Source organism: Mirounga angustirostris, unplaced genomic scaffold (assembly GCF_029215605.1).
Source record: "Mirounga angustirostris isolate CCGP_5_RB_7025 unplaced genomic scaffold, mMirAng1.0.hap1 SCAF_17, whole genome shotgun sequence".
NCBI classification, from domain to species: Eukaryota; Metazoa; Chordata; class Mammalia; order Carnivora; family Phocidae; genus Mirounga; species Mirounga angustirostris.
Window position 1 is genome coordinate 38309329 of NW_026991725.1, and position 69150 is coordinate 38378478.

Sequence of the window (69150 nt, forward strand, 5' to 3'; positions counted from 1 at the left end):
TGAATCACAGGTATCCAAACTGGGCAGACCCAATTAACCAGGTGCTAACGCCCATGAAACCAGTACCAGGAGGAGAAGTTAAAGGAGGAAATCATCCATTCATGTTTTCATTCATTCATTCATCCACTAACACATGTGTATGGAGTTTGTCTATGTGGGGACACAGCCCAGAAGGAGTTCAGAGACTAGTTGGGGAGACTGATACTTAAATGTTAAAATCTTCTGACAAAACATCATAAGTTGCGATGAGAAAGATATACACAGAATCTTAGGGAGCAGAGAGGATGGGTGTGCATCCCGCCATGGTGGAGAGCAAGGAGGTATCGGGTAGCTTCCTGAAGATGACTTTTTTTTTTTAAGATTTGTTTATTTATTTGAGAGAGAGAGAGCGTGAGCAGGGGGGAGGGGCAGAGGGAGAAGGAGAATCTCAAGGAGACTCCCCACTTACCACGGAGCCCGACGCGGGGCTCAATCTCACGACCTTGAGATCATGACTTCAGCCGGAATCAGGAGTTGGACACTTAACCAACTGAGCCACCCAGGTGTTCCAAAGATGACTCTTGAATAAAGAATGGAGTCTTAAAAGGTAAGTGTAAGTGAACCAGGTGACATGGAAGGAAGTGGGCAGCAAGCGAAGAGGACAGGACGAGCCAGGGCGTGGGACAGAGCTGTTGTGCATATTACTGGAGCATAAAATAAGAGGCAAGGGTGATGAGAGGTAAGACTGGACGGGAGACCAGGTCACAAAACGTCTTCTATGGGGCACCAAGAGGGCCTAGAGTTTATTTTGTAAGCATATCAGGAGCTATTGAAAGTTTACAATTTTTTTAAAAAATGTTTTTAGCTATGCAAAAAACGTATATTCATCATAGAAACATTAGAAACTATAGACAAACATAAAGAAGAAAATAACATAATTGCCTGCATATTTATTTTTCCTTACTAAATATGGGTTCAAATCATCTCTTCTAAGGTTTATATAATATTCTCTTTTAGGAAGGTAATATAATTGATTTAGCCACTTGCCTGCTATTATACATTTTGGCTTTTTGCAATTTCTTGCTATTGCTGTTCCTGAACACACACATTTTGCACATAATTATTTCTACAGGGTATTTTATATATATAAAATATATCCTTATAGAAATATTCATAATAATATAATATATACTAATACTATTTATTCTCCCGTCAGCTACACACGAAAATATGCTTTAGCATATCCCATTGCCAACACTGGGAATGGTACTTAAAAAAAAATAGTTAAACAAGCCTTTGCCAACTTGACAGAAACGATTATCTCTTTGCTTTTCATTAAAAGATCATTAATTTAGAAAAGTCCCCTTAATTCTATACCCAGCTAATGTCCATGAACATAAAAATAAAGAAGGAAAGGCAAAAGAAAGGTAAAGTAAAAGAAAAAATATATAATGAAAAGTCCTCTTTCTCCTCCCCAGCTCCAATATACTAATCTCCCTCCACACTATTGTTAGCTATTTGTTACATAGCCAGAAAAATTACTACTATGTTAAAAGTACTTCTTTCTGAAAAGATCACTATTTTCACTACTAGCATGTATAAATCTACCTCATTCTTTTATGTATGGTTGCATTGTTTTCATCCACTCATTCATTTATTTGATAAATATTTATTGAATACTTATTACGTGTAGAAATCAGGGGCAGCCCATATTTCGCACCAGAGAGAAAGCAGTGAAGGAGATACGTAACGTCCCCTCCTCTTCTACCTTGTTCCCTAGTGGGGAGTGAACAGATAATAAACATAATCAGCCTGGTCAGGTATTGGAGAGGCCTGGACAAGGTGTCTGGAAACAGGTATCCTGTTGTGGCTCAGAGTCAGAGAAGTCAGGCTGGAAGGAGGTCGTGCATCATCCATCATGTAAAGACTGAGGTCTGGAGAAGTTGAGGGATATGCCCCAGTCCTCACTGTTGGTACAGAGCCTGGATTCAGGACCAGGCTCTAAAGGAGGCTGTGTCACCTTCTTTGAGCTCAATTCTTCCACCAGTGAAGTGGGCTTGAGACCAGCCTGCCCACCAGCCAGAGGAGGAAGAAGGGTGTTGCAAGAGGTATACCAGCTGTCGACGTGGTGTGTGCTCATGTTACTCAACATTAGGTGACCTGTGATGTCACTTTTCTTTCTTCCCCTGATCATCTGTCCACTGATTCTTCCTGACTTCCCTCTTGTGGGAGTTTTTTTTCCTTGTGAATTTTTGGCTCAACACAGTGATTTAACATGTGGGGGCGTTGCTAGGGTGGGAGGAAAGGAGAAAGTGTGTGAGCAGCATAAGGACTTGAAGCCCAGCCGACAGACGGAGGTGTCAGTCCCCTGGAAGATTATTCCATTAGATTATGAAGTGGGCCACAAGGGCCCCTGGTTTCACCCGGTTGGACCAATCCCCCAAGTGCTTTTGAGGTCAGGAAATGATGTTAAGAAATGAGAGATTATGAAGAGTCCTTTCCATGAAACATCATTTTGGTGAATTTACCCAAGTCTGGTCTTCATCCTTGCAAATCTAGAACCCAGGCTCCAGGCAAGTTGGGATGCTCAGTTTTATGAGACTCAACCCATGGGATTTATTTGGGGAACATTCCTTCCCAGGGATCTGAACGCCTTGACTGGTGTCCCAGCATGTCCTTCACTTTTCTGACGTCTGCTCACCAGCAGGTCACCCGAGTGTGCAGAAGGTAGCTCATAAGCCTGGTCAAGAACAGGTGTTCCTGCAATGCAGCCTCCCCTTCTGCAGCCAGGCTGGCCTCGAATGGCCCACTTGGTCTGTCGTCTTTCTCTTAAAGATTTTATCTATTTATCTGAGAGAGAGAGAGCTCATGCACAAGCAATGGGGGGAGGGGCAGAGGGGCAGAGGGAGAAAGAGAATCTCAAGCGGACTCCCCGCTGAGCAGGGAGCCCCATGCAATGCAGGGTTCAACCCCAGGGTCCCAGGATCATGACCTGAGCTGAAGGCAGACTCTCAACCGACTGAGCCACCCAGTTTCCATCTGCCTCTGTGTTCTATCCCAAATAATGTGATGTTGGCTTCACATTTTTGTCTACAACAGAGTCTCTCAAGCTTGGCACTATTCAGTTTATTATTTTTTTTTTAAGATTTTATTTATTTATTTGTGAGAGAGAGAATGAGAGAGAGCACATGAGAGGGGGGAGGGTCAGAGGGAGAAGCAGACTCCCCGCCGAGCAGGGAGCCCAATGCGGGACTCGATCCAGGGACTCCGGGATCATGACCTGAGCCGAAGGCAGTCGCTTAACCAACTGAGCCACCCAGGCGCCCTATTCAGTTTATTTTTGAGTGATTGTTTTTAAAGATCTAAATCACATATGATATAGTTCACTCCGTGGTTCTCAGCGTATTCACAAATGGCACGACCACCACCGCCGTTCAATTTCGGAACATTTTTCTTATTCCAAAAAAAACTCACCTCTGTACCCATCAGCAGTCACTAATTTACTTTCTGTCTCTACAGATCAATCTGTTCTGGACACTTCATGTACATGGAATCCTACACAGGTGGCCTGTGATGTCTGACCTCTTTCATGCAGTATGTTTTCAAGGTTCATTCATGTTGTAACAGGGGTCAGTACTTCGTTCCTTTTTATGGCTGAGTCATAGCCCATGGTAACAGGTAGACCATATTTTGTTTATCCATTTGTCAGTTGATGGACATTTGGATTGTTTCCACTTTTTGACTATCATAAATAATGCTACTATGAACATTCATGAACAGATTTCCATGTGGACATATATTTTCAGTTCCCTTGGATATACACCTAGGAGTAGAGTTGTTTGCTCCTATGGTAACTCAGTGCTTTGTTTTGTTTAACTATTGACATTTTGGACGAGGTCATCCCTTGCTGTGGGGAACTGTCCTGTGCATTGCAGGATGTTTAGCAGAATCTCTGGTCTTGACCGAGTAGATATTAGTAGCACCCTCCCTAAACACACACCACTTGTGAAAACCAAAATAGTCTCAGACACTCACCAGATGTCCCTTGGGGGGAGGGGAAATCATCCCTGGTTGAGAACCTCTGGTTTAGAGGGTTCGTTTGGCTTATTAAGGTAAAGCCAAGTCATGACACTCGTCCTTTGGGCCCGGAAAACATTCTATGTGTCCTTTTTTATTTATTTATTTATTTATTTATTTATTTATTTTTTATTTTTTTTTTTAAAGATTTTATTTATTTATTTGACAGAGACAGAGAGAGCAGTAACACAAGCCGGGGGAGTGGGAGAGGGAGAAGCAGGCTTCCTGCTGAGCCGGGAGCCCGATGTGGGACTCGATCCCAGGACCCTGGGATCATGACCTGAGCCGAAGGCAGTCGCTTAACCAACTGAGCCACCCAGGCGCCCCTCTATGTGTCCTTCTAAACTTCTCCCAGTCCCCCCAATGCCAAATTTTAATTTAAATTACCATGTCCTTCTCACCACGAAACAGATTCTTAAGGATAGAAAACACACTGCTGGTTACCAGAGGGGAGGGAGTGGGGGCATGGGTGAAACAAGTGATGGGGTTGAAGGAGTGCTCCTGTGATGAGCACCCAGTGATGTACGGAAGTGTCGAATCACTGTATGGTACACGTGAAGCTAATATTATTACACTGTATGCTAACTAACTGGAATTTATTTATTTACTTATTTATTTTGAATTTAAATAAAAACTTAAAAACTTAAAAAATAAATTACCTTGGGTGCTTGGGTGCCTCAGTCGGTTAAGCATCATCTGGCTCCCTGCTCCTCGGGGAGTCTGCTTCTCCCTCTCCCTCTGCCCTTCCCTCCTGCTTGTGCTCTCTCTATCTCTCTCTCTCTATTCTCTCTCAAATAAATAAATAAAATCTTAAAAAAATAAATTACCTTGTCCCCTTTTCTGTCATTTCCTCCTTCCCTTATTTAGCATCTAATTGCTAACTGGGCTGGGTACCAGGGGCTGCCCGCACCCAGGAGGTGCAGAGTAACAAAATACACAAAGTTCTTGTTTGTAGCTTTCCTCTTCCTCCTACTCATCATCACCAATAAACATTTTTTGGTGCCCAACATGCAGAAAGAGGGATCAAGCATTCTTGAAATTTAAGATGAAAAGACTGTCAGAAGCCATTATGTCTATGCCCTCACCACACACAGGACATTGGGAGGACAGAAGCAGGGAGATCAGGGGAGAAGGTCACATCAGCACAAGGACCAGGATCCCCACGTCCTGACCCAGCAATAGTGCTCTTTTGCTCCCATTATTCAGAATTGGGTGTGTCTGTCCTGATATGATCAACACCCTAGGCTTTCTCAGGGAGCCTGATGAACTCAGCCTTTCCAGTTGATGTGCAATCCAAGGCAGAGTTTTTTGTTTCTTCTTTTTAAAATTATTTTTAGTCTTAAAAAGTTTCTTTTTGAGTCTAAAAGGATTCAAGAGAGTTACCCAGGAGAGGAAAGACTAGAAAATCTTACAGTACCCCACCTGATTTTATTCTCAGTTCTTGATCTTAGCGGGATGACCTTAACTCTCTGACCCAAACCTGTTCCTCTAGCCTCCTGTCCCCTCCTCCTGCCGTCTTGAGAAGCCCCCCTTCCCCAGATACTTCCCCAAGCAGCGCTGGGAGCAGCCTCGGAAACCTCCCTCTCTGGCTCTTGCTTCTCCTGGCAGCAAATTCCAACCTCACATGGATACTACCCCAGCACTGTCCAGTAGATATAACGGGAACCACATGTGTAATTTAAAATTTCCTAGTAGCTACATTAAGAAGACTTTTTAAAAAGGTGAAAATAATTTTAGTAGTACATTTGATTTAACCTAGTACCCTCAAAATAATATCATTCGATGATATTGGAGATAGTAAATATTTTTTTTTTTCATAAAACATCTTCAACACCGGGCGCCTGGGTGGCTCAGTCGGTTAAGCGACTGCCTTCGACTCAGGTCATGATCCTGGAGTCCCGGGATTGAGTCCCACATCGGGCTTCCCACTCAGTGGGGAGTCTGCTTCTCCCTCTGACCCTCCCCCCTCTCATGCTCTCTCTATCTCATTCTCTCTCTCAAATAAATAAAATCTTTAAAAAAAAAAAAAATCTTCAACACCTAGTGTATATTTGACACTTATGGTACATCTCAGTGCAGACCAGCCACATCTTCACGTGCTCAGTAGCCGCGTGCGGCTTGTGGCTACCATATTGGTCTGGATGCTCATCACCCAGCTCCCAGCCCAGATCGCCCTGCATCTACCTCCTCCCCCCACACCTCCAGCTGTGTCTTAATTTCACATATTAGAAAAGGCAATGGTGACAAAAACTTTCAGAGCTGGTCAAGTTTTGGAAACTTGACCACGAGCTTTGTCTTGATAACATAATAAGCAGAAGGCATGCAAAGTTCTTGCACTACCACTCCTGACTCCCTGTCACAACTCCGTCCTGCCTCTGACCAGCTGCCCTTCCTCACCAAGGCTGTCATTTTCTTTCTTTGTACCCTAAAAAAAATATTTTTGAAGGTGACAATTCTGCCCATCTTTCCTGTTTGACAGGGTACGATTTGTGTTGATTTTTTTCCCCTTCCCATGTTGGCTTTATCAGGATCAGTTTCATTGGTGTTCATCTTATTTTTGGAACATTGATGCCATATGCTGGGTGGTGGAGACATGTATGATTCTGGGGTAGTCTGTGGCACCAACATGGGGATAGGCTGTCATTCCTCTATTATCCTCGTAATATAATCTACATTTTGTTTTGTTTTCCCCAGGCCTGGTTGGTGTGGGTAGCAAATGGCAGGCACACGTCACCAAATGAGACAAAAGCCTTCCACTTCCTGTATAAACTTGAGGGTCATATGTTGATAACATCTTGTGCGGTATCTGGCTGCTCTGTATAAATAGATGGTCACCAGTAGATGAGCCGTGATGTCTCTGAGGGTCAATTAGGTGTCTCTAATAAAGGATCAGACTAGACTCTACCATCACATACAGGGGACCTCCTAACTGGGAACTCTGGTCTACACGTTGCAGAATTTCTGATTCTTCCTGCTCCCACATCCACACCAACAAAGCCCCGTCTTTCTTCGGCTAATGTCAGCTGAGGATATCCTGAGGACATACCTTCCCTGGGAACAGGGAAGAAAGCTGAGTCAAAGCCCATTAGTACTTGAAGGGCAGTTGTTCCCTGAGAAATCTGGAGAAATTTAGGAAAGAAATTGGCAGCTGAATAAAGCATTATTACTTTTTTGTTGTTGTTACCAGGGCCACAATTGCCTGGGTTTAACCTTAGAGCCTGGAAAGGGAGGATGGCTAATGCAAGACTGGAGCTGTGAGGAGCTTATACCCTCCAGGAGCCTTCTGTTTGCATGAAGGGAGTTGTCCTTGCTCTGGAGGAGACTGATCTGGCAAACCCAAGAGAGGAGGAAAGGGTCACACTCCCAAAGCTGCAGCCCACAGACAGCCCCAGGCCTTGAGAGGTGGGTGTGGGAGCAGGGAGTTTGTCATGTTCACATAAACTGAGGTGCAGGGATTCAGGAAGACAAGAGATGAGCCAGAGAGTAGAGTGGGTTCTAGGAAGGTTTCTGCACCAGACGTCTGGGTAGACACCTACCCAATTTCTGCTCCCCCAAGATAGAGCTGCCATCTTGTCTGGCTATCCCCACTTCCCCATGCGAATGAGTGATTGGTTGAAGGTGGTCACTTTCGTCTGAATCAGCCAATGAAGTGTCAGGGGAGATTTGATGGTCAGGACTCCTGATTTTCTTTCCCAGAAGTCCTGAGTCTGGGTGTGGTCACTGTTTGCTTCATACTCTCTGGGGGAGAACCAGCCACAAGATGAAGGCAATGCCGAGACCATGATGCAAAGAGTAGGAAGCAGCTTACACCATCCAACTCCAAGGGCATCCCCGAAGGCCAAACAAAGCGACTAAAACCCCAAAATGAATAGTTACCAGAGAAACCAGAGAGGAAGCTGTGGCTGCTTCCAGCTAAATGCTCTAATGGGGGGGGGGGCAGAGTTTTGGAATGAACTTGGGAGTTTGGGGGATAATAGACTCAGCCCACCAAACAGGAGTAGGACCAGAATCCTTAAAGGGTCCATGTCCTCAGGAAAACGGTAGGTTGAAAATTACCTGCTTGTGAACAAAGTGAAATGCTTAAAATAGTAATAGTAATAATAATGAATAACAACAGTAACTTCTCTATATCACAGGGAGAAAAAGTTCAGGGAGAAAAAGTTATTAACAATCCTGATAATATGAATAGTATCCTTTGAGAATTGTAAGCACAGGGTTGAGATTCAAATTTACCCTTCCCACACATGTAAAGAAACCCAAAGCAGGAAAACTTAAATTAAAATGATGTCCAGCAGAAGCAAACATAGATACTTCCCAGAGGGAAGCATCCTCAATTCACATTTGGCTACGATAAATTTAGCCAAGTGCAAGCTCCACCTGTAATATTACCAAGCATAGAAGAAAACAAGTCACGGTAAGAGTCAGTAGAACCAAACTATAGATTTAAATCTCCAAAGACTTCTGCTGTTGAAATGACCTGATGAAGTATATAAAGTCTGTTAAATGGGCTTAAAGAAACCTAAGAGGGCATTACAAATATGATGAAGGGAGCAGAGACCATTCAACATTGACCTGGCAGGGTTGAAAAACAACTGCATAGAACATCTGGAAGGAAAAAAAAAGAACATCTGGAAGGAGATAAATATAATAACTGAAATTAAAAACATAATGATTGTGCTATAGGGCAGCTTTGTGACCGGAGGGGACATTATGATCTGGACAGGTTCACTCCAATGTAGGCATAGAGACAAGCAGATGGTACCCATGCAAGGGAGGCTATGAGGCACGGAAGCCAGAATGGAAGACCTACTTTGTGCCTACTCCGTGGTTCTCCTCCAGTAGGATTTTGCCCCCAAGGAAAATTTGACAATATTGGGAGACAATTTTTTTTTTTAAAGATTTTATTTATTTTTTAGAGAGTGAGCGAGAGAGAAACAGCATGAGAGGGGAGAGGGTCAGAGGGAGAAGCAGGCTCCCCGCTGAGCGGGGAGCCCGATGTGGGACTTGATCCCAGGACCCTGGGATCATGACCTGAGCCGAAGGCAGACGCTTAACCATCTGAGCCACCCAGGCGCCCGGGAGACAATTTTTGATTGTCACCCTTGGCAGAAGTGTTCCTGGCTCAGAGTGAGATGGGTCCAATAACTTTTCTTCCTTGCCAGACTATACGCTTAAGAATTAAAAAAAAAAAAAAAAAGCTTCATTGAGGTATAATTTATAATACAATGAAAATCACTAATTGTAAGTACACAGTTGGACAAGTTTTAGTAAATGGGTCCAGCTGTGAAATCACTACCACACTCACAATATGGAAATCTTCCATCACTCTGGAAAGTTCCCTTGTGCCCTTTTGCAGTCAGTCCATACCCCCACCTCCAGTCTCTGGCAACCACAGAGCTGCTTTAAAAAATTATAGATTTTTCCCCCTCTGTGTTCACATTTTAGGTGAATTTTAGATGAAATTAACCCAACATAAAGTGAACCATTTTAAAGTAATGTTGTGCAACCACCATGTCTATTTTGCTCCAAAACACTTTCCTTTTTTTTTTTTCCCCAGATTTTATTTATTTGAGAGAGAGAGAGAAAGAGCACACATGGGGGGGTGGGGGGAGGGGCAAAGGGAGAGGGAGAGGGAGAGAGAATCTCAAGCAGACTCAGCACTGAGCGTTGAGCCAGACGCTGGGGTCGATCTCACAACCCGGAGATCATGACCCGAGCTGAAACCAAAAGTTGAAGGCTCAACTGACAGAGCCACCCAGGCACTCCTCTCCAAAATACTTACATCGCTGCAACAGAAACCCCATGCAGTGGTCACTCCCCGGTGCCCTTTGCCCGGGCCCCAGGCAACCACCACTCTGTGTTGATGGTGGGGCAGTCTGAATTTGCCCCAGAGGCCAGCTTTCTTACTCCATTCTTGTTGCCACAGGCAGAGACAGATTACATGAAACTCTCAGTTCCCAATTCTGAGTGTGAACTCAGGTGGCTCACCCTGGGCTGGCACCGCTGAGCACTTCCCCCTGAGGGATCTAGAAACTTGTCCTTGACCTCGGCTTTCTCCCCATCCAGCTCTGTCTCCTGAATCATCCAAACTATTAATTCTTTCTTAAAAAGGAAGTAGCTTTCGGGCGCCTGGGTGGCTCAGTTGGTTAAGCGACTGCCTTCGGCTCAGGTCATGATCCTGGAGTCCCTGGATTGAGTTCCGCATCGGGCTCCCTGCTCGGCAGGGAGTCTGCTTCTCCCTCTGACCCTCCCCCCTCTCATGTGCTCTCTCTCATTCTCTCTCTCTCTCAAATAAATAAATAAAATCTTTAAAAAAAAATTGTGTCCTCTGTGAGAATCAAGTGTCCTAAGGGGTCTGTCCTGTTGCTCAGATCTTCCGGATCTCCTCTCTCCTCTGTCCGGGAAGAGCTTTCAAAGAGTCTGTGTGGTCCTGGCTTCTCCCTGACTTCACCAAGCCCTTCTTCTTCATCGTCTTCTTCTTCTCCTCCTCCTCCTTTTTTTTTTTTTTAAAGATTTTATTATTTGAGAGAGAGAGAAAGCATGAGCAGGGGTGAGAGGCAGAGGGAGAAACAGACTCCCTGATGAACAGGGAGCCTGATGTGGGGCTCGATCCCAGGACCCTGAGATCATGACTGAGCTGAAGTCAGATGCTTAACCGACAGAGCCACCCAGGTGGCCTTCACCAAGCACTTCTGAGAGTGGACCGAGGGCTCTGAGCGAACGTTTCACCAGCAGGGTCTTCTTGAATCCTTGTGATCATTCTATGAGACAGGATCTGCGGTCACCCCCATTTTACAGGTGAGGAGACAGATGGTTAGTGAAAGCAAATGGTCCCAGGTGGTAGGCAAGGAAGCTGCACGGCTGGGGTGTGAACTCAGGTCTGTCTGATTTCAGAGGCCATAATGTGAACCATCACCCTATAGAGTCTCCCTCACAACTTCCTTGTCTTCAGATGTCTGTTTTTCACTGTGCCTGAGCTAAAGATATCCTCTTTTCTCTTATCTTGGTTGACATTTCTTGGTGACTATTTAAAACCTGTTAGTAAGCTTCTGGTTCATTGTAAACGCAGCCTCCCCTAGCTTCTCACTTCCTTGTTATAAGAATTTCTGTCTATTGCAAACATTGTGTGCAGGCATACTGGGCTACTGGCTGAAGAAGAGGGTAATTTTTCTTTTTTTTTTTTTCCTTTTTCTTTCTTTCTTTTTTTTTTTTTTAGAGAGGGAGAGAGAGCATGTGTGCATGGGCAAGTAGGGGAGGGGCAGAGGGAAAGGGAGGGAGAGAGAGAATCACAAGCAGGTTCCATGCTCAGCGTGGAGCCCAATGTGGGGCTCAATTTCATGACCCTGAGATCATGACCTGAGCTGAGATTAAGAGCCAGGTGCTTAATCAACTGAGCCATCCAGGTGCCCCAGGGGATAGGTTTTCTGGCATCTTAGATGATGTGCAGCAGGTTCCAGTGGCCTAAGCTTTGGGAATCCTGGTGTGATCTGTGTCACCCCTCAAAGCTCCCCATGGGAGGACGGAGACCCAAGAGCCCGGGGGCAAGTGAGGCTAGGTCCCACCCCAGAGGAGGCTATGGGTCAGCCAGAGGAAGGAGGGGCTGTCTCCACAGTTGCTTTAGAATCTGAGATTTATTTTTCTCCCAAAGTTTTCAGTATCTAATGCAAGGTCTTCATCTTCTCACTAGTCTTTTTTTTTTCCTAATAGACTTTATTATTCAGATCAGCTTTAGATTCACAGCAAAGTTGAGCAGAAATACAGAGTTCCCACATGCCCCTGCCCCAGCCCAGCCTCCCAACCATCAACCTCCTGCTCCAGAATGGTACATTTGTTACATACGATTGATGAGCCAGCATTGACACATCATTATTACACAAGAACATAGTTTACATTAGGACTCACTCTTGGTTTTGTACATTCTATGAGCTTAGACAAAATGTGTCCATGATTACGGAATCCTACAGAGTACTTACACTGCCCTAAAAGTCCTGGTGTTCCCCCTTTTCATCCCTCTCTCCCTCTAATCCCTGGCAACCACTGATCTCTTCACTGTCTCCATAGTTTTGCCTTTTCCAGAATGTCATATAGTTAGAATCATACAGTATGTAGCCTTTTCAGATTGCCTTCTTTCATTTAATAACAGAACTTTATGGTTCCTCCATGTCTTTTTGTGGCCTGATAGTTCATTTATTTCTAGTGTTGAATAATATTCCACTCTCTGGATGGACCACAGTTTATTTGTTCATTCACCTACTGAAAGATGTCTTGGTTGCTTCCAAGTTTTGGCAATTAGGAATAAAGCTGCTATAAACATTTGTGTGCAGGCTTTTGTGTGGACGTAAGTTTTCACTTGATTTGAGTCAATACCAAGAATTGCCGGGTCACATGGTTAGAGTATGCTGAGTTTAGTGAGACACTTCCAAACTGTCTTAAAATTGCTTGTACCGGGGCGCCTGGGTGGCTCAGATGGTTAAGCGTCTGCCTTCGGCTCGGGTCATGATCCCGGGGTCCTGGGATCGAGCCCCACATCGGGCTCCTGGCTCAGCCGGGAGTCTGCTTCTCCCTCTCCCTCTGCCTCTCCCACTGCTCATGCTCTCTCTCTCTCTCTGTATCTCTGTGTCTCAAATGAATAAATAAAATCTTTAAAAATAAAAATAAAAATAAAAAATAAAAAATAAATTGCCTGTACCATTTTGCATTCCCATCAGCAATGAACAAGAATTCCTGATGCTTCACATCCTTGCCAGAATTTAGTGTTGTCAGTGTTTTGGAATTTGGCCATTTTTTTTAATGTTTTTTTTTTTTAATTTAAATTCAATTAATTGACATATAATGTATTATTGGTTTCAGCGGTAGAGGTCAGTGATTCATCAGTTTATATGATACCCAGTGCTCATTACATCATGTGCCCTCCTTAATATGTCCATCACCCAGTTACCCCTTCCCTCCACCCATGGATTTTGGCCATTCTTTTTTTTTTTTTTTAAAGATTTTATTTATTTATTCATGAGAGACAGAGAGAGAGAGAAAGAAGCAGAGGGAGAAACAGGCTCCCAAGGAGCACGGAGCCTGATGTGGGACTCGATCCCAGGACCCTGGGATCATGACCTGAGCCGAAGGCAGACACTTAACCATCTGAGCCACCCAGGCACCCATGATTTTGGCCATTCTAATATGTGTAGCAGTATCCTATTATTATTTTAATCCCAAGCTGGGCTTTCTACATCAGGTCCAGTGGTGGCTGCCACAGGAGAACCCATGACTTTCCTCCTTAGTTGCAACCTTTCTCTTCAGTGATAAAAGGAGAGCAGTTGATACGAGAGCCTGCTCTTGCATTTCAAGCCAAATGTATAGAAGGAGACACCAAGGGGCTCCCCTCATTCATACGATATCAAACAATTCATCCATGTGCCCTGAAAACAGTGCTTCTCATTTCCTTGTTATAAGAATTTCTGTTATAAGAATCTCTTCCCCTAAGCCATGCTGTGAAGGCTAACAGGGAAGAGGCCTGGGGTCTGGGCTCCCTCATCCTCTTGCTGGAAGGGCACCATCTGCTGCCCAGCATCATCTCCATCCCAGCTCCTAAATTGCTGCTCACCTTACCTTAAACCTTTTCTGAGCTTAACCCCCTGCCCACCTCCTGCCAGCCTCGACTGGGTTCATGAATCACCCTTGAATCTGTGCAGCCCCATGACTGGGACCAACTCAGCATGGCCAGGCCAGGAGGCGTCCTGAGAGTGGGGAGGCCAGTCTCAGTTCCCAAGAGATGGGACCACTGTCCAGTGGGGAGCTGGGAGGAAGATTTTGGGGAATTAGGACCAAGGCTGCTGTTCCCATTGAAAGCATGGGTTTGGGGCCAGATCAGACCCTTACCCCTTCCTTGCTAAAGTACCTGTTAAGTCCGGGCACTGTACCTGGATCCCCATTCTGAGTGGAGACTTGACTCCCAGACGGCCTGGGTGCAGAGCAGGGGGACATAAGCAGACCAGCTGTGGGGATCTGGAAAGCCTAGGGCCGGTGGAAGAAGGCATAGCAGTGAGCTGTATGGGGAGATGCTTCAGACGATAGGTGGAGGGTGCTGGAAACTTCTTCCTTTAACCTCACTTACTAAGAAAACACCAGTCAGGACATATCTAGCATCAAGAAGGACAAATGCCACATCCCAGCTGGTAGGAGTGTCCCTTCCTACCGTGGTGTCCTTCCCCGGGGTGGGGGGGCAGGGGCTGCTGCTTCCCCTGACCCCGCCAGCTTCTCCCTGCTCTTGACAAACTTCCTCTGTGGTTGCAAAGGTGCTCAGAAGTCGGGGGGAAAAAAACTCCATAAAAGAAGAAAAAAAAGGAAGTAAGGACCCACAAGGAGGAACTCACGGGGAAGGAGAAGTTACGCTTTCTTCTTAAAAGAGCAATCGGCTCCTGCTCTCTCCACTTCTCTGCTTCCACTAACTCCTGGTTACGACGTGTGCTCCAGTGAGCACATGAGGAGCTGTACCAGTCTAGAGCTGTTTATGGGCACAGGGGCTTTGGCACCAGGCTCCTAGTGGAAACACATTTGCTGGAAAATGCTATCCTGCCCCAGTGGCTAACTTACAATTTCTGTCTTTCTCCCCACCCCAGACAGCGGGTGTTAAGAGGCGAGTTTTGCTTCACCATATTCATAGGAACCCAAGGGGAAGTTTCCAGAAGTGTGTGGGGGTGGGGTGGGGGGGTGGTGTTCAGGACAGACCACGATGCCTACTCCAGTGCATTCTCTTTGATGATGTCGTGAGAGTAACAACCCAACCACAGAATCTCCGAAGACATAGGGGTCATTGAATATCGACTGTAAGACACTGGGAAAAGCAATTGCCAATGGCCTTGCACCCATTTGGGCCAGCTGGTGAAGCTGCTGGGCTCTGGCTTTGCCCCCCAAGAGCTGCTTGTCACCCGAGTCTGGTCGCATCTTGGGGAGGCTGGATCCAAGGAAGTAGTCACAGAGAGGGACCTTTGGAGCTGGTGGACTAAGGACCTTCATCCCCAAACAGGGTGACTCAAAGGCTCTTAGTCTGGCTCAAAATTTATCCTCTCTGAGCACAGTGGAATTTTCAGGCCCACCACTGACCAGAGCCCTACACCCAGTGAAAGTGGGAGAAAGTTTCTCATTGACTAAAGGACAAAGGGAGGGGACTCTTGCTTCCCCGTGGGGAGGGGAGGTTCCAGCTACCACGCTAGGGACAGGGATTCCTGTCTCCTTTATCCCCTGGTGAGGCACCTTCCCATGACCTCCTAAGGCTGAGAGCCAGGGCCTACATATAAGGACAAATAAGAGGGTGGGCACATCCTCCCAGGATGTTCAGAGGGAAACACTCCCCATAGAACCAAGGGCTGGGGCGTGGGGGAAAATGGGACGATGTTGCTCAGAGGGCACAAACTTTCAGTTATAAGCTAGGTTCTGGGTTTAGTATAGTTCCTATGTATGATGACCATAGTTAATAATACTGTGTTGTATACTTGAAATTTGCTAAGAGGGTAGATCTGAAGTGTTCTTCCCACATCAAAAAAAAAAAAAAAAAGGATAAATATGTGAAGTGATGGGCGTGTTAATGAAGTAGGTTGTGGTGTTCATTTCACAAGGCGTATATATGTTAAATCATCACTTTGTGACCCTTTAAAAAATCACATTTACACCTTAAATATATACAGTTTTATTTGTCAATTATAGCTCAATAAAGCTGCAGGGGTAGACAAAGGGAAACATTCCAAACTGGTGTGTTTGTGTGTGTTTGCGTGTGGGTAGACACATCTCAAATGGGGCTATTCCTTCTCACGTGAGGTGGCGCTCCCTTCGGTGGAAGGACCCAAGGCCCCTAAGGCGTAAAGTGGCCAAGTCCACCCAAATGGACAAATGAAAAAAATGTCATTTATCACAGACATTTTTAATTATTAAGATTATTGAAACAAATTAATTATGAAGATTATTAAAATATCATCATGTAGGGGAGGCCATATCATTTCCCTCAGATGGTTTTCCTGACTGCCCTCCCCAACCTTGAAGTAGTTTCTGAGGCCCATCTTGACTGGCTTAAGAAAGAACCCTTATATATCAGAAGCTCAGACACAGAGCAGGCTGAGCTGGTCTCAGGAGTGAAGGAGACCAGGGCGTGGGCAGGGCTCCATCTCTCTGTCTCTGTCTGCACCCCTATTGCTTCTCTCTGTGCTTCAGTCACTCACGCCATACCCCAACTTCTTCCAGCAGAGAGGACGCGGCTTGGGTCCCACCCCAGCAGCTCCGACCATGAGCCCCAGCCCCACGTTGGGTAGGGTGGGGCATTTGCTACCCGAAGGAGTAGGAAAAGTCCAGGGAGACATGACACCTCAAGAGGGCCCCAAGTTGTGTCCCTGAGCTGTGTAGAGCCGGGAGGGTGCCCGGCCAGCCCTTCAGCGCCCCCAGCCTCAGTCACTGCCTCCCGAGGACCCAGAGGCATTTCTTCCACGGCCTGTGTCTCCTCTGGAAATGGGGTCCCAGGGCGGAAGATTCCGCTCATCTGTCTGTCTAAGGGGCTGTGTCTCTGACGAGATCAGAGGACAAGTTCATACAGATAGACGGTCTCTGCTGAGGCCCCTTCAACCAAAGGACAGCACCGACCAATGCGAGCAAGATGGGCACCTTCAGGAACGCCAGGAGAATGTAGTGGTGCCTGCAAGAGGGGACAGAGCCGTCAGAGCCCTAGGCACCCCCAGCCCCGTCACTCCCAGCGCCCTGACAGTGGGGAGCATTGGCCAGCCCCGCAAAGCCTGTGACCCTGGGCCTGGCAGCCCCACTCCGAAGACCCCCGTGAACCTGCTCAGTGGCTCAACCATGAGGGCTCCTCGGAAGGAACTTCACCTTGTTGGTTTTGCTTTGCTCTGGGCCCACCTTCCTTTCTAATTGCACCTCCTGCAGCTCCCCTTTCCCGAAGTGCATCTCCGCAACTTAGGGTCACCCTCGACAGGCTGTGTGCCTTCGCCACTCCGAAAATGCCAGTTCCAGGCGGCTGAGCCACGCTCCTGCCCCACGGCACCCAGTGCCTCGCACTGTGGGGATTTTGTCTTATCTCCCCTTGGCACGCTCGAGGTCATCAGGGCTTTTTTTGTCAACAACTGAATGTAGAGAAAGGTTCTGCAGAATGGCTTCCTGGGGAGGGTGGAATGGGGAGATGGGGGGTGAGGGGCAACACAGGCAGGAGCGAGTTGGTGGGGGGGTGGCTTTGGGCCTTGAGCCTGGCTGTGACAGTTCTGGCGTCCCATGAGGGTGCAGACGCAGAGTAGGAGAGGCCCCAGGTAGGGGCAGGGTAAGGACGGCCACCACTCACCTGATGTAGGAGTCGGACAACACCCCTGCATGGCCGCTGGTAGTTGTTCTAGAGAGCGGGCTCGCCCAGGTGCTCAGAACCATGCCCACTAGACACAGGCAGAGTCGGTCACAGGTTATGGGGACAGACGGGGGCTCGTGGGCGGCTCCCAGGGTCCTGCCCCCGCCCCCTCCGGGAAGCCACCCTGCCCCTGGACTGGGAAGCTGGATATAGTCCCCAGGCTTCTCCCTTTCTGCTGGGTTTTCTTTTTCTTTTTTTCTTTTTTTTTTTTTTAAGATTTTGTTTACTTATCTTAGAGGGAGGTGGAAAGACAGAGGGAGAGGGAGAGAATCTCAAGCAGACTCCCCGCTGAGCACAGAGCCCAACACGGGGCTCTGTCTTACCACCCTGAGATCATGACCTGAGCCGAAACCAAGAAGCAGATGCTTAACGGACGGTGCGGCCCAGGCGCTCTCTGCTGAGTTTTCTGAACCACCACTTAGTCGCTTTCCATCAACTCGGGTGTGGCACGAAGAAATAAAAAGGAAACAGGAGCCGGCACTCTTGCTCTGGGAGGTGCTTCTGGGGAGAGAGATCTGTCTTTCCACTTCTCTCCACTTACCCCTCTAGGTGGGACTTTAGCCAGGGGGGAAACATTGCTGGTCCTCAAGCAGTGCCTGAGCTGGGCTCAAGGACATGTGGTTCTGGAAATGGGGTGCCCAGGTATTGGGGTGATAAGGAAGAGGAGGAGGACTCCAGAGAGCTGGTGAATAAGAGGGCACATTCTGGTTCAATCGTGAGCAATGGCTGTGATAAATTAAACATCTTTATGAGAAACTATGAAGACAGTTTGTGGTCGGCTACTTGGTCATGGATTCCTGAGACCAGCTTGGCACTGAGTGTTCATGACCTATTTTTTAGTTGAGTCCTAGGCCTGAGGAGACCCCAGGACAGCCAGAGGGGTCCCTGATGTTGGCATAATGATCAAAGCCTTCCTTTCTCCTTACCGCAACCACTGTTACTTGAGCCCCTTCCTGGGTCCCTCTAATTCCTTGCTTGTTCTTATGCTGCGAGGGAAAGTAGTGGGCAGGGCGGCTGGGGGCCCAGAGAGGAGAGGCACTGTCAAGTGCCCAGAGCTACTCTGTGTTGGCCAGGTTCTTGAGGTTCAGTGCTGGGACACTCTGGGCTTCCCCAGGTGTCTCCCCTGCCCCTCTCTGTGTAGTGACGGGTCTGGAGTATGACTACCAGTGACCACTGCCTGGAGCAATGCCCTGGGATCCAAGGCATCCAAGGTCCACCCATACCTCTGATGAGAGACTGTGGGGCTGCCAGGGTTGTGGGTCCCCAGGAGAGCTGGCCTGGGCCATGGGCAATGAAGGCGGGGTCCACGTCCCCACCCCTACCCCAAGACCTGCCAGCCTTGCGTGCATCAGCCAGATGCCTCAGGTGACCTCAGGGACTGTGATGGGGACCCTGTTCTCAGGTACTCAGCCATTTCCCTTCTGCCCTTGGGGAGGGGAAGCAGAAGCCCTCACTCTTTCTGTCCTGAGGATGAGGGCCTCACTGCGTAAATGAGAAAGTTCTTACCTGGGTCAATGGTCACTTTGATAGATGTCCCAAGGTCGGGTCCATGTCTGCTAATCCCACACCAGTAAGTGTCTGTGTCATCTTGCCTGACGTCCTCCATGGTCACAGTGAACAAGCAGTGACTCTGGTTGTCCCTGATGGACACACGGTCTGTCTTCATTACTTGCTCTGATCCATTGGTTTGAGCGAGGATCTGGCATGATAACCAGTCTGCTCCGCGACACCACCACTTCTCGTAAGTCTCCCATTCTGCTGTATAGTGACATTGCACGCTCACCGAGCCCCCTTCTAGACCCCTCACGGACTCTGGGCCTTGGATGGAGAAACAGCCTGGAAAACAGAATCCCAAGATACAACTCCTACCACCTTGAGCCAGGCCTGGTCTGGGAGCCTCATGGGCTCAGGTGGCCCCAGGTTGGTGTCCAGGGACTGAGCCAGGGTCCGGGCCTTTGCAGGAACCTCCTAGCTGACCCCAAAGATCCGCCTCCTCTGTCCAGCTTCCCCATCAGCTCCCGCAGTGATAATGTCCGGCCTCTTCGGTCCTCACTTCCCTGGTCCTACCCACAGCGTCACCACTCCTGACTTTCTGACAGTCTTTCTTGGCTTTGAAACTTCGTCCTCATCCACTGTCCTCCTTCTCCGACTGCTCATCTCTGAGGCCTTTACTGATTTCTCTTCCTCCCTCTTTAAATCTTGGTGCAAAAATGATATGTTGGTAAATACTTAAAAACTAGCCCTCTGGGAAGAAAATCTCCATTTGTAGCATTTTCCAGTTTCTGTGGTGTAAATATTCCCACCCCGGTTGATCTCAGGCAGTCTGTGCGATGTCACTGGACACAGAGCTGAGAAGAGTCAGTTCTTGCAAGCCAGTGTGAACCAGCCCCGGAGCGCTGCAGGGGGAGCTCAGGGGTCCCTCTCCAGTCCTCGTTTTGTCCCACTTTATTACACCCCCATGGAGGGATTCTCCCTTCCTCTGATTTTGGTTATTGCCAACATGCGATGGTTCCCCAAATCCATGTTTGTGGTCCACATTCTTTCCTTAGCTCCAGCCTACTGTTTCCAAATACACACTGTACATCACTACCCCAAAGTCAACCACTCCCCAGTGCCTCGGAATGATTTAAAATGCTTTCGTGGGGCATTCAACTTCTTTTTTTTTCCATGTCAGACCCAAATTCTCTGACCAGCACCATTTCCTGCTCCTCCCTGCCTTCCACTGGACCTTATAACCCACCCCCACTTTTCTCTTCCTCTGAGCCTGATGAGCCTTCCCAGGCGCTATGTCACTGCTCATGTCCTTCCTTCCACCTGGAAACCCTTCTCCGAGCCCAGCCTGCCTACTGATCACCTTATTCCCTTTCCCAACTAGAATTGCTTCCTCCTGTTGCTCCATGCCCTTATAGGAACCTGAGTGCCACACTGGTATTTTGTTACCATTACCGGTCTCTCTCTCTCTCTGTCTCCCTTACTAGGACGCTCTGTCCTAGTAGGGCAGAGACTTTGGATTTGTGTTTTCTCTCTTCCCCAGCCCCAGTCCCCATGTCTTGCATGGTATCTGGATTCTGGAAGGTATCAATAAAGTTTATGATTGTTTTTGAGAAGGCGCTGGCTGTCATTAGGTTTTTTAAAAGTTGCCTAACATAGTGTTTGGATTCCTTTTCTGTGTTTTTCTGTGGTGCATGCATAGAAAAAATTGAACACTAAGTGTTGTAAACTCTTAACAGTGGTCACTGCTGAACCTGGGGCTTGGGGTGAAGTTTCCCTTTCTAAATCACGTATTTCTATTATGTGTAAATGTTTACAATGTCATTAACTGATAAAAACAACTAAGAAAAAAAATTTTAATAATTGAAAGGACTCAATTAGGAAAAAGATTGCTAAGAGACAATAATTGATGTCAATGAAAATCAAATACAAGAGTTGGCAGAAAGGGTGGTTTTCTTTCTTAAGACAACAATAGCAACAACACAGCTACGATCCAAAGCTGAGGGTCAGTTAGATGGTATTTTCCAACAATCAAAAATAAGGTTAGAGATGTTGCTGCTTCGAAATAGAAGTTTCATCAATCCCAACTTTGCTAATTTAATCTGGCAGTAAAGCATTCATAATGTGATTTGGCTTGTTTTTGAAAAACTATGTGGGAAGTTTTCATAAACACAGACTGTGATGGGGAGAACTATTAATCAGGTCTCTGTGTTTTGTCGAGAGTTGGTCTGATTGAAGGTAGAGATGCCAGGATAGCAGTCAGCTGGGAGCAGGACTCAGGAACAGGGCCAATGGGTTTTAAAAGTATAAGGCTGTTTGAATCTCAATTTTTCCTTTCCCTGACTCTGAGATGTAACCTCTCTCCTTCATGTCAATCCTTCGGGAAAGTTTCTCCATGTGCACCACCCTTGTGTGAATAACCTTGTGTCAAAGTCAAGAAAATAGTTGAGCTCCCTGTCTTGGCTGATAGCAAGGCAACCAAGGGGAGAGCTCAGAGCAGGGGGCCTCATGGGGCATGGGATGTGCAAAGGGGTTTGAATCCACCTCATTTTGCACAGATGGGGCAGGGCATCCCTGCTGGTGTCCCCACACAGCCTTCCCAGCTCAAGTGCTGAAGAGTAATTGCTGGTGTACAGGTCTGTGCTCCTGTTCCCCCACTTGCAAACACTCACTGAGCACCCATGGATGCCAGTGCCCTACCTTCCCCTCAGGGCTGCTGCTGGACTGTGTGACAGAGGCGACAGGAATGTCCTACTGGAAGCTGGGTCATTCTGACTTCACTCCATCCACCTTCTCTCCTTTTCGTTTCACAGAAGTAACCCCAGAGCATCTAAAGGCAGTCTGTTAGTGGGTTGGCTTGTCTTGCATCACTGACTACTTCACCCCCTTCCTTCGTGAACTTGCAGAGGAGGAGGGACACCCTGTCTTGTTTCTGCAGCCAAGCCACCCTGCCCAAAGCCACAGAACAGCCACTGTGGGTCTCAGCCTTCATCTAGGGGAAGACTGTGTCGGTGTGTGCATATAAGGGAGACTGTGTGTGAGTGTGCATGTGCACATGAGTGTGTGTCTAACACTATATGAGTGTGTGAGCACACAGATGTGAATGAGGGCATGACTGCATATGGGTGTGTGCATCTGACTCCATTGTATGAGTGTGTTGTGTGTGGGAGCCCAGGCAGTTCACCTTTCCTCTTGGCCTCTGGGTAAGCTGGATGTTGGGGTTAAGAAAGAGAGCAGATGCGGGTCTTTGAATTCAAATGCAAAGCTAGAGTCCAGGGGGAGAGGCAGACATTCTGAACTGCTGTCCTTTGGGAATTCTGGGCTGTTCAGAGTCCTGCCTAAGGGGCATAGTGGTCACAGAGAAGCCACCCATCTACAGGTATCATCATGGGGCTTCTATCACTGATAAAATCAGAAATGGCCTTGATAACTTAAGAATGACCACAGCCCTTGTCTATTTACATCTGATCTGAATAGCAGAGTCCCCCAACATTACAGCTAGGAAGGGCATCAGAGACATTCCATTCACATCAGAAATCCAGGTCTTAGAACAAGGAGGGGGCTTGCCCATGTCATGCGCTCTTGTCAGGACTGGAACTCCAGTCTCCCAACTCCCTGGCTATGCCCTTTTTGGGGAACCCCTTTGGACCAGTCTGTTTTGCTAGAAGGTCTGTCTCCCGGCTCATAGAGAAGGCTGTGTGTGACCCACATGCACAGCATACATTGTGCAAACTTTTGGACTGACCCTAATGTCCTCTTGGTGTGTAGTAGCTTTCCACAGAGAAGATACATGACCCCCTCCCATCTCCCTCCTGGGTTCCTGAGCAATTTTCTCTTTGAAAGTCTCGGTTCCTGGGCATGGCGTCCAAGGTCCTTCTTAATCTTGTCTTGTGCGTTTCCAACCTCACGGCCAACCAGTCACCCCAAGGCCCCTTGCACACTGAGGGCCTCTGTGCATGAATGCACCATCCTTTCTCAAGCCTCCATGTCTTGGTCAAGCAGTCCGCTCTCCCTGGAATGTTCTTCTCCCTTCTCTGCTTGAAGGGTTGATCCATTTCTTCAAAGCTCATCCAATGGATGGTGTCTGTATGGCTTTCTGTATCTCCTTCAGCCAGACCTGCTTGGGCCTCTGAGCACCCCTCCATCAATGCCTGCCATTGGGTTGCTCTTTATCTGCACATCTCACCCACTGAACTGTCTGGGGTCCCCTTTCTAATGGCCAGTCCTGTTCTTTTTTTCCCTTCAAGTCCTCAGGGCCCGGTGAATGCCTGGCACAAAGTAAGAACCCGGCGTGCTTTTTTGCTGAATTAATTAACAAAACTCCCTCTCATTTCCCCAGATATGACACGTCCCCTTCTGCCTGGGATAGCTCTCGGTCCCCTGCCCTGCCCCAGGGGGACCAACTCCCCAGAGCCCCCACCGCACTCACCTGGGAGGCTGAGCAGGAGAAGAACTAGCCACAGCCGCATGGTCCTGGCTCCCAGGCTCCTTGGCCCTCTGCCGACACCTGGCGAGCACACTCGGATCCCAGCTGGACTCTCACAGCTCTGCCTGAGCCCAAGCTTGCACTTTGTTTGGGTTGCCTTTGAGTTTCTGACCCACTCACTTCCTTTCGTAAAGTATTTCCTGCTTTTAATTATTCAGCAAATTGAGTGTCATTTCTTGGAAGGGCTGGGGCACAGGACATAGAAGTCGCTGCCACATAGGAAAGAGGAAACCGGGCTGTATGGAGTGAGGAGGGGCAGGGTATGTGTCTGCAACAAGGGCAGACCAGGGGGCATCTGGCCTACCAGGCTTTGGATCCAAGGGGTACAATAGTCTGGGTGTCAACTCCAGAAATGTTTCTCTACCACAGCAATGGGTCCCAGCAGCAGGAAACAGCACCTCCTTCCTACTCAGGGGTCACATGAGCCAGCTTGCCATACTTGGAGATGCGTTTGTTCAGGTGTTATAACCAAGGGCATAAAAGTGCAGGCTGGGGGCGCCTGAGTGGCTCAGTCGGTTAAGCGTCTGCCTTCGGCTCAGGTCCTGATCCCAGGGTCCTGGGATCGAGCCCCGCATCGGGCTCCCTGCTCGGGGAGATGCCTGCTTCTCCCTCTCCCACTCCCACTCCCCCTGCTTGTGTTCCCTCTCTCACTGTCTCTCTCTGTGTGTCAAATAAAGAAATAAAATATTAAAAAAAAAAAAAGTGTGGGCTGGAGGATCAGACAGACCTGGGCTCTAACCCTGAGCACCACTCACAAACTGTGTGAGCATGGACAACTTACTGAATTTTTCTGAGCCTCAGTTTGTGTATCTGTAAACTGGGTTATGATGGGAATAACAGAAGAGTTGTTACGAGAATTAAGTGAGAAAAAGTGTGTGAAGCTCTGAGGACACAATCCTGGGATCTGTGTTAGTGTTCGGGGCAAAACTTCAGATGCTCGATGAAAAGTCGCATAAAATAAACCCAGGGCAGAAAGCTGAGAGAGAGAAGGCTGATGGACTGGGTTTCCTCATTAGTAATAAGGCAAATTCTAGCCTTAACCTGACATAATTTAATTCGCATCCTGATTTATAACCCAGTAGCTAAAATTCTTAAAGAACAGCTTTGGGAAACAGATGAGTGTCTGGCCTGGTATCCAGGCCAGGCTGTGGAGGGAGGAGGTCTTCTGGAGGTCCTGTGGTTGGGGACACATTCAAAAAGGCTGAGAGGAGGAGGAGGGTTCAGTCCTGTAGTGATGCAAATCATATTACAAATAGAAATCAAAAGGTACTGGCATAAAAACATATAGATCAGAATTGAGGGGCGCCTGGCTGGCTCAGTTGGTAGAGCATGTGACTCTTGATCTTGGGGTTGTGAGTTCAAGCCCCATGTTGGGTGTGGAGATGACTTAAATAAATAAAACTTTAAAAAAACATAAACATATAGACCAGAATTGAAAGCCTACAAATAAGCTCCCACATATAAAGTCAACTAATATTTGACAAGAGACCCAAGAATAGCCAATGGGGGAAAGTATGGTCCCTTCAAGAAATGGTGATAGGAAAACTGGAGAAGAATGAAACTGGACAGTGCACAAATATTAACTTAAAATGAATTAAGACTTAAACGTAAGACCCAAAACTGTGACACTTATAGGAGAAAACAGAGGAAAAGCTCCTTGACATTAGTCTTGGCAATAATTTTTAGATGTGACACCAAAAGCACAAGCAATGAAAGCAAAAATTAACAAGTAGGACTGCATCAAATTAAAAACTTGTGCATAGCCAACAGAAACAATCAATAAAATAAAATAAAAAGATAACCCACAGAATGGGAGGAAATATTTGCAAATCATATATCAGATAAAGGGTTAATATCCCAAATATTAAAGAGCTCATACAACTCAATAACCACAACAACAAAATAACAATTCCAATAATATGATTGGTCTCGTTTTTTAAAAAATATGTCAGGGTCCCTGAGTGGCTTGGTCGGTTAGGTGGCTGACTCTTGGTTTCGGCTCATTTCAAGACCTCAGGGTCCTGGGATCGAGCCCCGCATTGGGCTTGGCACTCAGTGGGGAGTTTGTTTGAGGATTCTCTTTCTCCCTCTCCCTCTACTCTCTCTCAAATAAATAAATCTTTAAAAAATAAATTAAAAACAAAACTATGTGGGAAGTTTTCATAAACACAGACTGTGATGGGGAGAACTATTAATCAGGTCTCTGTGTTTTGTCGAGAGTTGGTCTGATTGAAGGTGGAGATGCCAGGATAGCAGTCAGCTGGGAGCAGGACTCAGGAACAGGGCCAATGGGTTTTAAAAGTATAAGGCTGTTTGAATCTCAATTTTTCCTTTCCCTGACTCTGAGATGTAACCTCTCTCCTTCATGTCAATCCTTCGGGAAAGTTTGCTCCATGTGCACCACCCTTGTGTGAATAATCTTGTGTCAAAGTCAAGGAAATAGTTGAGCTCCCTGTCTTGGCTGATAGCAAGGCAACCAAGGGGAGAGCTCAGAGCAGAAGGGCTCATGGGAGGGTGGGATGTGCAAAGGGGTTGGAGCTCACCCTGTTTTGCACAGATGGGGCAGGGCATCCCTGCTGGTATCCCCATGCAGCCTTGCCAGCTCAAGCTCTGAAGAGTAATCGCTGAGGTACAGGTCTGTGCCCTGTTCTTCTACTTGCAAATGCTTACTGAGCACCCACTCACCAACTCCTTCACACGGGTTTCCATTCCTCCACATTCTCGCCAATGCTTGCTCTCTCTTGTTGTTTTGGTGATAGCCATTCTGACAGGTGTGAGGTGATGTCTCATCGTGGTTTTGATTCGCCTTTCCTTGACAATGAGTGATGTTGAGCACTTCTTTATGTACCTGTTGGCCATTTATATGTCTTCTTTGGAAAAACGTCGATTCAGTTTCTCTGCCCATTTTATTTAAGAGAGAAAGAGACTGAGGGAGCAGGAGTGGAGGGGAAGGGGAAGAGGGAGAGAGAGAATCTTAAGCAGCCTCCATGAGCTCAGTGTGGAGCTTGATGAGGAGCCTGATGTGGGGCTTGAGCTCGTGTTGGATGAGAAAATCATGAGTTGGACACTTAACCAACTGAGTGACCCAGGCACCCCTCTCTGCCCATGTTTTAATTGGATTGGCCAAATGATACAAACTTCCGATTATAGGATGAATACATTCTGGATACCTAATGCATAGCATGGTGACTACAGTTAATAATATTCTATTATACACTTGAAAGTTGCTAAGAGAGTAGATATTAGATGTTCTCACCACAAAAAAGAAATGGTAGTGATGTGGCATGATGGTGATGTTAGCTAACCACACAGTAGTAATCGGTTCGCAGTATATGTGCATCAAATCAACATGCCCGACATGTTCAGCTCACATAATATTGTATGTCAGTTATATCTAAATAAAGCTGGAAAAAATAAAAATAAAAGTAAACTTGGGGACTGCTAAAAAATGTAAGTTTATATTTTGAAATATATATGCATATATATGGCAAACCCATGAAGAAAACAAGGAGAACAGGAATGTAAAATTCATAGTTGGATTTCTCAGAGGAGAGATTGGGACTTCAGAAATATTAACGATGTTTATTATTAAGCTATGAGGTGGGCACCCAAGGGTTGAAGAGTAGTCAAGGTTTAAGGAGTAAGCATTTATTGGGAACATTCTTTGTGTCTATGATACACTGCAGAGAAAGTTACAAAAAGGTTACTGAATATTCGGAAAGAAATACGGAAAATGGCTGGATGTATTGGTCAAAAGGCCATTCCTATCCATCAGATGGGCTGTGTTCCCGGACGGGTCATCAGTGGGCAATTGGTGTTACTGGTATCAGGATGACGACACCTCCCCCCAGAGCCCCTCTGAGCCTATTCACTCAGAGGACAGCACTGAGCAAGCTCAGGAGCAGGAGCACCACCCAGAAGTAGATGCTGCTGAGAAGGGACCTGTGGGGGACACGGTGACAGGCAGTGAGCCACATCCTCAGGGAGACGCCCTGGTACCCTCCACAATCCTTCTGTCCCTGTGCCCATGTCCTGAGGCTACAACAGTCCACACAGAGATCAGTCCCAGGAGGGTCCAAGGGCGGGGCAGCCCCACACAACAGACCACGTCTGTGACCCTCAGGCTAACAATTGCCCTTGAGACAGGATGTGGACATGGAGAGGGCCTGGCTATTGGAGTGATGGGAAGGAGACCCCAGGGAGCAGGCAGGACCTGGGCCAGGAAAAGGGTTCTACCTAAGCCCTCCCTATTGGGGGTTACCCTGTCTGTGGACCAGAAATCAGTGCCGGGGTTATTTATCTGATGTCTGCTCCCCATGAGCAGTGTTGCCTATGAGGGATCGGAAATGTGTGCTTTAGTCCCAGGGAGGATCTGACATCTGTGCGGTGCCTCCAAAACCTTGGCCTTGAAATTCAGGGGTTCATGATGGAGGGAATGAATGACCCCACTCACCTCTCTGCTCCCTTAGGGGCCTGGTCTTCAGCAGGATGACTCTCTAGCGAGGGCCTGGGGGGGTGGGAGGGGGAAGCAGGGGAGAGAGCCCAGGGGCCCCCAGAGCACCTGGCCGACCTGGGCTGAGTCCTGAAGGCCCCCTTTGCAAAAACGCTTGCACTTGCTCTTCCCTGTCTCTGGAGCCCAATTTCTGCAGATACCTGAGTGCGGGGTCCCCAAATCCTACAGGTCTCCAGGGAAATGTCCTCTCACCGGCCAGTCCTCCCTGATCATTGTGTATTAAATAACAATTCCACCACCCCGAAACTCTCCCACACATGCTCTCCCCGACCCATGTGTCCTATTTCCTTCAAGCATTCATCACGAACTGGCATTACTTCTATTGATGAATGTGTTGACTTCTTCACTGTGTGAATTTCCCAACTATTGTCAGAGCAGGCTTGTGTCTAGGTGGCCCAGGGCTGTATCCCTAGAAGAGCACCTGGCACTTGGTAGGACTTCCACAATTCGGCGTGGAGTTGGTAAATAAGTGCAGGACCTAGGCCAAGACACACACCCCCACATTCCTCAGCCCTCCGCGTTGCCTAGAACCACCCAGGTGTCAAAGGTCTCCAGCTGCTAGTCCCTTACCCAGGATGTTGGCTGGAATTGGGGGTCTCCTGCAGAGTCGCAGTGTCCCACGTGGGGACTGGCTGGGTCCTGTGAAGACCTGGGATGCTGGTGGGCCTCACGGAGCTGGGGCCTGCAGTGAGGATTGAGGGAGAAGCCTGAGTCAGGCCTGCTGTCCTCCCCCGGGCTCTCCCACTCTCTGTCAGTTGTGTGGCTCCGACTCACCTAGTCCTGGTCACTCAGGCCATCTGGACAGATGTCCTGGCTCCACATTCCCCACAGCCACACCCAGTCTGACTGGCACTCTGGCCCTCCCCTGGCCCCTTCTCCAGGTGCACCCTGGCCAGGTGGGCGATTTCAGAGGCACAGTCGTCCTGCTCACCGGGGCACGTGGGAGTGGGAAAGAGCAAGGGCTCCGGGCTCAGCCACCCCGCACCTTGTTTACCCTGGCAGAGGATGGGGTGAGCTTTACTCTGTAGAGATTGATCCAGAGCTGGGGGTGGGGCAGGCAGGGTCCTTAGGCAGGGCTGATGTCTGGAGTGAGGATCATGAAACAGGGCACTCAGCAGAGTCTACACTGAATGGTGGGACCCTGGCACTCAATGCACTCAGGCCCCAAACTGTCAGCCAGACTTGTGAACCTGGGGGGCCACAGGACAGAAGGATAGACAGAAAGAAAGATCTAGAGAGACAGACACACATCCGGGGGACCCCATAGAATGTGGCCTGTCCTGAAGCCAACTGGACAAATGGCTTTCCCTCACACAGCCAGTGGTGTCCGAGGATGCTCAGCCCCTCACTGTTAAATAGGATCCCACAAAGGGCCTGGCAGGGAAATGTCCTGTGTGAGAGAAATGAAGACCTACAAGAAAGACCTTAGGGGAACCAGGGACAACATCAGAATAAGAACACAAGATAAAAATCTACCCACTTAGATGGATGACCTCCATGTGGTTCTTAGGAAACAAAAACAGGGTTCTAGTAAAGATGAATTCTTTGCAGCAGAGGGAAGTATATTTGGGGCATAGGACCTGAGAAATCATTTTTCTCATCCTTCTTCTCCTTTGTCTGAGGGGAGCTCAGGGGTTTCTCTGAGCTCCCTCCTGTGGGGACAAGGGGCCAGACGGGAGGGGGTGGGTCAAGCCGCGGGGGCAGGGAGGTCCCCAAATGCTCACAGAAGCCCCACATCAGGGTCTGGGGCTCCTTCTTGGGCCCCTGTTCAGGCTGCTGCAGACCCCCAGGATCACAGCTGTGAGGCTGGGGCCTCAGGAACCATCCATGACACACTGATGTCCTGTTAGAGCCCGGGTCATGGGCAGCCAGTAAAGGAGAAGAGCGAATGCCCTAGGGGTTCCGTTCCCCATTGGGAGGACAGAGAGCGGTCCAGGAAGAGATTCGGGTCCACTTCAGCGTGGACAGGACCCTTGTCAGGACAGGAAGGTAGCTGACCCCAGACTCAGGGCCATCCCCAGTGCCCACCCTGGGAGAGCTTTAAGCGTGAGAGTGTGTCAGGGCGGGGCACATGGAAGCGCCTAGGTCAGCCAGAGGTGTGCATGGGCTTGTGTGAGTGTGCAGACAACACAACCCCTGCACACACAAATGCACACACACCTAGACACACACGGACATATGGACACACACAACACATGCACACACACACACGGACACATACATACACGGACACATTCAGGGACATCCCCAGTGTCCTGGGTCACCCACCCCATCCTAACCCCGCTCTTCTACCCCATGACCCACCACTTTCCTGCCGGGGTTGGGGTGATCAGCCCCAGTCTCAGGCAGCCCTGGTGCTGGCGCTGGGGGAGGGGGGGCCCACAGCTCACCTGGGGTCACAGACACCACAACACGGAAGGTGAGGTCGATCATATATCCTGGGAGCCATGATGTATCGATCCCACACCGGTATGTTCCTGCATCACCTTCTGTGAGGTTCTCTAAGGTCACTGTGAAGGTGAGGTTGGCGGGATGGTCCCTGATGGACACCCGGCCGCTCCTCACTTCTTTGTCTGACTTTTCAATCTTCACAATATCCCCCAAACATGGGCTCTTGCACCAGTATTTGGCAATCTCTCTGAATTTCTCCTCGTACTGACACTGCACGCTCAGGGATCCCCCCACGGTGCCCGTCACGGAGGTGGGGCCACTCAGACACCAACAGCCTGCAAAACAGAGACGAGTGTGGTCAATCACCAGATGGACCTGGGTCAAGGGGATCTGGAGTCATGGTGACCCCGGAGTCCCTCAAGGGCCCTCGGGGTCTATAGTAGAACCTGGCAGGAGACAGGCCTTTTCTGAGACCAGAGGGAGGAGATATAGCTCCCTCCTCACAAAGTGACACAAGGAGAGGGTGTCCGGGGTGTGCGTGCCTGTGCGTGTGATGCACAGACATGTCGTTTCTGACTATGACTCTAGAGCAATGGTGGTCACAGGCCCCCCCTCTCGTCAGGGCTGCTCAGTGCAGCACAGTAGACACGACTCACCAGCTGTATGCACTGAATCCTTCTGGTCACTGCTGAGGCAGTGCGGGCCGATCCTAGAATGTTCTCTGCTCTCCCTCCTCCCTCCCAGGTCCTGCTTCCCTCCCCACGGGCTGCACCGCAACCCTCCCTCCCCATCCCCCTGTCTCCCTCCCTCCCCTCAGGACACACTTCCCTGCCCAGGCTCAGCCCCGCTCACCTGGGACCTGCAGAAAGAGCAGAGCTGCAGGCAGCCACGGCCTTCTGTCCCCTGGGGTCATGTCAGCAGCACAGACGTCACCCACAGCAATGCCAGGCCCCTGAGGGGGGACAATTTCAAGCCTCCTCACAGAGGGTCCAGTCTCCACGGCCCACTTCTGTTTTCCCAGGCCTCTTTGCTTCTTCGTCCAGCCAGTCTCCTCTCAGTCCTGATGACAGGACAGCTCCTGGTCCAGGACTGGATTGGGATTGCTGTCTCCCTTCCTCAGCCCACAGCTGCTCCTCTGGCTGTCTACACTCGCCCCACACAATGGAGCCACACTGGAGCATTTCCTGCTCAGTGGAATGTCCGCAACCTTGTGACGTGTCACTTCCTTGTGGTCAGGATGTACCATATCCGGGGTGGAGCGCCAGTAGCCCATCTTCTCAGGCATCGGTGGTGACTACAAGGGTGTTAAGACCCCCAAGCCTGCCCCTCTAACCACCCACAGTCCCCACGGGACCCCTGCTCTCCTCTGGCCACACAAGTTGGCACTGTGACCTTAGATGCTTTCAAAGGTCCCATTAGGGTTCTGGGTTCCTAACCAGGGTACAAATCCCCCAGGCTAGCTTCCCTCCTGTGTGTTTCCCTGTTCTCAAGACATGAACATGGAGCAGCCGTCACCAACCCCGTGAGCACCTCACTTTTGAGTCTTTCTTCTTTGGAAAGTCCACTCTACTGTGACTCGCAGGGCAGAGTACTGGCAATGGACAAGAGGGTCCAGAGATTGAGGAAGCTGATGGGACCATGGGGACATGTGAAGCTGAGACTGGGCTTCTCCTCTCCATCCAGTGGCACGAGGGACCGTTGTGTAACAAGAGGGTGGTCTGCCAAAACACTGGCTGCTGGTGTCCCTTTTGGGTTCACAGTGGTGACCGGGGACCTCTTCAAGGTGCAGAGTTGGGGGATGGTCCTTGCCAGGAGGGGGGGAGGTTTGTCCTAACTCAGAGTGGCGTGTTCTCATGCCATGATGGGTTTGGGGTGAGTTTATGCTGGAAATGGTAGAGAGGCAGGTTGAGGTGCAGGGCCTGACATCTTGCCTGGGTTAAGCCAGGTCCTCAACTTTGTCATGCACAACCAGGTCTATCAATTTCCCCCTAAACAGTCTCTCCCCAGATCTGTTCTTCCTCCACACTATCTTATCTAGATCAAAGGGAACAATATTCCCAGAGTTATTGCAAGGAGACCCTGTCCCCCAGGATTCCTCTCTCTGTCATTCCCCACCAATGCTTCCTCTGGTACTGTCCATCGGCCCATATCCCCTCTTCCTCCTGACATTACAACCTTTCTCTCTCCTCTTAGGGCAAGGGTGACATCCCTGCTCTTCCCAGTCCCCTCATGCCTTGTCCTCCCTCTGTTTTACTCATCAGCAAGAGAGCACTTCAACAAAATTAGGAGTAGCCAATACACCCTTTTGTCCCCTGCTCTTCAGATGAAACCCACTCTCCTTGCTTGGCTTACATGGCCTGAGTGGGACCAGCCAATTATGGGTTCTGCATTTCTACCTTGCTCCCCCACCTCAAAGTGCCCCGTGCTCCAGCCACAGCGCCCATCCTTCCCCAGGGCCTTAGCACCTGCTTGTCCCTCCCCTTGGATCTTTGTCCACCTCTTCTCACTGCTTATTTCTTCTTACCCTTCAGATTTCACCTTGGATGCCACTCCCTCAGAAAGTCATCCCTGATCACCCTTTCTAGGGGTCACCCTGTTGTCTCAATCACCAACCCCCATTTGTTTCCTCTGTAGTTCACCAAACCTTGTTAGTATGTTTCCTTTGGTGGTTTCTATGCATCTCCCCACTAGGATAGAGCTCATATCATAGCAGCAATCTGGGTCTGTTTTTCATCACCGAATGGCCCGGTGGCCAACTGCAGTATGGGACAAATGGTTGGCTTATGATAAATGTTTACTTAAAGAGCAAATGAGTGATTGGGTGAATGAATAAAGACTGAATTGGCTGCAGACATTGGCCCTAAGCAAGTGTGGTCCAAGTAGATTTGATATCTATCGCGGCATTTCAAATTCCTGCAAAACCCAGTGGCAGAACACAACATTAATTATCTCACACTTCCTGAGACTCACAAATCTGAGAGTGGCTTATGTGGGTGGTTGAGGCTCAGGATATCTCTTTCACAAAGTTGTGGTCAAGATATTGACCAAGCTATACTCATTGGAAGGCTGGGCTGGCCTGGAGGATCTGCTTCAGAGATGACACGCTCACATGGTTGTTAGCAGGAGTCCTTAGCTCCTCACCCAGTAGAACTACTTTAGTGTCTTCATGATACGGCAACGAGTTTCTCCCAGAGTGTGTGATCCTAGAAAGAGCAAGGCGTAACATATTTATGATTTCTCCTTGGAAGTCGTATACCAAAGCTCTGCCATATCTGTGGACCACACACCCACCTGATACAATGTAGAGGACCCCTGCCAAAGGGTGTGGATATCTGATCTGAGTGGTGGCCATGAAAGGATATCACTTTCTACAATGTCAGTAAGCTGTGTATTTAGGATATGTGCAATTTCCTGTTCTCGTGTTCCACTCCAATAAAAAAGAATTTAAAAAGCAAAAACCAATATGTGAAAGTATACCTCTGAAACTTTGCTTAATTTTTGTGGGGGAGTTTGCTGTTTATTGGTCTTTTCTCACATAGCAAAGAGTTTATGTAATCTCCCCATCCCCCGAGCTACCTTGCCAACAGCTCAGTCAACAAACTGACCAGAAGCATATTATAAGTGATGATGACAGGATTTGAACCCAGATTCCTCTGGCATCACTGCTCAAGTGCCTTTCACTCAGACCATGACAATGGCAGGCAGAGTGGCCCAGAGCCAGCAAGAGGGAGAAGCACCTTCTTCAGACCCAGGAAGCAGAATGAGAGGCAGCTGGTGGCATTGTAACCCAAATTGAGAAACCTGACAGGGACTCACTGTTCCCTCAGTCTTCTCAGCCCACCACCATCTCTCCCTTCTCTCTCTCACTTCCCCTCTTCTATAAACTCTTCAGTTTCTGCAGCTCCTGGCTGAGCTGAGAAGTTGAAAGATCCACCAGGTGAACAGGGCAGTTACAACAGCACCTTGACTTTAGGTTTGAGTCCGAGCCCTGAAAGTTAATGTTATGGGTTAACTGGCCATGGGCTGCTCAGATGGGAGATTATCTCTGGGTGTGTCTGGGATGATGTTTCTGGATGAGATGAGCATCTGAATCCATGGACTCAGTGAGGCAGGTTGTTCTCCCTGGGGTGGGTGGGCCTCATCTAATATGTTGAGGGTCTGAATAGAAGTGGATGACCAGCAGAGGAAGGAAGAATTGGCCCCCTGCTACCTGATGGCTTCATTGGGACATCCATCTTTTCCCACCCTCTGCACTCCTGGATCTCAGACCCTTGAACTTGGAATGAATTCCACCACCAACTTTCTTGGGTACTCCTCAGCTCCCATCACCATGGGAGCATATTCCTTATAATAAACTCTTCATATACATATTTTTCCTATTGGTTCTGTGTCTCCAGGGAACCCTGACTGATACACGTGTGTATTTGACCCTGTGGCAATTTACTTCTTCAACCCCCAAGCCTGCACATGAGGACCTAATTCAGGAAGATCCATATGAGGACTCAAGAGGAAGATCCAAAGTCTCACCACTTCCTCTCACCTGCAGCATGACCTCACACAACATCTGCCAGAGTTGATGGAATATAGGTGTTTCAAGGGGGTGCTACAGAGAAACGCAGAGTAAAAGCCTAGGATGTCAGCATGCTGAGCATGGAAGAGCAGGGGGACCATCCACACAGTGAACTGGGTCTGTCTTTTGCAAGGGAAAAGAATAATGAAGCAAAGACCAAGTTAAAGGCAAATGTTATTGCTTTTCCTTGGGCTGGAATCAGAAGTATCTGCTTTATTCCTCTTTGGCTTTAGGGTGTCTCTGAAGTTCAGAGAGGCCTGGGACACTTCTGTTTTGTGCAGCTCTCAGCATCTGAAGAAAGGAGAGATGCCAAAGTAGGGTTAAAATTCTGGGATATTTTAGAGTGGGAAGAGGTAACTGTTGACTTGGCCCCCACACCAGCCTGGAGGATGCTGAGTCCCACTGCCTGCCTGCACCAAGGTTGACCCTCCCACCCTAACCTCCTGCCCATTTCTGCTCATCTCTTTTGGTCCTGGCAACTCTGGCTCCTTGTTTCTCATCCCCTCAGCCACCTTTCCTTAAACCTTGCTGGCCCTGATCATAGTTAGTCTTGAAAGAGCTGCTTCCCCGTCTGCCTTCGGCTCAGGTCATGATCCCAGGGTCCTGGGATCGAGCCCGGCATCGGGCTCCCAGGTCCACCGCGGGGAGCCTGCTTCTCCTTCTCCCTCTGCTTGCTGCTCCCCCTGCTTCTGCTCTCTCTCTCTCTGTCAAATAAATAAATAAAATCTTCAAAAAAAAAAAAAAAGAAAGAGCTGCTTCCCTCACTCATGAGCAATAAGAGGAAGTATTGTCAGTTGTCACCACACCAAGTTGCCAGCCAGCTGACCATGTTCAGTAGGGGGCACTGGGTCTCTCTACCACTTCCAGCAGGTAAGAAATCCAGAAGAGCCATGTGGTCGCTGCTTCTCAATAAAGCTGAAGCCCTGGACTAGAGTCAGATGTGTTCTGTCTTTCTGCCTGGTTGTATCCCCTCTTTCAGGCACAGGTGGTTAGGGCCCTGACTTATTCTAGTCTGTACTAGAATGGTAGTTTGGGCTCCAGGCCCCTGGTTTCACCTTGAATTCTGGACCTGTGAATGTCTGGTCCCACCTCTAGATGGCCCCAAGGGAGACCCAGTGATTCCTAAGCCAACAGCTCAGGCTGATGAGCAGGATGGGACTTGGGGAGTGGAGCAGGCTGTAGGACTCAGCCTGAGGAGGGAAGATCATCAGGATTCATTCAGTGGGTCTAGTTCTAACCCCTGGGTGGCCAGGATCAGAGTATTTGAATCGTCCAGGGGGACTCAGCAGCTGAGAAGCAATCCTGTTAGAGTGCAATTATTTTTAAGTCCTTAAAGAGGGTCCGCCCAGAAGTTCTGCAAATGGCCACTCTCGTCATCTTTTGGTGGCTTAAAGAAGTGCCACAGGTATGCTCTGGTTGAGACCTTCCTTCTCATCAGGAGGTTGGGAACCAGAAATGCCTTTTGTACAAACCATAAGAGACTCTTCACCATAGGAAACAAACTGAGGTTTTCTGGAGGGGAGTGGGGCGGGGGGATGGGGTTACTCGGTGATGGACATTAAGGAGGGCACGTGATGTAATGAGCACTGGGTATTGGGTAAGACAGATGACTCACTAACTCCTAAATCTGAAACTAATAATACATTATATGTTAATTAATCAAATTTAAATTAAAAATTTTAAAAAAAGAAATGCCTTTTGTACTTGAGGATCAGGCCTGTCATGATCCCTCCAGCTCCCTGCTGACAGAGGGCCGGAGCTCAAGGAAATTCTGGAGCCCCATGGAAAAAAGATATTTGGTTTTCAGTCAGAGAGATTAGAGCTCAGGTTTAGGGAGAATTGACATCTATTTATTTAAATTTTCTTTGATTTCTGTCATCAGCATTTTGTCATTTTTGGCTTCCATACCCAGGGCATATTTTGTTAAGTTTATACCTAAACATTTCATTTGCTTTGGAGAAAGTGTAAACGGAATGCATTTTAAATGTTGGCTTGCATATGTTCACTTGTTAGTATATGGAAATGTGATTGACTTGTGTGTGTTAATCTTGTATCCTATGACCTGATGAACTCACCTCTTAGTTCTGTAAGGTTTTGCAGATGGTTTGAGGTTTTCTACATAGACAATTATGTCATCTGCAAACAGGGACAGCTTTATTCTTCTTTTCCATTCTCCATGCCTTTATTTCTTTATCTGACCTACTGCAATAGCCAGAATTTCCAGGGCTAAGATGAACACACGGTGAGAGTGGGCATCTCTGCCTTGCTCATGATCTTAGAGGGAAAGCGTTTAGTTTTTCATTGTTCAGTGTGATGACAGTGTATTTTTCTTTTAGATGATCTTCATCAAGTTGAGGCAATTCCCTGTATCCTTGTTTTTATGGGTTTCTTTTTTATCATGAGTGGGTATTAGAGTTTGTCATATGCTTTTTCAGTGTCATTTGAGATGATCCTATGATTTTTCTTCCTTAGTTTGGTATGGTGGATTACAGTGCTTCATTTTTCAAAGTCGAACCAAACTCACCCACCTGGAATAAGCCTCACTCCATCATGGTGTGTAATTCTTTGCTGAATTCCATTTGCTTGCCTTGCCTATCCACATCTACCTGACCCCCCGGATTCCTGCCCCACTGGCCTCTCAGGGCACTCCCCTGCCCTGAGCTTTGCCTTTGCTCACACCTTCCACCTTCCACCCCTCACCTGCCTGAGGCTCTCACCCAAGAGGAGACAAACCATGAGAGACTATGGACTCCGGGAAACAAACTGAGGGTTTCAGAGGGGAGGGGGGTGGGGGGATGGATTAGCTGGGTGATGGGTAATAAGGAGGGCAGGTGTGCTGATGAGCACTGGGTGTTATACACAACCAATGAATCATTGAACACTACATCAAAACTAATGATGTCCTATACAGTGGCTAACTGAACATAATAAAAATTAAAAAAAGAGGCTATCCCTGTCCTCTGTCACCCGATCCTCTGAACTCTCACCCATTCTTCTTCATGACACTTCTTATAAACTGATATTCTTTATTTCTTTCGTTTTGGAAACCACTCATTAGAATGGAAAGCCCGTCTTTTGTTGACTGCTTTATCCCCAGCACCTAGAAACAAGCCTGACGCTACATAGGCTCTTGGTGAATATTTGGCGAGTAGATGGAGAAAGGAAGGAATGTTGAGTTGAGGGGTTGCACTGGGGGTTCTCAGGAGGGCAAGGTCACCAAAAAGCAGGCCCTCCCTCACCCTGGGCTCCCCTGGCCAACTTGGCACTCTCTACTGCCAAGTTCAGAGTCTTAGGGAGTGCTTCCCCCATTCTCCCCAGCAAACCACCACGCACATCTACTTGTGTGTGTCATGTATTTCATTGCTTTTTTCAAGTATTTATTTATTTATTTATTTATTTATTTATTTATTTATTTATTTATTTATTTTTACCCGTTTTTGGCAATAGGTGGGAAGAGGTAGGTTTGGGGCCAGAAGTTCTTCCTCCTCTAGTCTGAGTGGCGGTGTCTCTGGACAGGATATCGATGCTCAAGGAGGGCCGCAAGTTGTCTTCATCAGGCCGACTCTGTGTCCCACAAACTGCCCACTGAGGCCTGTTGACCCAGAGGACGGCACTGAGCATAATCAGAAACAGGGGCACCTTCAGGAGAATGAGGAGCAGGAAGTGGACGCTGCCGAGCAGGGACCTGTAGGAGTGACACGGTGACTGGCAGGTGTTTCCTGCTGGACATGAGGCCCAGGCTCTGCCTCTCTCCCACCTGCTTTTGTGCTCAGGTCCCGTGGCCTCGAAAGTCAATATCAGCGTCAAAGCTGATTGGTACCAGGGCCGGACGGCCCCACGCTGAGGGCCCCAGCCTCTTGTCCTTCAGCTCAAGCCTCGACCTTGAGCATCCGGACGCAGCAGACAGGTGAGGATGTGGTGGTGAGGAATGGAGGGAAAGGGAGAAGAGGGGACCCAGGAGGCCCAGGCTCCAGAAACAGCTTTCTGAACCCACAGCCCTCAACTCTCACAGGAACTCAGCTCCTGCTGGCACCAACTGAAGAATGAAATGCTCCCTTATAAGCACTCCTCTTCCAAATTAGTCTTGACTCACATTCAGTATGATCGTTGGAGCTGCTCTTCTGCTTAAGCTGCTCAACAACATCAACCTCCATGAGTGTCCCCCCAAGCTCAGCTCACGGCCAATCCCCTCCCCTTCCGGGTCCCGGTAACTGTCCCCACGCCGGATCCTCACAAATGCTGTGTCCCCGCCCCACACTGGGCCTTTGTTGAAGCTCTCCACCTCGCCAGCCCCTCGCCTGGCTCGCAGCCTGTGGGTTTGCCCGATGTCCTCTCCAAAGTCGCACTGGGCTCCTCTTGCACACCCTGTTGGCACCCTGGCTCATATCCTCTTTGCCTGCTGGAGCTCTGGGGCAACCAGAGAGACTATCCACAAGTCCACAGCCTTGGACTGGCCAGTGGTTTTCCATCTTCAGCTCTCCCACCTCTTTGCCTGAGGACTCTCTTTACCTATAGGAGGGTGTGTGGTTTTCTGAGCAGAACAGGCCAGAAGTGGCACAGAATCCATGTCCCCAGGACGGACCCTCTGCCTACAATACTCCTTCTCCACATAAGGAGCCTTCGCTCACCACTCTGTGAGAAAACAGGAAGCCCCGCCATCTTCCCCCACCTTGAGGACAGATGTGTGTGGATCACTGCCCCAGCTTCCTCCCTGCTAGGTGGGACTGCTCTGAGGCGAGTCCTACACCGTATCTCTGAGGCTGTCCAGTGGGATGGAGCCCAGCTGCTACTGGGATGGCTTCTCCATCAAAGTACACTTGGTTGGCTTTCCCCACCTCCCTGTTCCCTCACTATACTTCCTGGGATCACCTTTTCATAAACTAATTGCACCGAAGTCCTTGCCTCAGGATCTGATTTTGAAGAAAGCCAAACTTAAACAGGCTCTTTGGTACTTGTTTTCAATGAATCTGGATTGCTTTCATCATGCCCACCATCTTCCTGTGCACCCCATCATCCTATCCATTAATGAGCCATTGGTGTACTGGTTTTACTGGGCTGATGTCACCTGCCCCCACAGCCCCTCTGAGGCCTGTTCACTCAGAGGACAGCACTGAGCATGCTCAGGAGCAGAGGCACCTCCAGGAAGACCAGGAGCCGGAAGTAGATCCTGCTGAGCAGGGACCTGTGGAGGACACGGTGACAGGCAGTGAGCCACATCCTCAGGGAGACGCCCTGGTACCCTCCACAATCCTTCTGTCCCTGTGCCCATGTCCTGAGGCTACAACAGTCCACACAGAGATCAGTCCCAGGAGGGTCCAAGGGCGGGGCAGCCCCACACAACAGACCACGTCTGTGACCCTCAGGCTAACAATTGCCCTTGAGACAGGATGTGGACATGGAGAGGGCCTGGCTATTGGAGTACAGAAGGGAGAACCTAGGGAGCAGGCAGGACCTGGGCCAGGAAAAGGGTTCTACCTAAGCCCTCCCCATTGGGGGTTACCCTGTCTGTGGACCAGAAATCAGTGCCGGGGTTATTTATCTGATGTCTGCTCCCCATGAGCAGTGTTGCCCATGAGGGATCGGAAATGTGTGCTTTAGTCCCATGGAGGATCTGGCATCTATGCGGTGCCTCCAAAACCTTGGCCTTGAAATTCAGGGGTTCATGATGGAGGGAATGAATGACCCCACTCACCTCTCTGCTCCCTTAGAGGCCTGGTCTTCAGCAGGATGACTCTCTAGCGAGGGCCTGGGGGGGTGGGAGGGGGAAGCAGGGGAGAGAGCCCAGGGGCCCCCAGAGCACCTGGCCGACCTGGGCTGAGTCCTGAAGGCCCCCTTTGCAAAAACGTTTGCACTTGCTCTTCCCTGTCTCTGCACCCCAATTTCTGCAGATACCTGAGTGCGGGGTCCCCAAATCCTACAGGTCTCCAGGGAAATGTCCTCTCACCGGCCAGTCCTCCCTGATCATTGTGTATTAAATAACAATTCCACCACCCCGAAACTCTCCCACACATGCTCTCCCCAACCCATGTGTCCTATTTCCTTCAAGCATTCATCACGAAATGGCATTACTTCTATTGATGAATGTGTTGACTTCTTCACTGTGTGAATTTCCCAACTATTGTCAGAGCAGGCTTGTGTCTAGGTGGCCCAGGGCTGTATCCCTAGAAGAGCACCTGGCACTTGGTAGGACTTCCACAATTCGGCGTGGAGTTGGTAAATAAGTGCAGGACCTAGGCCAAGACACACACCCCCACATTCCTCAGCCCTCCGCGTTGCCTAGAAACCACCCAGGTGTCAAAGGTCTCCAGCTGCTAGTCCCTTACCCAGGATGTTGGCTGGAATTGGGGGTCTCCTGCAGAGTCGCGGTGTCCCACGTGGGGACTGGCTGGGTCCTGTGAAGACCTGGGATGCTGGTGGGCCTCACGGAGCTGGGGCCTGCAGTGAGGATTGAGGGAGAAGCCTGTGTCAGGCCTGCTGTCCTCCCCCGAGCTCTCCCACTCTCTGTCAGCTGTGTGGCTCCGACTCACCTAGTCCTGGTCACTCAGGCCATCTGGACAGATGTCCTGGCTCCACATCCCCCCACAGCCACACCCAGTCTGACTGGCACTCTGGCCCTCCCCTGGCCCCTTCTCCAGGTGCACCCTGGCCAGGTGGGCGATTTCAGAGGCACAGTCGTCCTGCTCACCGGGGCACGTGGGAGTGGGAAAGAGCAAGGGCTCCGGGCTCAGCCACCCCGCACCTTGTTTACCCTGGCAGAGGATGGGGTGAGCTTTACTCTGTAGAGATTGATCCAGAGCTGGGGGTGGGGCAGGCAGGGTCCTTAGGCAGGGCTGATGTCTGGAGCGAGGATCATGAAACAGGGCACTCAGCAGAGTCTACACTGAATGGTGGGACCCTGGCACTCAATGCACTCAAGCCCCAAACTGTCAGCCAGACCTGTGAACCTGGGGGGCCACAGGACAGAAGGATAGACAGAAAGAAAGATCTAGAGAGACAGACACACATCCGGGGGACCCCATAGAAAGTGGTCTGTCCTGAAGCCAACTGGACAAATGGCTTTCCCTCACACAGCCAGTGGTGTCCGAGGATGCTCAGCCCCTCACTGTTAAATAGGATCCCACAGAGGGCCTGGGAGGGAAATGTCCTGTGTGAGAGAAACGATTAACTACGAGAAGGACCTCAGAGGAACCAGGGACAACATCAGAATAAGAACACAAGATAAAAATCTACCCACTTAGATGGATGATCTCCATCTGGTTTTTAGGAAACAGAAACAGGGTTCTAGTAGATAAGAATTATTAGCAGCACAAGGAAGTATATTTGGGGAGAGCAGTCCAGGAAGAGATTCGGGTCCCCTCCAGCATGGACAGGACCCTTGTCAGGACAGGAAGGCAGCTGACCCCAGACTCAGGGCCATCCCCAGTGCCCACCCTGGGAGAGCTTTAAGCGTGAGAGTGTGTCAGGGCGGGGCACATGGAAGCGCCTAGGTCAGCCAGAGGTGTGCATGGGCTTGTGTGAGTGTGCAGACAACACAACCCCTGCACACACAAATGCACACACACCTAGACACACATGGACATATGGACACACACAACACATGCACACACACACACATGGACACATACATACACGGACACATTCAGGGACATCCCCAGTGTCACCCACCCCATATTCACTCCACTCTTCTATCCCATGACCCACCACTTTATTGCCGGGGTCTGGGTGATCAGCCCCAGTCTCAGGCAGGCCTGGTGCTGGCGCTGGGGGAGGGGGGTCCACAGCTCACCTGGGGTCACAGACACCACAACACGGAAGGTGTGGTCGAACACAGTTCCTGGCTGTCCTGATATATCGATCCCACACCAGTATGTTCCTGCATCATCCTCTGTGAGGCTCTCCAAGGTCACTGTAAAGGTGAGGTTGGCGGGATGGTCCCTGATGGACACACGGCCGCTCCTCACTTCTCTGTCTGCCTCTTTGGTCTTTATAGTACTCCACAAACATGGTCTCTTGCACCAGTATTTGGCAACCTCTCTGAATTTCTCCTCGTACTGACACTGCACGCTCAGGGATCCCCCCACGGTGCCCGTCACGGAGGTGGGGCCACTCAGACACCAACAACCTGGAAAACACAGCCGAGTGTGGTCCCTTACCAGATGGGCCTGGGTCAAGGGGATCTGGGGTCATGGTGGCCCTGGATTCCCCAAAAGGATCTCAGGGACTGGAGGAGGCCTTGGCAGGAGACAGACCTTTCCTGAGACTAGAGGGGGAGGAGGTAGCTCCCTACCCACAAAGTGGCACAAGGAGAGGGTGTTCAATGTGTGTGTGTGTGTATGTGTGTGTGTGTGTGTGATGCAGCAAGATTTCCTTTCTGACTGTGACCCTACGGTAATGGTGGTCACAGGCGCCCCTCTCCTCAGAGTTGCTCTGTCCACTGTAGTGGATTTAACTCACCTGCTTCATGCTCTGAATGCTCCTGGTCACTGCGGGGGCAGTGCTGGCCGATCCTAGAATGTTCTCTGCTCTCCCTCCTCCCTCCCAGGTCCTGCTTCCCTCCCCATGGGCCGCCCCGCACCCCCCCCACACACACCCTGACCACAAGGAAGTGACATGTCACTTGTCCATTGTCAGTACTCTGCCCTGCGAGTCACAGTAGAGTGGACTTTCCAAAGAAGAAAGACTCCTGTGTCCCTCCCCTGTCTCCCCTGTCTCCCTCCTTCCCACTCAGGGCAGACATCCCTGCCCAGGCTCAGCCCCGCTCACCTGGGACCTGCAGAAGGAGCAGAGCTACAGGCAGCCAAGGCCTCCCGTCTCTCGGGGTCATGTCTGCAGCACAGACGTCACCCACAGCAATGCCAGGCCCCTGAGGGGGGACAATTTCAAGCCTCCTCACAGAAGGTCCAGTCTCCACGACCCACTTCTGCTTTTTGAGGCCTCTTCGCTTCCCCATCCAGCCTGTGTTGGTCTCACACTCTTCTTCCACATCGACTCAAGCTGGTTGGGGTGCGGGAAGCTCGGGGAGAGAAGCACCATGGACTGAGGCAGAGTCCTGGACCTGATGCCCAGGGCTCCTCTCAATCCCAATGACAGGACAGCTCCTGGTCAAGGACTGGATTGGGATTGCCATCCCCTTAAGCAGACAACATCTGCTCCTCTCTCTGTCCACACTCGCCCCACACAATGGAGTCACACTGGAGCATTTCCTCCTCAGTGGGACTCCCTCACCCCCATGACATGTGACTTCCTTGTGGTCAGGATGTACCATGTCCGGGGTGGAGCGCCAGTAGCCCATCTTCTCAGGCATCGGTGCTGACTGCAGGGTGTTAAGACTCCTCAACCTGCGGTTCCAAGCACCCACAGTCCCCATGGGACCCCTGCTCTCCTCTGGCCACACAGGTTGGCACTGTGACCTCAGATGCTCTCAAAGGTCCCATTAGGGTTCTGGGTTCCTAACCAGGGTACAAATCCCCCAGGCTGTGCTTCCCTCCTGTGTTTTTCCCTGTTCTCAAGACATGGACATGGAGCAGCCATCACCAACCCCGTGAGCACCTCACTTTTGAGTCTTTCTTCTTTGGAAAGTCCACTCTACTGTGACTCAGAGGGCAGAGTACTGGCAATGGACAAGAGGGTCCAGAGATTGAGGAAGCTGATGGGACCATGGGGACATGTGAAGCTGAGACTGGGCTTCTCCTCTCCATCCAGTGGCACGAGGGACCGTTGTGTAACAAGAGGGTGGTCTGCCAAAACACTGGCTGCTGGTGTCCCTTTTGGGTTCACAGTGGTGACCAGGGACCTCTTCAAGGTGCAGAGTTGGGGGATGGTCCTTGACAGGACGGGGGGAGGTTTGTCCTAACTCAGAGTGGCATGTTCTCATGACATGATGGGTTTGGGGTGAGTTTATGCTGGAAATGGTAGAGAGGCAGGTTGAGGTGCAAGGCCTGACATCTTGCCTGGTTTAAGCCAGGTCCTCAACTTTGTCATGCACAACCAGGTCTATCAATTTCCCCCTAAACAGTCTCTCCCCAGATCTGTTCTTCCTCCACACTATCTTATCTAGATCAAAGGGAACAATATTCCCAGAGTTATTGCAAGGAGACCCTATCACCCAGGATTCCTCTCTCTGTCATTCCCCACCAATGTTTCCTCTGGTACTGTCCATCTGCCCATATCTCCTCTTCCTCCTGACATTACAACCATCCTCTCTCCTCTCAGTGCAAGGGTGGCATCCCTGTTCTTCCCAATTCCCTCCTGCCTTGTCCTCCCTCTGTTCCACTCATCAGCAAGAGAGCACTTCAACAAATCAGGAGTAGCCAATACACCCTTTTGTCCCCTGCTCTTCAGATGAAACCCACTCTCCTTGCTTGGCTTACATGGCCTGAGTGGGACCAGCCAATTATGGGTTCTGCATTTCTATCTTGCTCCCCCACCTCAAAGTGCCCCGTGCTCCAGCCACAGCGCCCATCCTTCCCCAGGGCCTTAGCACCTGCTTGTCCCTCCCCTTGGATCTTTGTCCACCTCTTCTCACTGCTTATTTCTTCTTATCCTTTATGTTTCACCTTGGATGCCATTCCCTCAGAAAGTCATCCCTGATCACCCTTTCTAGGGGTCACCCTGTTGTCTCAGTTACCAACCCCCATTTGTTTCCTCCGTAGTTCACCAAACCTTGTTAGTATTTTTCTTTTGGTGGTTTCTATGCATCTCCGCACTAGGATAGAGCTCATGTCATAGCAGCAATCTGGATCTGTTTTTCATCACCAAATGACCCGGTGGCCAACTGCAGTATGGGACAAATGGTTGGCTTATGATAAATATTTACTGAATGAACAAATGAGTGATTGAGTGAATGAATAAAGACTGAATTGGCTGCAGACATTGGCCCTAAGCAAGTGTGGTCCAAGTAGATTTGATATCTATCGCGGCATTTCAAATTCTGCAAAACCCAGTAGCAGAACACAACATTAGTTATCTCACACTTCCTGAGACTTACAAATCTGCGAGTGGCTTATCTGGGTGGTTGTGGCTCAGGATATCTCTTTCACAAAGCTGTGGTCAAGATATTGACCAAGCTATACTCATTGGAAGGCTGGGCTGGCCTGGAGGATCTGCTTCAGAGATGACACGCTCACATGGTTGTTAGCAGGAGTCCTTAGCTCCTCGCCCAGTAGAACTACTTTAGTGTCTTCATGATATGGCAACGAGTTTCTCCCAGAGTGTGTGATCCTAGAAAGAGCAAGGCGTAACATATTTATGATTTCTTCTTGGAAGTCGTATACCATTGCTTCTTCCATATTTGTGGACCACACACACACCCTGATACAATGTAGAGGACCCCTCCCAAGGATGTGGATATCTGATCTGAGTGGTGGCCATGAAAGATATCACTTTCTACAATGTCAGTAAGCTGTGTATTTAGGATATGTGCAGTTTCCTATTCTCATGTTCCACTCCAATAAAAGAATTTAAAAAGCAAAAACCAATACGTGATAGTATACCTCTGAAACTTTGCTTAATTTTTGTGGGGGAGTTTGCTGTTTATTGGTCTTCTCTCACATAGCAAAGAGTTTACGTAATCTCCCCATCCCCCGAGCTACCTTGCCAACAGCTCAGTCAACAAACTGACCAGAAGCATATTATAAGTGATGATGACAGGATTTGAACCCAGATTCCTCTGGCATCACTGCTCAAGTGCCTTTCACTCAGACCATGACAGTGGCAGGCAGAGTGGCCCAGAGCCAGCAAGAGGGAGAAGCACCTTCTTCAGACCCAGGAAGCAGAATGAGAGGCAGCTGGTGGCATTGTAACCCAAATTGAGAAACCTGACAGGGACTCACTGTTCCCTCAGTCTTCTCAGCCCACCACCATCTCTCCCTTCTCTCTCTCACTTCCCCTCTTCTGAAAACTCTTCAGTTTCTGCAGCTCCTGGCTGAGCTGAGAAGTTGAAAGATCCACCAGGTGAACAGGGCAGTTAACAACAGCAACTTGACTTTAGGTTTGAGTCCGAGCCCTGAAAGTTAATGTTATGGGTTGACTGGCCATGGGCTGTTCATATGAGAGATTATCTCTGGGTGTGTCTGGGATGATGTTTCTGGATGAGATGAGCATCTGAATCCATGGACTCGGTGAAGTAGGTTGCTCTCCCTCAGGTGGGTGGGCGTCACCCAATCAGTTGAGGGTCTGAGTAGAAATGGATGACCAGCAGAGGAAGGAGGAATTGGCCCCTTGCTGCCTGATGGCTTCAGCTGGGACATCCATCTTTTCCCACCCTCTGCACTCCTGGATCTCAGACCCTTGAACTTGGAATGAATTCCACCACCAACTTTCTTGGGTACTCCTCAGCTCCCATCACCGTGGGAGCATATTCCTTATAATAAACTCTTCATATACATATTTTTCCTATTGGTTCTGTGTCTCCAGGGAACCTTGACCAATACAGGTGTATATTTGACCCTGTGGCAGTTTACTTCTTCAACCCTCAAGCCTGCACATGAGGACCTAATTCAGGAAGATCCATGTGAGGACTCAACAGGAAGATGCAAAATCTCACCACTTCCTCTCACCTGCAGGGTGACCTTACATGATATCTCCCAGAGTTGATGGAATGTAGGTGTTTTAAGGCCTGCTACAGAGAAACTTGGAGTAAAAGCCTAGGATGTCAGCATGCTGAGCATGGAAGAGCCTGGGGATCATCCACACAGTGTATTAGGTCTGTCTTTTAAAGGGAAATGAATGAAACAAAGACCAAGTTAAAGGCAAATGCTATTGCCTTTCCTTGGGCTGGAATCAGAAGTATCTGCTTATTCTTCTTTGCCTTTAGGGTGTTTCTGAGGTTCAGAGAGGCCTGGGACACTTCAGTTTTGTGCATCTCTCAGCATCTGAAGAAAAGAGAGATGCCAAAGTAGGGTTACAAAATTTCTGGGATATTTTAGTGTGGGAAGAGGTAACTGTTGACTTGGCCCCCACACCAGCCTGGAGGATGCTGAGTCCCATTGCCTGCCTGCACCTGGAGCTTCAGGTGCCCCAATCCCTGATGGTGTCCCCACAGGCACAAGCTTATCTCTAGGAAACTGGGAGAGGCCCTTGGGCTGTGTACCCAGAGCTCTTGGAAGTGCTGAGATGAAGACTATGAGCACTACAGGGACAAAAAAAAAATTATGGTATATTTCAAATGTGTAAACTTCGTGAGTCAACTTTTTACATGCAAATGGTCATAAGGCATAATTAATTGGGCTATAAAAATGATTCCTGAATTAAAATATTAATTTACTTGTGTTTTGGTAGGAATAAAACACACATATATAAATAGTAGGATGAACATTTAAATCAGTGCAGCCCTGTGATTGTATAGAGAATTCAATTTAGAGATAATATAAAGACTACTTTTGAAGTTTGTCATGGGATGCCAGGCCAGAGCCACAAGACAGACCTCTCTCCTCACTGCAAAGTTGACCCTCCCACCCCAACCTCCTGCCCATTTCTACCCATCTCTCTTGGTCCTGGCAACTCTGTCTCCTTGTTTCTCATCCCCTCAGCCACCTTTCCTTAGACCTTGCTGGCCCTGATCATAGTTAGTCTTGAAAGAGCTGCTTCCCTCACTCATGAGCAATAAGAGGAAGCATTGTCAGTTGTCACCACACCAAGTTGCCAGCCAGCTGACCATGTTCAGTAGGGGGCACTGGGTCTCTCTACCACTTCCAGCAGGTAAGAAATCCAGAAGAGCCATGTGGTTGCTGCTTCTCAATAAAGCTGAAGCCCTGGACTAGAGTCAGATGTGTCCTGTCTTTCTGCCTGGTTGTATCCCCTCTTTCGGGCACAGGTGGTTAGGGCCCTGACTTATTCTAGTCTGTACTAGAATGGTAGTTTGGGCTCCAGGCCCCTGGTTTCACCTTGAATTCTGGACCTGTGAATGTCTGGTCCCACCTCTAGATGGCCCCAAGGGAGACCCAGTGATTCCTAAGCCAACAGCTCAGGCTGATGAGCAGGATGGGACTTGGGGAGTGGAGCAGGCTGTAGGACTCAGCCTGAGGAGGGAAGGTCATCAGGATTCATTCAGTGGGTCTAGTTCTAACCCCTGGGTGGCCAGGATCAGAGTATTTGAATCGTCCAGGGGGACTCAGCAGCTGAGAAGCAATCCTGTTAGAGTGCAATTATTTTTAAGTCCTTAAAGAGGGTCCGCCCAGAAGTTCTGCAAATGGCCACTCTCGTCATCTTTTGGTGGCTTAAAGAAGTGCCACAGGTATGCTCTGGTTGAGACCTTCCTTCTCATCAGGAGGTTGGGAACCAGAAATGCCTTTTGTACAAACCATAAGAGACTCTTCACCATAGGAAACAAACTGAGGTTTTCTGGAGGGGAGTGGGGCGGGGGGATGGGGTTACTCGGTGATGGACATTAAGGAGGGCACGTGATGTAATGAGCACTGGGTATTGGGTAAGACAGATGACTCACTAACTCCTAAATCTGAAACTAATAATACATTATATGTTAATTAATCAAATTTAAATTAAAAATTTTAAAAAAAGAAATGCCTTTTGTACTTGAGGATCAGGCCTGTCATGATCCCTCCAGCTCCCTGCTGACAGAGGGCCGGAGCTCAAGGAAATTCTGGAGCCCCATGGAAAAAAGATATTTGGTTTTCAGTCAGAGAGATTAGAGCTCAGGTTTAGGGAGAATTGACATCTATTTATTTAAATTTTCTTTGATTTCTGTCATCAGCATTTTGTCATTTTTGGCTTCCATACCCAGGGCATATTTTGTTAAGTTTATACCCAAACATTTCATTTGCTTTGGAGAAAGTGTAAACGGAATGCATTTTAAATGTTGGCTTGCATATGTTCACTTGTTAGTATATGGAAATGTGATTGACTTGTGTGTGTTAATCTTGTATCCCATGACCTGATGAACTCACCTCTTAGTTCTATGAGGTTTTGCAGATGGTTTGAGGTTTTCTACATAGACAATTATGTCATCTGCAAACAGGGACAGCTTTATTCTTCTTTTCCATTCTCCATGCCTTTATTTCTTTATCTGACCTACTGCAATAGCCAGAATTTCCAGGGCTAAGATGAACACACGGTGAGAGTGGGCATCTCTGCCTTGCTCATGATCTTAGAGGGAAAGCGTTTAGTTTTTCATTGTTCAGTGTGATGACAGTGTATTTTTCTTTTAGGTGATCTTCATCAAGTTGAGGCAATTCCCTGTATCCTTGTTTTTATGAGTTTCTTTTTTATCATGAGTGGGTATTAGAGTTTGTCATATGCTTTTTCAGTGTCATTTGAGATGATCCTATGATTTTTCTTCCTTAGTTTGGTATGGTGGATTACAGTGCTTCATTTTTCAAAGTCGAACCAAACTCACCCACCTGGAATAAGCCTCACTCCATCATGGTGTGTAATTCTTTGCTGAATTCCATTTGCTTGCCTTGCCTATCCACATCTACCTGACCCCCCGGATTCCTGCCCCACTGGCCTCTCAGGGCACTCCCCTGCCCTGAGCTTTGCCTTTGCTCACACCTTCCACCTTCCACCCCTCACCTGCCTGAGGCTCTCACCCAAGAGGAGACAAACCATGAGAGACTATGGACTCCGGGAAACAAACTGAGGGTTTCAGAGGGGAGGGGGGTGGGGGGATGGATTAGCTGGGTGATGGGTAATAAGGAGGGCAGGTGTGCTGATGAGCACTGGGTGTTATACACAACCAATGAATCACTGAACACTACATCAAAACTAATGATGTCCTATACAGTGGCTAACTGAACATAATAAAAATTAAAAAAAGAGGCTATCCCTGTCCTCTGTCACCCGATCCTCTGAACTCTCACCCATTCTTCTTCATGACACTTCTTATAAACTGATATTCTTTCTTTCTTTCGTTTTGGAAACCACCCATTAGAATGGAAAGCCCGTCTTTTGTTGACTGCTTTATCCCCAGCACCTAGAAACAAGCCTGACGCTACATAGGCTCTTGGTGAATATTTGGCGAGTAGATGGAGAAAGGAAGGATTGTTGAGTTGAGGGGTTGCACTGGGGGTTCTCAGGAGGGCAAGGTCACCAAAAAGCAGGCCCTCCCTCACCCTGGGCTCCCCTGGCCAACTTGGCGCTCTCTACTGCCAAGTTCAGAGTCTTAGGGAGTGCTTCCCCCATTCTCCCCAGCAAACCACCACGCACATCTACTTGTGTGTGTCATGTATTTCATTGCTTTTTTCAAGTATTTATTTATTTATTTATTTATTTATTTATTTATTTATTTATTTATTTATTTATTTTTACCCGTTTTTGGCAATAGGTGGGAAGAGGTAGGTTTGGGGCCAGAAGTTCTTCCTCCTCTAGTCTGAGTGGCGGTGTCTCTGGACAGGATATCGATGCTCAAGGAGGGCCGCAAGTTGTCTTCATCAGGCCGACTCTGTGTCCCACAAACTGCCCACTGAGGCCTGTTGACCCAGAGGACGGCACTGAGCATAATCAGAAACAGGGGCACCTTCAGGAGAATGAGGAGCAGGAAGTGGACGCTGCCGAGCAGGGACCTGTAGGAGTGACACGGTGACTGGCAGGTGTTTCCTGCTGGACACGAGGCCCAGGCTCTGCCTCTCTCCCACCTGCTTTTGTGCTCAGGTCCCGTGGCCTCGAAAGTCAATATCAGCGTCAAAGCTGATTGGTACCAGGGCCGGACGGCCCCACGCTGAGGGCCCCAGCCTCTTGTCCTTCAGCTCAAGCCTCGACCTTGAGCATCCGGACGCAGCAGACAGGTGAGGATGTGGTGGTGAGGAATGGAGGGAAAGGGAGAAGAGGGGACCCAGGAGGCCCAGGCTCCAGAAACAGCTTTCTGAACCCACAGCCCTCAACTCTCACAGGAACTCAGCTCCTGCTGGCACCAACTGAAGAATGAAATGCTCCCTTATAAGCACTCCTCTCCCAAATTAGTCTTGACTCACATTCAGTATGATCGTTGGAGCTGCTCTTCTGCTTAAGCTGCTCAACAACATCAACCTCCATGAGTGTCCCCCCAAGCTCAGCTCACGGCCAATCCCCTCCCCTTCCGGGTCCCGGTAACTGTCCCCACGCCGGATCCTCACAAATGCTGTGTCCCCGCCCCACACTGGGCCTTTGTTGAAGCTCTCCACCTCGCCAGCCCCTCGCCTGGCTCGCAGCCTGTGGGTTTGCCCGATGTCCTCTCCAAAGTCGCACTGGGCTCCTCTTGCACACCCTGTTGGCACCCTGGCTCATATCCTCTTTGCCTGCTGGAGCTCTGGGGCAACCAGAGAGACTATCCACAAGTCCACAGCCTTGGACTGGCCAGTGGTTTTCCATCTTCAGCTCTCCCACCTCTTTGCCTGAGGACTCTCTTTACCTATAGGAGGGTGTGTGGTTTTCTGAGCAGAACAGGCCAGAAGTGGCACAGAATCCATGTCCCCAGGACGGACCCTCTGCCTACAATACTCCTTCTCCACATAAGGAGCCTTGGCTCACCACTCTGTGAGAAAACAGGAAGCCCCGCCATCTTCCCCCACCTTGAGGACAGATGTGTGTGGATCACTGCCCCAGCTTCCTCCCTGCTAGGTGGGACTGCTCTGAGGTGAGTCCTACACCGTATCTCTGAGGCTGTCCAGTGGGATGGAGCCCAGCTGCTACTGGGATGGCTCCTCCATCAAAGTACACTTCGTTGGCTTTCCCCACCTCCCTGTTCCCTCACTATACTTCCTGGGATCACCTTTTCATAAACTAATTGCACCGAAGTCCTTGCCTCAGGATCTGATTTTGAAGAAAGCCAAACTTAAACAGGCTCTTTGGTACTTGTTTTCAATGAATCTGGATTGCTTTCATCATGCCCACCATCTTCCTGTGCACCCCATCATCCTATCCATTAATGAGCCATTGGTGTACTGGTTTTACTGGGCTGATGTCACCTGCCCCCACAGCCCCTCTGAGGCCTGTTCACTCAGAGGACAGCACTGAGCATGCTCAGGAGCAGAGGCACCTCCAGGAAGACCAGGAGCCGGAAGTAGATCCTGCTGAGCAGGGACCTGTGGGGGACACGGTGACAGGCAGTGAGCCACATCCTCAGGGAGACGCCCTGGTACCCTCCACAATCCTTCTGTCCCTGTGCCCATGTCCTGAGGCTACAACAGTCCACACAGAGATCAGTCCCAGGAGGGTCCAAGGGCGGGGCAGCCCCACACAACAGACCACGCCTGTGACCTTCAGGCTAACAATTGCCCTTGAGACAGGATGTGGACATGGAGAGGGCCTGGCTATTGGAGTGACGGGAAGGAGACCCCAGGGAGCAGGCAGGACCTGGGCCAGGAAAAGGGTTCTACCTAAGCCCTCCCTATTGGGGGTTACCCTGTCTGTGGACCAGAAATCAGTGCCGGGGTTATTTATCTGATGTCTGCTCCCCATGAGCAGTGTTGCCTATGAGGGATCGGAAATGTGTGCTTTAGTCCCAGGGAGGATCTGGCATCTGTGCGGTGCCTCCAAAACCTTGGCCTTGAAATTCAGGGGTTCATGATGGAGGGAATGAATGACCCCACTCACCTCTCTGCTCCCTTAGGGGCCTGGTCTTCAGCAGGATGACTCTCTAGCGAGGGCCTGGGGGGGTGGGAGGGGAAAGCAAGGGAGAGAGCCCAGGGGCCCCCAGAGCACCTGGCCGACCTGGGCTGGGTCCTGAAGGCCCCCTTTGCAAAAACGCTTGCACTTGCTCTTCCCTGTCTCTGCACCCCAATTTCTGCAGATACCTGAGTGCGGGGTCCCCAAATCCTACAGGTCTCCAGGGAAATGTCCTCTCACCGGCCAGTCCTCCCTGATCATTGTGTATTAAATAACAATTCCACCACCCCGAAACTCTCCCACACATGCTCTCCCCGACCCATGTGTCCTATTTCCTTCAAGCATTCATCACGAACTGGCCTTACTTCTATTGATGAATGTGTTGACTTCTTCACTGTGTGAATTTCCCAACTATTGTCAGAGCAGGCTTGTGTCTAGGTGGCCCAGGGCTGTATCCCTAGAAGAGCACCTGGCACTTGGTAGGACTTCCACAATTCGGCGTGGAGTTGGTAAATAAGTGGAGGACCTAGGCCAAGACATACACCCCCACATTCCTCAGCCCTCCACGTTGCCTAGAAACCACCCAGGTGTCAAAGGTCCCCAGCTGCTAGCCCCTTACCCAGGATATTGTCTGGGATTGGGGGTCTCCTCCAGAGTCGCGGTGCCCCACGTGGGGACTGGCAGCGTCCTGTGAAGACCTGGGGTGCTGGTGGGCCTCACGGAGCTGGGGCCTGCAGTGAGGATTGAGGGAGAAGCCTGTGTCAGGCCTGCTGTCCTCCCCCGGGCTCTCCCACTCTCTGTCAGTTGTGTGGCTCCGACTCACCTAGTCCTGGTCACTCAGGCCATCTGGACAGATGTCCTGGCTCCACATTCCCCACAGCCACACCCAGTCTGACTGGCACTCTGGCCCTCCCCTGGCCCCTTCTCCAGGTGCACCCTGGCCAGGTGGGCGATTCAGAGGCAGAGTCGTCCTGCTCACCGGGGCACGTGGGAGTGGGAAAGAGCAAGGGCTCCGGGCTCAGCCACCCCGCACCTTGTTTACCCTGGCAGAGGATGGGGTGAGCTTTACTCTGTAGAGATTGATCCAGAGCTGGGGGTGGGGCAGGCAGGGTCCTTAGGCAGGGCTGATGTCTGGAGTGAGGATCATGAAACAGGGCACTCAGCAGAGTCTACACTGAATGGTGGGACCCTGGCACTCAATGCACTCAGGCCCCAAACTGTCAGCCAGACTTGTGAACCTGGGGGGCCACAGGACAGAAGGATAGACAGAAAGAAAGATCTAGAGAGACAGACACACATCCGGGGGACCCCATAGAATGTGGCCTGTCCTGAAGCCAACTGGACAAATGGCTTTCCCTCACACAGCCAGTGGTGTCCGAGGATGCTCAGCCCCTCACTGTTAAATAGGATCCCACAAAGGGCCTGGCAGGGAAATGTCCTGTGTGAGAGAAATGAAGACCTACAAGAAAGACCTTAGGGAAACCAGGGACAACATCAGAATAAGAACACAAGATAAAAATCTACCCACTTAGATGGATGACCTCCATGTGGTTCTTAGGAAACAAAAACAGGGTTCTAGTAAAGATGAATTCTTTGCAGCAGAGGGAAGTATATTTGGGGCATAGGACCTGAGAAATCATTTTTCTCATCCTTCTTCTCCTTTGTCTGAGGGGAGCTCAGGGGTTTCTCTGAGCTCCCTCCTGTGGGGACAAGGGGCCAGAGGGGGAGGGTCAAGCTGGAGCGGGAGGGAGGTCCCCAAATGTTCACAGAAGCCCCACATCAGGGTCTGGGGCTCCTTCTTGGGCCCCTGTTCAGGCTGCTGCAGACCCCCAGGATCACAGCTGTGAGGCTGGTGCCTCAGGAACCATCCATGACACGCTGATGTCCTGTTAGAGCCCGGGTCATGGGCAGCCAGTAAGGGAGAAGAGCGAATGCCCTAGGGGTTCAAGTCCCCATTGGGAGGACAGAGAGTGGTCCAGGAAGAGACTCGGGTCCCCTCCAGCGTGGACAGTACCCTTGTCAGGACAGGAAGGCAGCCAACCCCAGACTCAGGGCCATTCCCCCTGCCCACCTTTGGAGAGTTTTAGGCGTGAGAGTGTGTCAGGGCGGGGCACTCAGAGGCTCCTAGGACAGACAGCCAGAGGTGTTCATAATCTTGTGTGAGTGAGCAGACAACAAAACACCTGCAAACACACCTAGACACAAACAGACATATACACAAACACACACATGCATATTCCTGGTGTTCGAGGCACCAACACCATTCCCACCCCGCCCTTCTGTACCATGCCCCACCACTTTCCTGCTGGGGTCGGGGTGATCAGCCCCAGTCTCAGGCAGCCCTGGTGCTGGCGCTGGGGGAGGGGGGTCCACAGCTCACCTGGGGTCACAGACACCACAACACGGAAGGTGAGGTCGATCATATATCCTGGGAGCCATGATGTATCGATCCCACACCGGTATGTTCCTGCATCACCTTCTGTGAGGTTCTCCAAGGTCACTGTGAAGGTGAAGTTTGCAGGATGGTCCCTGATGGACACCCGGCCGCTCCTCACTTCTTTGTCTGACTTTTCAATCTTCACAATATCCCCCAAACATGGGCTCTTGCACCAGTATTTGGCAATCTCTCTGAATTTCTCCTCGTACTGACACTGCACGCTCAGGGATCCCCCCACGGTGCCCGTCATGGAGGTGGGGCCACTGAGACACCAACAACCTGGAAAACACAACCGAGTGTGGTCCCTCACCACATGAGCCTGGGTCAAGGGGATCTGGGGTCATGGTGGCCCTGCATTCCCCAAAAGGATCTCAGGGCCTGGAGGAGGCCTTGGCAGGAGACAGACCTTTCCTGAGACTAGAGGGGGAGGAGGTAGCTCCCTACCCACAAAGTGGCACAAGGAGAGGGTGTTCAATGTGTGTGTGTGTGTGTGTGTGTGTGTGTGTGTGTGTGTGATGCACCAAGATCTCCTTTCTGACTATGACCCTACGGTAATGGTGGTCACAGGCGCCCCTCTCCTCAGAGTTGCTCTGTCCACTGTAGTGGATTTAACTCACCTGCTTCATGCTCTGAATGCTCCTGGTCACTGTGGGGGCAGTGCTGGCCGATCCTAGAATGTTCTCTGCTCTCCCTCCTCCCTCCCAGGTCCTGCTTCCCTCCCCATGGGCCGCCCCGCACTCCCACACACACACCCTGACCACAAGGAAGTGACATGTCACTTGTCCATTGTCAGTACTCTGCCCTGCGAGTCACAGTAGAGTGGACTTTCCAAAGAAGAAAGACTCCTGTGTCCCTCCCCTGTCTCCCCTGTCTCCCTCCTTCCCACTCAGGGCAGACATCCCTGCCCAGGCTCAGCCTCACTCACCTGGGACCTGCAGAAGGAGCAGAGCTACAGGCAGCCAAGGCCTCCCGTCTCTCGGGGTCATGTCTGCAGCACAGACGTCACCCACAGCAATGCCAGGCCCCTGAGGGGGGACATCACCTACAGCAATGCCAGGTTCCAGAGGGGGGACAATTTCAAGCCTCCTCACAGAAGGTCCAGTCTCCACAGCCCACTTCTGCTTTTTGAGGCCTCTTCACTTCCTTGTCTAGCCTGTGTTTGGTCTCACAATCTTCTTCCACATTGACTCAAGCTGGGCGGGGTGCAGGAAGCTTGGGGAGAGAAGCACCACGGACTGAGGCAGAGTCCTGGACCTGGTGCCCCGGGCTCCTCTCAATCCCAGTGACAGGACAGCTCCTGGTCAAGGACTGGATTGGGATTGCCATCCCCTTAAGCAGACAACATCTGCTCCTCTCTCTGTCCACACTCGCCCCACACAATGGAGTCACACTGGAGCATTTCTTCCTCAGTGGGACTTCCTCACCCCCGTGACATGTCACTTCCTTGTGGTCAGGATGGACCATGTCTGGGGTGGAGTGCCAGTAGCCCAACTTCTCAGGCATCGGTCGTGACTGCAGGGTGTTAAGACTCCTCAGCCTGCAGTTCCAAGCAGCCACAGTCCCCATGGGACCCCTGCTCTCCTCTGGCCACACAAATTGGTACTGTGACCTCAGATGCTTTCAAAGGTCCCATTAGGGTTCTGGGTTCCTAACCAGGGTACAAATCCCCCAGGCTGTGCTTCCCTCCTGTGTTTTTCCCTGTTCTCAAGACATGGACATGGAGCAGCCATCACCAACCCCGTGAGCACCTCACTTTTGAGTCTTTCTTCTTTGGAAAGTCCACTCTACTGTGACTCGCAGGGCAGAGTACTGGCAATGGACAAGAGGATCCAGAGATTGAAGGAGCTGATGGGACCATGGGGACATGTGAAACTGAGACTGGGCTTCTCCTCTCCATCCAGTGGCACGAGGGACCGTTGTGTAACAAGAGGGTGGTCTCCCAAAACACTGGCTGCTGGTGTCCCTTTTGGGTTCACAGTGGTGACCAGGGACCTCTTCAAGGTGCAGAGTTGGGGGATGGTCCTTGCCAGGAGGGGGGAAGGTTTGTCCTAACTCAGAGTGGCGTGTTCTCATGCCATGATGGGTTTGGGGTGAGTTTATGCTGGAAATGGTAGGGAGGCAGGTTGGGGTGCAGGGCCTGACATCTTGCCTGGTTTAAGCCAGGTCCTCAACTTTGTCATGCACAACCAGGTCTATCAATTTCCCCCTAAACAGTCTCTCCCCAATCTGTTCTTCCTCCACACTATCTTATCTAGATCAAAGGGAACAATATTCCCAGAGTTATTGCAAGGAGACCCTGTCCCCCAGGATTCCTCTCTCTGTCATTCCCCACCAATGCTTCCTCTGGTACTGTCCATCTGCCCATATCTCCTCTTCCTCCTGACATTACAACCTTTCTCTCTCCTCTTAGTGCAAGGGTGACATCCCTGTTCTTCCCAGTCCCCTCCTGCCTTGTCCTCCCTTTGTTCCACTCATCAGCAAGAGAGCACTTCAACAAAAGTCAGGAGTAACCAGTACACTCTTTGTCCCCTACTCTTCAGATGAAACCCACTCTCCTTGCTTGGCTTACATGGCCTGAGTGGGACCAGCCAATTTTGGGTTCTGCATTTCTATCTTGCTCCCCTACCTCAATGTGCCCCGTGCTCCAGCCAGTGCCCATCCTTAGGCCCTCCTTAGCACCTGCTTGTCCCTCTCCTTGGATCCTTTGTCCACCTCTTCTCACTGCTTATTCCTTCTTACTCTTTAGATTTCACCTTGGATGCCACTCCCTTAGAAAGGCCTCCCTGGGGGCACCTGGGTGGCTCAGCCGGTTAAGCATCTGCCTTCAGCTCAGGTCATGATCCCAGGGTGCTGGGATCAAGCCCTGCATCGGGCTCCCTGCTCCGTGGGAAGCCTGCTTCTCCCTCTCCCACTCCTGCTGCTTCTGTTCCCTCTCTTGCTGTCTCTCTCTGTCAAATAAATAAATAAAATCTTAAAAAAAAAAAAAGAAAGGCCTCCCTGATCACTCTTCCTAGGAGTTACCCTGTTGTCTCAATCACCAACCCCTTTTCACCCTGTTTGTTTCCTCCATAGTTCACCAAACCTTGTTAGTATGTTTTCTTTTGGTGGGTTCTATCCAACTCTCCCACTAGGATAGAGCTCATATCATAGCAGCAATCTGGGTCTGTTTTATTCATCCCAGAATGACCTGGTGCCCAACAGCAGTATGTGACAAATGGTCTGCTTATGATAATTATTTACTGAATGAACAAATGAGTGATTGAGTGAACGAATAAAGACTGAATTGGGCATGGAGCACTGGGTGTTATGCACAAGCAATGAATCATGGAACACTGCATCAAAAACTAATGACGTAATGTATGGTGATTAACATAACAACAAAACATTTAAAAAAAAAAAAAAGACTGAATTGGCTGCAAACATTGGCCCTAGGCAACTGTGGTCCAACGAGATTTGATATCTATCACAGCATAACAAATTCCCCCAAAACTTAGTGGCTGAAAACAATAACCATTTATTTTCTTACACTTTCTGAGAGTCACAAGTTGTGGTCAAGATGTTTACCAGGCTATACTCATCAGAAGGCTGCACTGGACTGGAGGACAATTTTGCCTGTACATCTTGTATCTCATGACCTGATGAACTCACCTCTTAGTTCTATGAGGTTTTGTAGATTGCTTGAGATTCTCTATGTAGACAATTATGTCATCTGCAAAGAGGAACATTTATTCTTCTTTTCTTTTATCTATGCCTTTATTTCTTTTTCTGGCCTGTTGTAATGGCCATAATTTCCAGTGCTAAGGTGAATAACGGTGGTGAGAGTGGGCATCTCTGCCTTGCTCAGGACCTTAGAGGGAAAGCATTTAGTTTTTCATCGTTAAGTATAATGTTAGCTGTATTTTATTTTTAAATGATCTTCATCAAGATGAAGAAATTACTTCTAATTTTTATGAGTTCCTTTTTCATTGTGAGTCGGTGTTAGAATTTGTCATATGTTTTTTCAGTGTCATTTGATATGATCCTATGATTTTTCTTCTTTAGTTTGGTATTGTGGATTACAGTGATTGATTTTTCAATGATGAACCAGCCCTGCACATATGTAATAAACCTCACCCCATCATGCTGTATAATTTTTTGCTGGATTCATTTGCTAATATTTTGTGGAGGATTTTTGTGTCTATGTTCATGAGACATACTGGCCTTTGTGTTTTTTATACTGTTTTGGTCAAGTTTGGTGTCAGGATAATACTAGCTTTATAAAATGAATTGATTCTCTCTTCTGGGATAGATTGTGCAAAATTGGTGTTAATTCATCTTTAAATGTTTATAGAATTCTTTAGTGAATATGGGCCTGAATATTTCTTTTTTTGATGTTTTAAAATCACATATTTCATTTCTTTAAGGTTATTGGACTTCTAGAGTTTATTTATTTCACCTTGGTTGAGTTTCTGTAGTTTGCAGCTTTTAAGACGTTGGTCCATTTCTTCTAAATTGTTAAATTTATGGGTATAAAGATGTTTGCACCATTTTCTTATCATCCTTTAATGGTTTCAGGATCTTAGTGATACCCCCAGTATTATTTGATGGTGATTGTACTTTCTCTCTTCATTCTTTGTCAGCTTTTCTAGAGTTTATCATTTTTATTGGTTTTTTATTTTTTTTTAAGATTTTTTGTTTATTTATTTGACAGAGAGACAGCAAGAGCAGGAACACAAGTAGGGGGAGTGGGAGAGGGAGAAGCAGGCTTCCCCACGAGCAGGGAGCCCGATGCGGGGCTTGATCCCAGGACCCTGGGATCATGACCTGAGCTGAAGGCAGACGCTTAACGACTGAGCCACCTAGATGCCCCTCTTGTTGTTTTTTTAAAGAACTGCATTTTTTAAAATTTTATTTTATTATGTTAGTCACCATACATTACATCATTAGTTTTTGATGTAGTGTTCCATGATTCATTGTTTGCATATAACACCCAGTGCTCCATGCAGTACGTGCCCTCCTTAATACCCATCACCTGGCTAACCCATCCCCCCACCCCCCCTCCCCTCTCAAACCCTCATTTTGGGGCGCCTGGGTGGCTCAGTTGGTTAAGCGACTGCCTTCGGCTCAGGTCATGATCCTGGAGTCCCGGGATCGAGTCCCACATCGGGCTCCCTGCTCAGCAGGGGTCTGCTTCTCCCTCTGACCCTCTCCCCTCTCGTGCTCTCTGTCTCTCATTCTCTCTCTCAAATAAATAAATAAAATCTTAAAAAAAAATAAACAATAAAAAAAATAAAACCTTCAGTTTGTTTCTCAGAGTCCATAGTCTCTCATGGTTCATCTTTCCCTCCGATTCCCCCCCTTCATTTTTCCCTTCCTTCTCCTAAAGTCCTCCATGCTATTCCTTATGTTCCACAAGTAAATGAAACCATATGATAATTGACTTTCTCTGCTTGACTTATTTCCCTTAGCATAATCATCTCCTCCAGTCCCATCTATGTTGATGTAAAAGTTGGGTATTCATCCTTTCTGATGGCTGAGTAATATTCCACTGCATATATGGACCACATCTTCTTTATCCATTCATCTGTTGAAGGGCAACTCGGCTCTTTCCACAGTTTGGCTATTGCGGACATTGCTGCTATGAACATTGGGGTGCACACGGCCCTTCTTTTCACTACATCTGTGTCTTTGGGGGTAAATACCCAGTAGTGCAATTGCTGGGTTGTAGGATAACTCTATTTTTAACTTTTTGAGGAACCTCCACACTGTTTTCCAAAGTGGCTGTACCAACTTGCATTCCCACCAACAGTATAAGAGGGTTCCCTTTCTCCACAACCTCTCCAACATTTGTTGTTTCTTGCCTTGTCAATTTTTGCCATTCTAACTGGTGGTATCTCAATGTGGGTTGATTTGAATTTCCCTGATGGCTAATGATGATGAACATTTTTTCATGTGTCTGTTAGTCATTTGTATGTCTTCTTTGGAGAAGTGTCTGTTCATGTCTTCTGCCCATTTTTTGACTTGATTATTTGTTTTTTGGGTGTTGAGTTTGAGAAGTTCTTTATAGATCTTGGATACCAGCCTTTTATCTATAGCGTCATTTGAAAATATCTTCTCCCATTCGGTGGATTTTCTCTTTGTTTTGTTGACTGTTTCCTTTGCTGTGCAGAAGCTTTTTATCTTGATGAAGTGCCAAAAGTTTATTTTTGCTTTTGTTTCACTAGCTTTGGAGATGTATCTTGAAAGAAGTTGCTGTTGCTTGAAAGAGGTTACTGCCTATGTTCTCCTCTAGGATTTTGACGGATTCCTGTCTCACATTGAGGTCTTTCATCCATTTTGGGTTTATCTTTGTGTATGGTGTTAGAGAATGTTCGAGTTTCATTCTTCTGCATGTGGCTGTCCAATTTTCCCAGCACCATTTATTGAAGAGACTGTCTTTTTTCCATTGCATATTTTTTCCTGCTTTGTTGAAGATTAGTTGACCATAGAGTTGAGGGTCCATATCTGGGCTCTCTATTCTGTTCCATTGGTCTATATATCTGTTTTTGTGCCAGTACCATGTTGTCTTGGTGATCACTGCTTTGTAATATAGCTTAAAATCGGGCAACGTGGTGCCTCCAGCTTTGTTTTTCTTTTTCAATATTTCCTTGGCAATTCGGGGTCTTTTCTGATTCCATACAAATTTTAGGATTGTTTGTTCCAGCACTTTGAAAAATGTCATTGGAATTTTGATCGGGATGACATTGAAGGTATAGATTGCTCTGGGTAGCATAGACATTTTAACAATGTTTATTCTTCCGATCCATGAGCATGGAATGTTTTTCCATCTTTTCATGTCTTCTTCAATCTCTTTCATGAGTGTTCTGTAGTTCCTAGAATATAGATCCTTTACCTCTTTGGTTAGGTTTATTCCGAGGTATCTTATGGTTTTTGGTGTTATTGTAAAAATTATGAATGAAAGGGGAGAGATCATGACTAACACCAAGGAAATAGAAACAATTATTAGAAATTATTATCAACAACTCTATGCCAATAAAATGAGCAACCTGGATGAAATGGATGCCTTCCTGGAAACCTATAAACTCCCAAGACTGAAACAGGAAGAAATTGACAACCTGAATAGGCCAATAACCAGTAACAAGATTGAAGAAGTGATCAAAAACCTCCCCAAAAGCAAGAGTCCAGGGCCTGATGGATTCCCTGGGGGAATTCTACCAAACATTCAAAAAAGAAATAATACCTATACTCCTGAAGCTGTTTCAAAAAATAGAAACAGAAGGAAAGCTTCCAGACTCATTCTATGAGGCCAGCATTACCTTAATCCCCAAACCAGGCAAAGTCCTATCAAAAAGGAGAATTTCAGACTGATATCCCTGATGAATATGGATTCCAAAATCCTCAACAAAATCCTAGCTAATAGGATCAACCAATACATTAAAAGGATCATCCACCATGACCAAGTGGGATTTATCCCCGGGATGCAAGTGTGATTCAACATTCGCAAATCAATCAATGTGATAGAACACATTAATAAGAGGAGAGAGAAGAACCATATGGTCCTCTCAATTGATGCACAAAAAGCATTGACAAAATACAGCATCCTTTCCTGATTAAAACTTTTCAGGGCACCTGGGTGGCTCAGTTGGTTAAGCAACCGCCTTCAGCTCAGGTCATGATCCCGGAGTCCTGGGATTGAGTCCCGCATTGGGCTCCCAGCTCAGCGGGGAGCCTGCTTCTCCCTCTGACCCTCTCCCCTTTCATACTGTTTCTCTCTCTCTCTCTCAAATAAATAAATAAAGTCTTTAAAAAAAAAAACTTTTCAGAGTATAGGGATAGAGGGAACATTCCTCAAGTTCATAAAATCCATCTATGAAAAACCCACAGCGAATATCATCCTCAATGGGGAAAAGCTGAGAGCCTTTCCCTTAAGATCAGGAACACGTCAAGGATGCCCACTCTCACCACTGTTGTTCAACATAGTACTAGAAGTCATAGCAACAGCAATCAGACAATAAAAAGAAATAAAATGTATTCAAATTGGCAAAGAAGAAGTCAAACTCTCTCTTTTCACAGATGACATAATACTTTAAGTGGAAAACCCAAAGACTCCACCCCCAAATTACTAGAACTCATACAGCAATTCAGTAATGTGGCAGGATACAAAATCAATGCACAGAAATCAGTTGCTTTCTTATACACTAACAATGCAACTATAGAAAGAGAAATTCTTTTTTTTTAAACATATAATGTATTATTTGTTTCAGTAGTACAGGTCTGTGATTCATCAGTCTTACACAATTCACAGCGCTCATCAGAGCACATACCCTCCCCAGCCACCCCTTCCTCCCACCCCCACCACTCCAGCAAACCTCAGTTTGTTTCATGAGATTAAGAATTCCTCATATCAGTGAGATCATATGATACTTGTCTTTCTCTGAGTGACTTATTTTGCTGAGTATAATACCCTCTAGTTCCATCCACATAGTTGCAAATGGCAAGATTTTGGGGTTTTTGGATGGCTGCATAATATTCTATTGTATATATATACCACATCTTCTTTATCCATTTGTCTGTTGATGGACATCTTGGTTCTTTTCATAGTTTGGCTATTGTGGACATTGCTGCTATAAACATTGGGTGCACATACCCCTTCGGATCACTACATTTGTATCTTTGGGGTAAATACCCAGTAGTGCAATTGCTGGGTCGTAGGGTAGCTCTATTTTCAACTTTTTGAGGAACCTCCATACCGTTTTATGGAGTGGCTGCACCAACTTGCATTCCCACCAACAGTGGAGGAGGGTTCCCCTTTCTCTGCATTCTCGCCAACATCTGTTGTTTCCTGACTTGTTAATTTTAGCCATTCTGACTGGTGTGAGGTAGTGTCTCATTGAGGTTTTGATTTGGATTTCCCTGATGCCGAGTGATGTTGAGCACTTTTTCATGTGTCTGTTGGCCATTTGGATGTCTTCTTTGCAGAAATATCTGTTCATGTCTTCTGCCCATTTCTTGATTGGATCATGTGTTCTTTGGGTGCTGAGTGTCATAAGTTCTTTATAGATTTTGCATACTAGCCCTTTATCTGATAAGACATTTGCAAATATCTTCTCCCATTCTGTCGGTTGTCTTTTGGTTTTGTTGACTGTTTCTTTTGCTGTGCAAAAGCTTTTTATCTTGATGAAGTCCCAATAGTTCATTTTTGCCCTTGCTTCCCTTGCCTTTGGCGATGTTTCTAGGAAGAAGTTGCTTCGGCTGAGGTCGAAGAGGTTGCTGCCTGTGTTCTCCTCTAGGATTTTGATGGATTCCTGTCTCACATTTAGGTCTTTCATCCATTTGGGGTCTATTTTTGTGTGCGGTGTAAGGAAATGGTCCAGTTTCATTCTTTTGCATGTGGCTGTCCAATTTTCCCAACAGCATTTGTTGAAGAGACTGTCTTTTTTCCATTGGGCGTTCTTTCCTGCTTTGTTGAAGATTAGTTGATCATAGAGTTGAGGGCCTATTTCTGGGCTCTCTATTCTGTTCCATTGATCTATGCGTCTGTTTTTGTGCCAGTATCATACTGTCTTGATGATTACAGCTTCGTAATAGAGCTGGAAGTCCGGAATTGTGATGCCACCAGCTTTGCTTTTCTTTTTCAACATTCCTCTGGCTATTCGGGGTCTTTTCTCATTCCATACAAATTTTAGGATTATTTGTTCAATTTCTTTGAAAAAAGTTGATGGTATTTTGATAGGGATTGCATTGAATGTGTAGATTGCTCTAAGTAGCATTGACATTTTCACAATATTTGTTCTTCCAATCCATGAGCATGGAACTTTTTTCCATTTCTTTGTGTCTTCCTCCATTTCTTTCATGAGTATTTTATAGTTTTCTGAGTACAGGTTCTTTGCCTCTTTGGTTAGATTTATTCCTAGGTATCTTATGGTTTTGGGTGCAATTGTAAATGGGATCGACTCCTTAATTTCTCTTTCTTCTGTCTTGTTGTTGGTGTATAGAAATGCAACTGATTTCTGTGCATTGATTTTATATCCTGCCACTTTACTGAATTCCTGTATGAGTTCTAGCAGTTTTGGGGTGGAGTCTTTGGGGTTTTCCACATAAAGTATCATATCATCTACAAAGAGTGAGAGTTTGACTTCTTCTTTGCTGATTCGGATGCCTTCTTTTCTTTTTGTTGTCTGCTTGCTGTGGCTAGGACTTCTAATACTATGTTGAATAGCAGTGGTGATAGTGGACATCCCTGCCATGTTCCTGACCTTAGGGTAAAAGCTCTTAGTTTTTCCCCATTGAGAATGATATTCGCTGGGGCTTTTCATAGATGGCTTTTATGATATTGAGTATGTTCCCTCTATCCCTACACCGTGAAGAGTTTTAATCAAGGAAGTGTGCTGTAGTTTGTCAAATGCTTTTTCTGCATCTATTGAGAGGATCATATGGTTCTTGTCCTTTCTTTTATTAATGTATTATAGCACATTGATTGATTTGCCAATTTTGAACCAACCTTGCAGCCCAGGAATAAATCCCACTTGGTCGTTGTGAATAATCCTTTTAATGTACTGTTGGATCCTATTGGCTAGTATTTGGGTGAGAATTTTTGGATCCATGTTCATCAGGGATATTGGTCTGTAATTCTCCTTTTTGTTGGGGTCTTTGTCTGGTTTTGGGATCAGGGTAATGCTGGCCTCATAAAATGAGTTTGGAAGTTTTCTTTCCATTTCTATTTTTTGAAACAGCTTCAGAAGAATAGGTATTCATTCTTCTTTAAATGTTGGGTAGAATTCCCCTGGGAAGCCATTCGGCCCTGGGCTCTCGTTTGTTGAGAGATTTTTTATTACCACTTCAATTTCCTTAGTGGTTATGGGTCTGTTCAGGTTTTCTATTTCTTCCTGGTTCAGTTTTGGTAGTTTATACATGTCTAGGGATGCATCCATTTCTTCCAGATTATCTAATTTGCTGGCATATAGTTTCTCATAATATGTTCTTATAACTGTTTGTGTTTCTTCAGGGTTGATTGTGATGTCTCCTCTTTCATTCATGATTTTATTTATTTGGGTCCTTTCTCTCTCCCTCTCTCTCTCTCGCTCTCCTTTTTTTTTTTTTTTTTTTTTTTTTTAATAAGTCTGGCCAGGGGTTTACCCAAGAGCCAGCTCCTAGTTTCATTGATCTGTTCTACTCTTCTTTTGGTTTCAATTTAATGATTTCTCTTCTAATTTTAATTATTTCTCTTCTCCTGCTGGGTTTAGGCTTTATTTGCTGTTCTTTCTCCAGCTCCTTTAGGTGTAAAGTTAGATTGTGTATTTGAGACCTTTCTTGTTTCTTGAGAAAGTCTTGTATTGCTATATACTTCCCGCTTAGGACCACCTTTGCTCCATCCCAAAGGTTTTGAACACTTGTGTTTTCATTTTCATTTATTTCCATGAATTTTTAAAATTCTTCTTCCTTGGTTGACTCATTCATTCTTTAGTAGGATGCTCTTTAGCCTCCATGTTATTGAGTTCTTTCCAAATTTCTTTTTGTGATTGAGTTCCAGTTTCAAAGCACTGTGGTCTGAAAATATGCAGGGAATTATCCCAGTCTTTTGGTACCAGTTGAGACTTGACTTGTGATCCATATGGGATCTATTCTGGAGAACATTCCATGTACACTCAAAAAGAATGTGTATTCTTTTGCTTTAGGGTGGAATGTTCTGAATATATCTGTGACGTCCATCTGCTCCAGTGTGTTATTCAAAGCCCTTGTTTCCCTGTTGATCTTCTGCTTTGATGATCTGTCCATTGCAGTGAAGGGGTTTTAAAGTTCCCTATTATTATTGTATTATTATCAATGTGTTTTTTAAAATTTTGTTATCAATTGGCTTATATAATTGGCTGTTCCCATGTTAGGGACATAAATATTTATAATTGTTAGATCTTGATGGATAGACCCTTTAATTATGATATAGTGTCCTTCCTTATCTCATTACAGTCTAATAAAAATCTAATTTGTCTGATATAAGGATTGCCACCCCAGCTTTCTTTTGATGTCCATTAGCATGAGAAATGCTTTTCCACTCCCTCACTTTCAACCTGGAGGTGGCTTTGGGTCTCAAATGAGTCTCTTGAAGACAGCATATCAATGGGTCTTGCTTTTCTATCCATACTGATGTCCTGTATCTTTTGATTGGGACATTAAGCCCATTCACATTCAGAGTAACTATTGAAAGATAGGAATTTAATGCCATTGTATTACCTGTAAAGTCCCTGTTTCTGTATATTGTCTCTGTTCCTTTTTGGTGTATGTTACTTTTGGCCTCTCTCTTTGCTTAAAGGATCCCTTTTAATATTTCTTGCAGGGCTGGTTTAGTGATCACAAATTCTGTTAGTTTCTCTTTGTCCTGGAAGCTTTTTATCTCTCCTTCTATTTTGAATGACATCCTAGCTGGATAAAGTACTCTTGGCTGCCTATTTTTCTCATTTAGCACCCTGAATATATCATGCCAGTGCTCTCTGGCCTGCTAGGTCTGCTGCCAGTCTAATGTTTCTACCCTTGTAGGTGACAGACCTTTGTCCTGAGCTGCTTTCAGGATTTTCCTTCGTCTCTGAGATTTGCAAGTTTCACTGTTGTATGTTGGGGTGACCTATTTTTATTGATTTTGAAGGGGGTTCTCTGTGTCTTCTGGATTTGAATGCCTGTTTCCTTCCCCAGATTAGGGAAGTTTTCTGCTATAATTTGCTCCAATATACCTTCTGCTGCCCTCTCTCTCTTTCTTCTTCTGGGGTTCCAATTATTCTAATATCATTTTGTTTTATGGTATCACTTATCTCTTGAATTCTCCCTTCATGATCCAGTCGTTGCTTAACTTTTTCTCAGCTTCTTTATTCTTCATCATTTTGTCTTCAATATCACTAATTCTCTCTTCTGTCTCATTTATCCTAGTAGTTAGAGCCTCCATTTTTTATTGCATCTCACTGATAGTTTTTTTTTATTTCAACTTGATTAGATTTTAGTTCTTTTATGTCCCCAAAAAGGGATTCTCTAGTGTCTTCTATATTTTTTTTCAAGCCCAGCTAATGTCTTTATAATCATTATTCTGAACTGTAGTTCTGACATCTTTTTTTCTTAAGATTTTGTTTATTCATTTGAGACACAGAGATACAGAGAGAGAGAGAGCATGAGCAGGGGGAGAGGCAGAGGGAGAGGGAGAAGCAGGCTCCCCGCTGAGCCAGGAGCCCAACATGGGGCTCAATCCCAGAACCCCAGCATCATGACCCAAGCTGAAAGCAGACACTTAACCATCTGAGCCACCCAGGTGCCCCCTGACATC

At 48.1% G+C, this 69150-nt stretch overlaps 4 protein-coding genes across 8 annotated transcripts; all 4 read right to left on the bottom strand.

Moving 5' to 3' along the window:
* Positions 1-15737: 15737 nt before the first annotated feature.
* On the bottom strand, positions 15738-24059 carry CD300LB (CD300 molecule like family member b). Of its 2 annotated transcripts, none has more exons than XM_064583738.1 (4): positions 23364-24059; positions 18950-19083; positions 17384-17471; positions 15738-16729 (listed from the first exon to the last, which is right to left on the bottom strand). In XM_064583738.1, exons 2-4 carry the CDS (start codon positions 19047-19049, stop codon positions 16585-16587), a joined length of 333 nt encoding a protein of 110 aa, XP_064439808.1. In that variant the 5' UTR covers positions 19050-19083; positions 23364-24059; the 3' UTR covers positions 15738-16584. The 2 variants fall into 2 exon arrangements, with proteins under 2 accessions (XP_064439808.1, XP_045744483.1); XM_045888527.3 differs by having other exon boundaries at positions 18950-19279.
* Positions 24056-31513, bottom strand: LOC135363052 (CMRF35-like molecule 6). Of its 2 annotated transcripts, none has more exons than XM_064583736.1 (4): positions 31177-31513; positions 30324-30659; positions 28504-28615; positions 24056-26268 (listed from the first exon to the last, which is right to left on the bottom strand). In XM_064583736.1, exons 1-4 carry the CDS (start codon positions 31235-31237, stop codon positions 26073-26075), a joined length of 705 nt encoding a protein of 234 aa, XP_064439806.1. In that variant the 5' UTR covers positions 31238-31513; the 3' UTR covers positions 24056-26072. The 2 variants fall into 2 exon arrangements, with proteins under 2 accessions (XP_064439806.1, XP_064439807.1); XM_064583737.1 differs by lacking the exon at positions 24056-26268 and adding an exon at positions 27053-27362 and having other exon boundaries at positions 31177-31509.
* Positions 31514-38174: 6661 nt separating this feature from the next.
* Positions 38175-44096, bottom strand: LOC135362914 (CMRF35-like molecule 6). Of its 2 annotated transcripts, none has more exons than XM_064582148.1 (4): positions 43658-44093; positions 42681-43016; positions 41218-41329; positions 38175-38579 (listed from the first exon to the last, which is right to left on the bottom strand). In XM_064582148.1, the coding sequence occupies exons 1-4, from the start codon at positions 43842-43844 to the stop codon at positions 38312-38314; spliced, it is 903 nt and encodes a 300-aa protein (XP_064438218.1). In that variant the 5' UTR covers positions 43845-44093; the 3' UTR covers positions 38175-38311. The 2 variants fall into 2 exon arrangements, with proteins under 2 accessions (XP_064438218.1, XP_064438219.1); XM_064582149.1 differs by having other exon boundaries at positions 38437-40076; positions 43658-44096.
* Positions 44097-50868: 6772 nt separating this feature from the next.
* LOC123841868 (protein CD300H-like) lies at positions 50869-57254 on the bottom strand. 2 transcript variants are annotated; one of them, XM_064582170.1, is made up of 4 exons: positions 56794-57254; positions 55812-56147; positions 54051-54162; positions 50876-51411 (listed from the first exon to the last, which is right to left on the bottom strand). In XM_064582170.1, exons 1-4 carry the CDS (start codon positions 56852-56854, stop codon positions 51144-51146), a joined length of 777 nt encoding a protein of 258 aa, XP_064438240.1. In that variant the 5' UTR covers positions 56855-57254; the 3' UTR covers positions 50876-51143. The 2 variants fall into 2 exon arrangements, with proteins under 2 accessions (XP_064438241.1, XP_064438240.1); XM_064582171.1 differs by lacking the exon at positions 54051-54162 and having other exon boundaries at positions 50869-51411.
* Between the last annotated feature and the right edge of the window lie 11896 nt (positions 57255-69150).

Bases quoted from the DNA above. Each gene is read 5' to 3' on its own strand.
- CD300LB (XM_045888527.3), bottom strand. From the start codon at position 23,403: ATGCGGCTGTGGCTAGTTCTTCTCCTGCTCAGCCTCCCAG. The intron at 19,280-23,363 runs GTGAGTGCGGTG...TCTGTTTTCCAG, and splicing joins TCTCCTGCTCAGCCTCCCAG to GCTGTTTCTCCATCCAAGGC. The intron at 16,730-17,383 runs GTGAGTGGTGGC...CCCCTCTTGCAG, and splicing joins TTGTCCGACTCCTACATCAG to GCACCACTACATTCTCCTGG.
- LOC135363052 (XM_064583736.1), bottom strand. From the start codon at position 31,237: ATGACCCCAGGGGACAGAAGGCCGTGGCTGCCTGCAGCTCTGCTCTTT. The intron at 30,660-31,176 runs GTGAGCGGGGCT...TCTGTTTTGCAG, and splicing joins GCTCTTTCTGCAGGTCCCAG to GCTGTTGGTGTCTGAGTGGC. The intron at 28,616-30,323 runs GTGAGCTGTGGG...TCCTCACTGCAG, and splicing joins TGTGGTGTCTGTGACCCCAG to GCCCCAGCTCCGTGAGGCCC.
- LOC135362914 (XM_064582148.1), bottom strand. From the start codon at position 43,844: ATGGGGAAGCGAAGAGGCCTCAAAAAGCAGAAGTGGGTCGTGGAGACT. The intron at 43,017-43,657 runs GTGAGCGGGGCT...TGTGTTTTCCAG, and splicing joins GCTCCTTCTGCAGGTCCCAG to GTTGTTGGTGTCTGAGTGGC. The intron at 41,330-42,680 runs GTGAGCTGTGGA...TCCTCACTGCAG, and splicing joins TGTGGTGTCTGTGACCCCAG to GCCCCAGCTCCGTGAGGCCC.
- LOC123841868 (XM_064582170.1), bottom strand. From the start codon at position 56,854: ATGACCCCGAGAGACGGGAGGCCTTGGCTGCCTGTAGCTCTGCTCCTT. The intron at 54,163-55,811 runs GTGAGCTGTGGA...TCCTCACTGCAG, and splicing joins TGTGGTGTCTGTGACCCCAG to GCCCCAGCTCCGTGAGGCCC. The intron at 51,412-54,050 runs GTAAGGGGCTAG...TCACTCCTACAG, and splicing joins AATCCCAGACAATATCCTGG to GTCCCTGCTCGGCAGCGTCC.